Here is a 68,451-nt window from a genome sequence, read left to right as displayed (position 1 = left end):
CTCTCTCTCTCTCTCTCTCTCTCTCTCTCTCTCTCTCTCTCTCTCTCTCTCTCTCTCTCTCTCTCTCTCTCTCCCCTCTTGTTCTTAGTAATATTTAATGTTTCCGATCTCTAGTTACCCTTCTTTTATACCTTTATTCCTTCGTTTCTCTTGTACTTGGCTTTTTTTTTGTTTATTGTCGTTTTTCATTAATTAATTATTTTGTTAATTACCTTTTATTTTTGCCGTCTTCCCTTTTGCTATCGTTTATCATTCTCATTTTCTCCTTTGATTTTTTTAGTAAATTTTTTGGGGACTTTCTCTGGTGTTCTTTCTTTTTTAGGAACCCCAGTGTTCCCTACTTATTAATTATCGGATATGTATTAAATCTGGTCAAAAGTCAAATTAAATTGAAAAAATAATTCAAATTTAACGGTTGATAAGCAGAGAATACCGATGTTCCTAAAAAAAAGAACACTAGAGAAATTCCCAATTTCTTGTTGGTTCTCGGTTTTTGATCTCGTTTATTCTTTATTCTGAAACATGAAGGGGGGTGAGAAGAAAAAGATTGGTTTGTAAATTTCAATATCATCACCTTTTTTTTTTTTATGTTCTCTCAATAGTAGGCAAAAAAAAAAAAAAAAAAAAAGAGGAACTGCATAATGCAAAGTTGAAACCAACTTATAACCAACACCTATATATAATAGCTAGATATGTAGTTCTGTACTATAAATAGCTAGAGAGAACCTTTCCGACTTTTTAACAAAACCCTTCTGTCCGAAAGAGTAATGAAACGAATTAATCATTCACTTTGATCAAGGAAATGACCAAATTTGTGTACTTGGTAGCAGACTTTGCTAAATAATCGCTCACCAAATCCTGGTATCTCCGAAACAAATCGTCCATTATTTCTTTTCGGAAATGGGATTCCAACATAGACTCAACCACCGCTCTTACAGTCTTCGCCACTCGCTGCCCTCTCGCACTATATAGCGCTTCAAGTGTGTCGTACATGCAATATTCTTCAGTAGAACCACCGTCCCAATCTACTGGGAGAGCTTCCAATCTTTCAACAATGAAAGACCCTTCCTTCTCTACCTCCAACTTCAGTTCTTCCGGGCACGGAGCGTAATACGGCGCATTAAAGTTGTCAACCTTTTCTTCATTCACTAAACCCTGCAATAATATTGATTGATAGGAGTTACCGTGTGATATTCCGAAATTTCTCTTATAAGCTTAAGTTAATTGTAAAGATATGAGCTAATTCCAGGTCGATTTGTTTAAGTTATCGATGTTATTGGTTTTAGTTAGAGATTTTCTACCTAATTGTAAAGGAATATAATTGGAAAAGTAATAAGATTGAAAAGAAAAGTGAATAATAATTGGAATTAGAATATTCATTGATTCCATTTACTTGTTCTTATGTAATGAGAAACAATCCAAATGCATTTAGTATTTACTAAACTTAGGAATAGCAAGCTTATTAATATAATTTCTAAAATGCCTTTTTACATAATCAAATATTCAAGGCATCATTACCAAGAGGGACATGAGTACTGAAAGCCCATTTATATTATGTGGGGCTCACTAAACTTTAACTATTGATTTTATAAGTAAAACATGTATTCAGATAAGAAAAGAAAATCACTCCTTAACTTTTCTTTCTTTTCTCGCGAAAAATTAGGACGTGAAAAATTATGAATGTACCTCAGAAACCATGCTCATCAGTGCAAGGGCTAAGAGCTCCCACTGATAGCAACCATCATCTATGGTGGGGTCAGAAGAGGTCCTGCCCAAGAAGGACAAGACCATGCGTCCTCCGTCTACTATTTCTACGGAGCGAGACCTCAGAAACAGAGAAAAATCCTCTTGAAATTGCTTTGAGTATGCGTCCAACACACACTGTGGGCTGCTTTTCGATATGTAAATCTTTCCCTTGTTTAACACCGTTTTGGCGTTGCTCTCCAGCCCTGGGGGAACCTGTAGACATCATATGGAAGCTTCTTGTTAAATAGCATCCATGTATATATAGACCATCGTACATATTCTTTTCTTGTTATAGTAATTAACAGTACAAAATCTAACAAAAGAACGACTACGAATATGTAGCCCTAGCTAATATGTATTCCACAAATGAAGAAAAATTTCTTATATTAATACGAAAATTAGTACTAGAAACCTGAGAAAGCCAATGAAGACTGGAAGAAGAATGCGCAAAATGCAAGCTGTTCCTTGGGAACAATCTACCGTAAAAAGACCCCGGCACACCGGAGATAAAGCACGGTCCATTAAATTGGGTACCATCGACGTCGTCCTTTATTCTGTTGTAGAAAGCTGGCAACAACGCGAAAATGTTATTGAAGTCGTTGTTGAAAAGGTCGTTTAAGCAGAGTGTGAGCTCCGGTGATGAGCGGCCGAGGCTGCAGCATTTGGCTTGTATAGTATGGATTATGTCGGAAATAACTATCAATGTGTTTGTTCCGGACGAGCAACCCAAGTCTGCTATTCCCATGCTCTCCGGTGTGCTTCCCTCTAAACATTTCAGAATGGCTTCCTCTATCACTGGCTTTGCTATGGAGATTATATTGCTCTATAACAATTAATTTTAAGGATGTAAATGAGACGGGAGAACGAAAATTATATAGACATCATACTTATAAACATCACAAAATATAAATGGGCGTATATATTTTAATAGACAATTCAAGTTTGTGCATAGTACATTTTAAAAATTAATTATAAAGGATGAGTGACAACCTGAACAGTGGAGTTTTTAGCGTAACTGTTTTCGCCAGCACCTTTGTTCATGTGAAGTATTTGTGCCACTTCCATGGTCTCTTTTCGCTGATCTCGCTAATTTATACACCCCCTTAAAAACTTAGTACTACTGCGCGCGTGTGTGTGTAGAGAGAGAGGGAGAGAAAGAGAGAGAGAGAGTGTGTGTGTAATATAGAGAGAGAATTTATGAACTCAGAACTTCACCTATGAAGAGCACGACAATAGCAGTACTCTATGTATAGACACTAGGGGGTGTATTTGGTTGGAAATGAAATGTAATTCAAGTTTGATATTTAGATGGATTTGTAAGAAAGAATAGTCATCATTCCTTCCTCACATAGGAGAAACAATCATTTTAAGTTTTTTTATTTTTTTTATTTTTTTCCATAATTACCCTTCAATATTATAATATAATTAAAATATATTATATAGTAGTTATATCTTATAATATGTAATATAATATAATATACTATATATAATATATTATAACGTAATTATATCTTATAATATAATATATAATAATATAATAATATTATATAATATAATAATATAATAATATGATATAATATAACATAGTTGTAATATTTTAACAAATAATATCATAATTATATAAATAATTCTAATATAATTATTTTATTGCATAATATTATATTATAATTATATTATATAGCATTAATATAATTATGTCATTATATTAATAATAATATAATAATTAAATAATTAAATAATAATATAATCTTTTTATTTCAATATTATTATCTATTATAGTGTATTACACACGACTATATAATGTATTAATTATAATATATTTATTATATATAATATAATAATTATATATTATATTGTAATTATATAATATAATATAGTTGTAAGTTTGTATTATATTATAACTGAAATATTATTGTTTCTTATGTAATATTATAATATTTTTTATAATATCATAATTATATTGATCATTTTAATAATATTATTATATTCTATACCATAATTATATAATATATTATATAATAATAATTTTATTATATTATATTACATTTTATATATTATATTAATATATAAAATATTAATGTTATATAATATAAGGGTAATTTTATCAATATGAAAATATTCACATTCCATTCCATAGTATTCTTAAAATTACAATTAAATAAATGAATCAATTTTCTTTTTCATTCCATTATTATTACCATTCTCATTCTCATTACTATTATCATTCTCTCACTGCAACCAAACGCACCCCAGGGGAAAGAGAGAGAGAGCATTTATAAATAAAGAGGAGTCAGCTGTGTTAGGATTTTATTAGTTGGCATGTTTTAGAAATTGGATGTCAAAATTCAAAAACATGTGCAATTGGCAATTGGTGCTTTTGAGCATATCATAAAGAGATTTTGTCTGATTAATTGTTTCATATTTAGAATGTGTTGAACAAGGAAAGCAGACTTGGTCAAGGCAATGTCAAGAAGAATTGAGGAGATTTGATTGCTATATGAAATCATGGTGATATCTGCAGATTTGATGTGAAAATTATTTGAGAGAAGAATATTATATTGATTGATTTAATGAGTTGATTGTGTTTTGGGTATGTGAGGATTGATTATTGGAGACTTACCTCGCATGGTGTGGACGTGAAAGTGCAAGCAAAAGGCAAGCTTGGAAATGCAGGCTTGGATGTTTAATTAGGTTTGAAAGTATCCTTACTTTATGCGAATTATATCTAAAGCAATCTTGAAGATTAGTTTCCGAAAGAGCAGGTTTCGTGGAAATAATATGCAATCCGTTTTAGGAGATGATGTACGTGGCTGGATTTGATTTTGACTATATATCCTTGAGATTACTTGCCTTTATCTCTTAGTTTTTGATATATATCATTTAAAGTCCAAATCGTACTGGACTTTCTAAAAAGACCAAGAGACAGATGACTACCGCCTATATATTCATGGGATATATACGTGAATGGTGTGTGCCTTTGAAAAAAATAATATTGAGCTTTTATGTTTTAAGGTTTTAATGTAATTGAAGGTCATATTTGGGACAATGAGTTTTACAGAGATAATTTTATAAAAGAGTCTGTGAATTTAGTGAGCCTTCAGAGTTTATTCAAGATCGTTCTTCAGGAGAAGAATTGGAAGCTTTTAAAATGAAGTACACTGCCAGTCGAAAGGAGTTCGCCACGCAATTTAAAGACAAGTGGTGCTCACTGAACAATGCTACTAAGAAGATTCATCATAACGCCGACATCATCAAGGAGGGAGGCTTTGAATATATAAGACCGATAAGTGTTTGTAATCATTCTATCAACCGAACTGCGATATCATTTTCTGGTGTTCTTTATTTTTTCAGCATTATTTTCTGCACGTTTAGTTATTTGTTGTTGAATCCAGAAATAACTATTAATCACTAGTGTTATTGAAAGTGTTATAACGCTCTTTGTAATACATGCATAAAAAATAGACCTTACAAGCTGGACTGGGTATATCCCGGTCACGCGGACTCAAATTTTCTGTCTAATTTTAATGTCTCAATTGATGTTTAACCAATCATATTATGCTACATCATATAAAAATTTGAGCTGCTTTTTAAGCAATCTTTTTGTGTTTATCATGAAATGATGTTGTATGATTTAATTAGTTAGACACCAATTGAGATACTAAAAATTAGAGAGAGAATCTAAAGGGTGTTTGATATGAGGATTCGTGCTATGGTTCGAATCATAATTCGTGGCTCGATACAATATTTTCTCTCATAAAAAATACACGTAAATCGAGAATAATTTTAAATCATGTTTCTAAATCCGTGAACTAAACGTCTGTTAAATTCCTATCACACTGAGAAAATGGACCCAATTAAAATTCACAGGTGGAACCCACTATGATGAGGATATACGGAGATACATCGTCCTCGTCAGGAAATAAGGGGTTTTTCATAAAGAAAAGATCTTCCACATGCACTTGGGACCAGCCTACACCGCAATAAAAACCTTACAAATTATTCGTGGACTACTAGTACGACATTAATCCTTTTCGTGTTCCCAACTGTATGAATTAAGTAGTTGACAAATTGGCGATCGAACTACATAATTCCTCAAAGGCAGTAAGTACGTCTGTTCTAGCTATAGTTTTTCAATCTATCATTATAATCACATGTAATCTGTCTTTTCACATTTTACACATGTGTAATGTTTCATGAGCTTAGATTTTTTTTATTTTATTATTATTATTTTTGAAGACTGGAAATTGTTTTGGTTTGCAAGCAACCTCCTAGCTAGGCCTTGTGAAGGGTTTGTCGTTTATAGTAGCTTGTTATTTAGTTTAATTTTGGTGCTTGGATAAAATAATATCCACACCAATTTGCTCGATCAACTTGAGAATAGGTAGATATATTCTTATAAGGGTTTAATATGCTTAATTAAACTAAAGTTGGACAAAAGGATCGGTGAAACTCATGTACAAATCGTCCAAGAACAAAAGAATACTTGATACAGTTAAGTTATCCAATATCAATACTATGATCGCAGAAAAAATGGGTTCCTCAATTTAACCCCATATAATTTACTGGAATAGAAAATTAAAACCTCGTATCTAAAAAGAAGAGGCAACGAGACCCAGAGTCTTCCTACCTTGTGTTAGGCACAGAATTCATTCACGTTACGAATTATTAAAAGGCAAAGGAACAAAAGAGAACCATATAGAGCAAAACGCCAACGAAAGTAGTTTCAGCTTTTCTTTCTTTCTTTCTTTTTGGCATGGGACAGTACTATTTATTATTAAAGTCTTGTGTACTCTTGAACCCCTTGCTACAGAATATGGGGTTGCGTGGTCAGCTCTTCAAACAGAGTTGAATTGGCTGCTCGGCGAGCGTCTTCAGAAGGCCATAAGGAGTTCCTGATTGAAAGTGATTCCAAAATAGCAGTAGAGGTCCTTACTGGTGTCATTACTTGTCCAGAATGGTGGTGTATTATTAGTAATGTTTATCAGATTTTAGATTTTTGTTAATACTTTAGCTTTATTTCCTTCAAGTGCATTCCTAGGACCACAAATGCTAGTTCTAACTCTCTATGTAAGTGGGCCCTTTCGATTAAGAGCAGTGGTTGCCCCTGATGTAGCATCCATCATTGGTGTTAATTGATACCTCGTTCACTTCGCAGATTCGAGTTTTCAATTCGAACTGAGATGTTACATTTTCTGAGAACTTTTTACTGTAGCAGAAAAAGTAGATGTGACATTTTCTGAGAGTTTTTTACTGTAAAAATCTAAAACTGAAAACTCGAATCGGTGAAGTGAACGGGGCGTAAAGCACTTCTTGTTTCAATAATTAAAAAAAAAAAAAAAATCTTGTGTACTCTTCTAATTGGCGTAACTAAAATTCAACTTTACTGCCAATATTGGCCCTTTTTGTTCTTGAACTGCCCTTCCGTTCTTAAACTTATAATTTTGTTAAATTACTTTACAAATTTTTGTTTTTTGATGGTTTTATTCCAGACATCAATTTTGACAAGATTTCTGAAATTTAACATGAATATAATTATATTTTTATATCCTTATAACTCAAAACTTTACTTAAAATGTAGCGCAAAATGCACTAGTTTTTAGTGGAATTTAATAGCAATGAAAAGAATATTTTGCACATAATATGATATAACTAGTTGCTATAATAATCCTTATTTTTGTGGAAAGTAGATCTAGGTTCTACCTAGTACTCACTTATTATTGAAATATATGTGACAGGAAAAAAAAGGTAAAAGCTCAGGTGGAGATCGAACCACGTGTCTTTCAATTTTCTGTAGGTCAGCGGATGCCAGCTTTAGGAGATGTAATACTCTTTATAGCCATAAAGATAAACGTGTTTTATATATTTATATATATATATATTATATATAATATAGGTAAAGTCTCCGAGTACGGTAGAGCGACACATATATTGAAATTGTTTATATAGGGTCCGTTTAGTTCGTTAATTTAAATTTTTAATTTGAGTTGAGATGTGATTTTATATGAGAGTTTTTTACTATAGTAAAAAAGTTAGATATAATTATTTGTGAGAGCTTTTTACTGTAATAAAACTTGAATTTTAAATTTGAATCAGCGAAATGAACGAGGCCTAAATATGCCACTTTGTTTGACTTCTGTTTCATGCGGGCGACACCTATATTGACATTGTTTATACAGCCTAGATTTGCCACTTTGTTTGGCTTCTGTTTCATGCGGGCGACACCTATATTGACATTGTTTATACAGCCTAGGTATGCCACTTTGTTTGACTTCTGTTTCATGCATCAGGCTGATTATTAGTGACATGATGACACGTGAGGTTGAATTCCAATTAGTGTCAGGTTGGAAGCAGATATTATAAACGCTTGAAGGGCAAGATTGTCATATAACAGATATTTAATAATGGTGTAACGTACTTTAAGAAACAAAAATATGTCACATAAACGACAATGTATAAATATGCCTACAAGTTGTAGCATTTAGTTGAAAGCAATGAATAATTGACATACTAATATGTTCATGGATAGAATTGTAATGATTTTTTTATTGGATATTGTTAGATTTGATGGTACGTCTGATATTCTAGATGATGTTAGAATACTGTTTGAAATACAATTTAATTAATTAAGATCCGGGTTAATTACGTATAGTTGCTCAAGTATAATAAAGTATAAAAATTAAAAGAACACACAATATGATATCACAGTTCGGTGCACACACATACATCTATGGGGCCACGCCCAGACAGTAAACAGTTCACTATGTTTCAGAAATTACAGACACCGGACGGACTTATTCACTCAAGGATTCCCCTTAGACAATGACGCCGCTATGACGAATCTCCACAGTAATTGTTTAGCGTGCACCACACGTCTTCTATTCACCTGGCGAACTCCTTTCGACCGGCATAACTTCCTCCCGAAAGCAACAAATCCCTCTCCCAATGAACGATCTCTATTAAACCCCACATCTTTAGTGAGCTAAAACTAGACCTTACAAATAAAGCTTCTGAGGCATCTCGAGAATTATTTTTAAATTTACTCAGATAAGCTTATCCTTTTTTTTCTCTATGATTCTCTCTCATGAATCAACTCACAATATCTCCTTGAAGAATCTACACAATATATTCATGTTATCTCCTCGTTGAGCATGTTTAAATTCAAACTAGAACTAGATCTCCTTTTGAATTCGGATTATACACCACCTTGTCCAAATCCGATTCAAATAATATATAGACCAATATCTTTATCTTCACGTTAACTCCATCATCACCTTTTTGGCATTTATATACTCTTAGGTAACTCCACGTTAATGCCCATGAAACACATCATAATACATATTAGAATTGCTTATGAGTAAAAGGAGAAAAGTTGTATCAAAAAATGTAGAAATAAAATTTTATTAAAAATACAATTTTTTAAAAAATAAAATTTAGTGGGGGCATGTGTGAAAAAATAAAATTTTAGTGGGGCAACCAGTTTAAATGAAAGGTTCAATCAATCCAATTCAAGATTAGAGACTATAAAGGAAATACTATCTTATGGGAGTGTTTAGGATTAAATAAATTTGGGTCCCACATCATTTCAATATAAAAATAATATCAACTTATGAAGACATTAGGTCACTCGACTTAATAGGTTGACCTTTTAAAATGAAACTCTCAAGTTCTTAGAAAGTCTAAATTCCATCAAAAATACCTCTCAAGCAATTAATTTTTTTTAAAATATCAAGATTACCCTTTCTAAACTATATTAAAAGCGATTTATAACATTATTAAAGCAAAATATTAAATAAATTTAAACTTTAAAATAAAAAATTTATAAAAAAATTAAATATTTGTTTGATTGAAATATTTATTTGAACACTTTAAATAGTTTTTTAGGTATATTATATTGGAATAAAATTTGATGTAAACTGAGAAGGGTGATCTTGATTAGTTTTAAATATTTAGTTTGTTCAGGGATATTTTGTTACTGATTTTACAAGGACAAAAGATGTTGTCATGTCGATTAAAAATTCTACAATAAACATTAACAGAGAGAGTAGACTTCAAGATACGATAACTTATGCTATGTCATAACAAAAAAATGAATAGTGATGTATGACCCAACTCTCTTTTCTTTGTCACGATTTACAAGTAAAGTTTTAGGACGAAATTCTTTTCAATTATTTAGAAAGAAGTAAATCTCTTTTCTAGCTATTCTATCTATCCATTTGATCTTACCCGAGTCTTTCTTCAAGAGGGAGCAAGAGTGCCGAGCATCCACTGATGAATATGAAACGACGTTTTCATTTGGTGTCGTTTTCATATTTCATTTTTTTCATAGGTTTTCGTTTCTTTATTGCGTTTTATTCCTAGACCCTACACACATAGGCCTTCTTTTTAGTCAGAAAACTCAGAACCTGTGTGCCTATTTACAATTCAGACTTCATAGGCTACCCTTTCACAATCACTGGCCATCAAATTTTAATCGCACGGGTGATATTCATTGTCTGACTGATCCGGCAAAAAGTACAATACCGGATTAAAGACAATATATATATATATATATATATATGGAGTTGTCAATAGTCCATCAATTTGAAAATGGGGACAAGTTTCTCATGTACTATCGTAACAGGTTCATGTATCAATCGTAATCGGTTGAAAGTTGTAACAGTTATTATTTTAAAAATTAAAAGTTGTTTTTAAACGTATATGTAAGTATCGGGTTTAGTCTTTTAACACTTTTTAAGACAATATGAATAATACAGAAATATAAAATAAAAGAATAAGAGAGAAATAGTATCGCGGTTCGGTAACACCCTATTCCACGAGGCCACGCTCAGATGATGAACAATCCACTAAGAACTCTTTTTATAATTCAATTGGACTTAATCTACCCGAGACACCCTCTCTAAGAAGACGCCCATGAACTTGCAATTTTGCCAATGGACTTGAATAGCGAGATCCCATCGACTTTAAACATTAGAATCCCTCCAACTAAGTTTTTCTCCCGAAAAATACTCAAATCATCTCTCTCAATACAAGTGCTCACCCCTGTCTCACAACCCAGTAAAAACTCATCAAGAGGCGTACAGAGACTTAAGGGACACTTTCAATAAATAAGCAAGCTGTGAATAGATTGACACATCTTCAATTAATTCGTTGAACCACATCTGTTGCAGATCTTGTTGCAACAAAACTGCAACATAGCTGTTACGGCCAACTTTTCCAAAACCAGACAAATCAATCTTCTTTTAATTCTGAAATCTTCCCAAAACTGATATATGAACCTGGACATGTTCTTAGGAGGCAGAGGAAGATCATCCAACTATGAAATCTCAATCAAGAATCAATCAAATCAATTTTCCATCTTTGAATCAATAGTTGACTTAGAAAAATAGAAACTAAAACAAGTTTCTGGATTTTTTGAAACCTGCCAAAAGAAACTTGCCAACTGCATAGACATTTCCAAACGCAATCATCCCAGCAAAACATTTCCAAAATAATGCCAATCAAATACGATTAGAATCAATACACAAATTGAGAAACAAATCCCAACAGTATAGCAATAAACGACTGTCATGTACACCCATCATGAATAATTATATGAAAAATATTACAAAGCACATTAATAAACGACTATCATTTTTACTATTTATATCAGTCATTCTATCCTAACCGACTGTCGTTTTAAACATGAATAATATTATCGTGAAAAATTACATTTGTCGTGTTCTTTTTTAATAGGCACATCTAATCATATATGAATATTTATTTAGAATAGTACATGACAGTGTTTTATTTTTTATATACTTAAAAATAATTTTTAATTCTCAAAATAATAATTATTATGACTTAATACAAAAAAAATTATACTCATTATTTAACCGGTTATACTAATCCTTTCACCATGATCATAAATATAGTTTAGGACCACAGAAAAAGCCTAGGCTTTTTCTGTGTCCCCCACTCTATGTTTGATCAATTAGTAACTGTTACTTTGTCTGCCCGGCCCACACGTACAATTGACAAAACATTCATAACTCGCTTGGTCCAGTTAAACTGTAGAAGGAATCATCAAATTTGTTGCCACAACGTAGGTACGTGTGCTCATTTTCTCTTCATATAACATTTTCTTGAATAAAAGCAAGATGATTCACAAACGTTCTCTTTATGTTTTAATCTTATCCTTTCACGGTAATTATTTTTAAGATAACGATGGAAACTGAAAGCATATATTCCCACATGAATAGTTTCTTTGTGTATTACTAAAGGTTGAAAAACCGCTACCATAAATATGAAATCTAAATCGAACAAGTGATTTGAGAAACTCGTACAATCTCATTCGCATATGATCATACAATCTCTATGCTACATAGAGAGCTATTTTTTTCATAGAAATTAGTACCGTTCTTTTTTTAAATCATTTTTATTTATTGATCTTTAGTTCCATATTCGTATTCCTAACAAGTAATGGTTGCAAAAAGCATAAATCATTTTATTTCTATTGGAAAACTTTAATTTGGCTACGTACTCTGCTATTTGATTACTTATTGCACCTCTTGGGCGCGAACATTTTTAATTAGTTGGATTTCAGAAGACAAAAATGGGAGAACTTGGTCCACATCGAAGCAGGGATACTATTATCACGATGATGACGCCAACAAACAATGAAGCAGAAAAATGTAATGGGCTGTCTCTAAACTGAACTCAAAGGATGCTCTGTGTCTCATAAAATATCTAACCCATTACACTATAGTGCTTTATTTAAAAAGTTTGAAACGGTTTTTAATTAATTTTTACACGCTCTTCATCCTAATCTATTAAATAATTTGATATAATGTGGTTGGTTTAAATGCCATTTAGAACACCATTAGTTAAATAGAGGGTTTGAATCTCTCTAAGACATATTTAAGTCAAACCCTCTTGTTGTCTCGTAGGTTACAATATTGACTTGGAAGTCAAACACAAAAACAAAAAATTTAGTAAAATTTTGGAAATAAGGAAATTGGGTCCGTATTCGTTTTTTTTCTTTTTAATTGTGTTGCCGTCTGTCAGTCTCTGTATTATTTTGTTGTTTTCAAAGTTCTTTTTTTTTTTTTATCTCAAGAAAATATATATTCAAATTTTATTTTTAAAATTAGACTGTTTTGTCGTTTCTTCTGTTATTGTCTATATTTTAAAGTTTGTTTTCAATTAGAATGTTTTGTCGTTTGTTTCTGTTATTGTCATTTTCTTTTTTTATCTCAAAAAAATTATATTTTTACATTTTATTTTCAATTAGACTTTTTTGTCGTTTGTTTCTGTTATTGTAGTTTATTTATATATATATATATATATATTTTTTTTTTTTTCTCTCAGCACTTCGCGACTTCGCACCCGCATGAGAATTGTCGTTTATTTTTGTTGTCTCTTGCTTTTTTATTGTTGCTTGAGGAACTTATGCTGTTTTCAATATTTATGTTTTCCAGTGTTTCTTATCCTTTTCCCTTTAATTTGACGTTATTCAACATTCTTTTTTATTCGTTTTCTCTCCTACAAACTATTTGCATTTCCGTTATCAATTGTCCAAATTTATTGTCGTCATTTTCTATTGGTTTCAGGTATTAATGTTGTTGTTTAATTTCCTTTATCGTTTTCCATCTTTTGGTCGTTGACAAGTTTTATTGACGTTCTCCCTCTTTTCTTGCTTTCCGTTTCGTTGTCGTTTTTTTTTTTTTTTTTTAACATTTTGTTGTTTGAATCCTATATTCTTATCGTCCCGGTCTATTGCTACCTAGTTTCTTTTTCGTTTCAACATCTGTTGTGCCGAAAGTATTCTTTTTCTATTAATGCTTTCGTTTTTCCTTTTACATATAGATTTCAGCATCTTCTGTTCGACTATTCTCCTTTTTAGTTTTTTCGTACATTTTTTCTTTCTCTTGTCGTCTGCAGGTATTTTGTTGTTAGCTTTAATGGCGTTCTAAGTCTTTTGTCGCTTCTAACTTATAGTGGTCTTGATGACAATTTACATGTAATGTTTTGACGTATATTCTTGTCGTCATATATTTTTGTTGTCGTTTATTAATGTTGTTGTTCATATATAGTTTTGTTGTTGTTTACTAATCTTACTGTGGTTATATTCACTACCGTTCTTGTTATGATCTTTTTTTTACTCTCATATCGCTAATCTTTGTTTGTCGTTTGCATATATGGTATTGTTTTTCATTTTCGGATTCAGAAGGACATCCAATTTAACTGAGCAAACTCTTGAATATATTAGAATTTCTATGCTACCTTTTTAATATTCACTCAATAACACTATTTGAAACCAACTTAATTGCCGACTCTTCAGATCAAACTAATATAAATTTTGAATGGTTACATTTTCACGGTTATCCATAAAAATTTAATAATGCAGTGTAATAAGAATTCAATCTCTAATTGTTATATATTATTTTAATCAACTATATAATTTATTTATTTATTTTGCTCAAGAACTACCTAATTTGTTAGTGGGGCTATTTTATATCATTATTATATAGTACATATATATAATTTGGGGCTCATTTTTATATAATACCAATTTATATATAATTTTTAAATATAAAAAATTTGAACCGGGCCACTAGGCAGGTATTAGTTTTATACATGTCGGATCTATATCATACGGTTAAAATAATAATATTCACTGATGAATAAATATATTATCAGGAGCAACCATTAAAACGACTTATATATACGCATACTAAACTCAACTGAACAAATTACTCCCTTTTCATTAGGGAAATGACCAAATTTATATACTTGGTAGAAGATGTTGCGAAGTAATTGCTCACCAAGTCTTGGTATCTCCGAAACAAATCGTCCATTATTTCTTTACCGAAATGGGCTTCCAACATTGACTCAACCACGGCTCTTATTGACTTCGCCACTCGCTGTCCTCTTGCTTTATATAGTGCTTCAAGTGTGTCATATACGCAATATTCTTCAGTAGAACCACCATCCCAATCTATTGGGAGAGCTTCCAATCTTTCCACAATGAAAGACCCTTCCTTTTCTACCTCCAACTTCAATTCTTCCGGGCACGGAGCATAATACGGCGCGTTAAAGTTGTCAACATTTTCTTCTTTTATTAGACTCTGCAATCATATAGCTTGCCGTGATATCTAAAAATTGTCAAATTAAAAAGCTCAAGTTGCAAAGATAGGACTCAATTTGTACGCTCAGGAATCATGCTAATACTTCTATGTATTGTTCCAATTTTATTGGATATTAATGAAGAGACAAATTTTAATCATAAGGTGAGTTTAAAATGGGTTTAGGACGGACAAAATCAAGAATATATATTGTACCTCGGAAGCCAAGGTCATCAAGGCAAGGGCTAGGAGCTCCCATTGATAGCAGCTATCTTCTGTGGTGGGGTCGGAGGAGTTTCTGCCCATGAAGGACAAGACCATGCGTCCTCCGACTACTATTTCTTCGGAGCGAGACCTCAGAAACAGAAAAAAATCCTCTTGAAATTGCTTTGAGTATGCATCCAACACACACTGTGGACTGCTTTTTGATATGTAAATTTTTCCCTTGTTTAACACCGTTCTGGCGTTGCTTTCCAGGCCTGGGGGAACCTGTACTAGACAGTATCTTATGAGAGTTTCTTGTTAGACGACATCCAGGGATATGTGCGTGCGTGCGTGCGTGTGGTGGAGGCCACCATCAATATAGTTTTCTTGTTTCAGTCTCATGTTTAATATATAGCTCAAATCTATGTAGAAACTCGCCTAATTGATACATGTTCGTCAGTTGCGAATTAATAACGTATGGAATGCTTTGTATTCATAAAAACTATGTGCTACAATTTAGTAAATTTACAGCACGAAGAGAAATTCTCCAAAATGTTATACATAAATACAGACAATACATATATGTATATATGTATATGCATGCGCGCATACGTGCACGATCTAGCATGTTCCTTAATTAGCGGATGTGATCACGGTATGCATTGACTTTCATGCTTTGATTCATTTCATTTGGCCAACAATGTATGTCATTTTCAGTAACCACGTCAACTTTTTTTTCCATCAGTTATCTCCTTCCAACTTTATTTTTGATAATTTACCTCTCAAGTACTGACTATGAATGGTTTTGGCATCATTCACAAGTTGATTAAATTAAGCATATTTTGATAAGCTCTTTATTCTAAGTTCGAATAAGTTAAAAAAGTAGTGGTGAGACAAACCAAGAAAGATGTCCTTTCGAGAGTCTAGTGGGTGGTGGTCACAATTATAGTTTTTTTTTTATTTTTTTTTATTTTTATTTTTATTTTTTTTAACACAAGTTTGGAAAAGGGGTAACTGGTATTAGTATACTCTTTATGGATATTACGATAGGGGTTGTCCGAATGCTAACACGAATGTGTGCTGAGGAGCCTAGCGGCGGGTCTTACTATACCTATCGATGAGGATCGCATTACCTCCTCACCGAGTGATATAACAATTGGGTTATGTGGTGGCGTGGTCTCAACTAAATTAGGTACTGAGCTAGCAGGAAAAAGTTACGAGATTACTCTTCATTTAAACTCGAACTTTTGACCAAAGACCTAATTATCACAATAAATTACCACTAAGACGTCACTAAACCTTGGTATCAAAATTATAGGTTTGTTATAACATGATTGGTGACTAGTATTGACAACTGACAACTACAACGAAAAGATTATTGACCACATACAATCTCTGCACTATAATAAAAGGAAAAGGAGATAAATACTCCTTAAAATGTATGGATCTTAAATTTTCACCCCTTATCTTGATTAATACTTTTGGTCAAAAAATTATATTAATCAAAAGAGTATTGATCAGGAATAAATGATAAAAATCTTAGAATAATAGATTCAAAAAGTGAGTTCACTGATTTTTTCTATAATAAATTGATTGTATCGTACAAATATTCCCCCGACGTTATTCCTTGATAATATGAAAGTGGGGCTTGATTGCTACAGTTTCGAAAACAAGTGAAGCTATAATTTCACTGTACAAGAAATTTTTCATTAAGTTTTGTTCCATTCTAAAACTCAAGGGATGAACATGCTTGCGCTCTACGCACGAGAATTTTCATGTTTAGTCTATAACCCATTTCGAAAAGGTATCAATTAACGACTAATTACTTGGGAAAAATTAATGTATTCAACAAATAAAGAACCATGTCATATAATATATATTGCAAAAATAATTTGCATACCTTCCAAAAAAAAAAAAAAAAATGGTACCTGAGAAAGCCAGTGGAGACTGGAAGAAGAATGCACGAAATGCAAGCTGTTCCTTGCGAACAATCTACCGTAAAAAGACCCCGGCACACCGGAGATAAAGCACGATCTATTAAATCGGATACTGCTGTCTTCCCTTATTCTGTTGTAGAATGCTGGCAACGACGCGAAAATGTTATTGAAGTCGTTGTTGAAAAGGTCGTTTAAGAAGAGTGTGAGCTCCGGTGAAGAGCGGCCAAGGCTGCAGCATTTGGCATGTATGGCTTGGATTATGTCCGACATAACAATCAATGTGTTTGGTCCGGACGAACAACCCAAGTCTGCTATTCCCATGCTCTCCGGAAGGCTTTCCTCCAAACATTTCAGAATGGCTTCCTCGATCACTGGCTTTGCTATGGAGATTATTTTGCTCTAAAACTTAAGGATACACATTAGACATATATATTTCAGCGTTTTATAATTATGTTATAGTACTTGACAGATATAATAATTATCAGCAAAATAATTTTTCTGATCCCTTTCACTAGCTAGTCGCACAGATATATACTCGACGAACACGAAAAGAAGTACAGAAAGATGAAACATTTTAATAAAACAAATTAAATTGGATAATATTGTTGAATTAACAGGTGCACGGTTTATTACGGACTTATATGCAATTGATGATCATCACCGAACTCACATATACACATATATATACACATACACATAGACACACACACACACATATATATATAACGTTCTGACTACTTCTGAATAAAGTATGACACACACGCACACATATAAGTAGTACGTACACATGGAGAATTAAATGCAATATATTTATATTCTGCGCCAATCTGCATGAGGCGCATACTTATGCATGTATTCTAAATAGAAAATTCAATTTTCTATCCTCATGGAACACATATATGTATTTAATTATACATACATATATATACATATGTATATATTCTATAAACTGAATAGTACTGCAGACTTGATAATCTCAACTGAAATGTACATTTTACAACTTAAAAAGGGTATGATCAGTATTACTAACCTGAACCGTTGAGTTTTTGGCATAACTAGTATCGCCAGAGCCCTTGTTCATGTGAAGTACCTGCGCCACTTCCATGATCTCCAAGGTTTAGGTTCTGTTTGAACCTAACTCCTAACAAATGAATCAATATATTATACGTGTGTAAGTGTGTATATATACGCGGACTTCTACTGGATATAGATTAGTTTGATCTATGTCTAGAGATTACTACCAGCTGACCAAAACGCTGATAAAGAGCTCAATAATGGCTCCACTATTTATAAGTAGACACCTGAAGAAGAAGATCCAATTACCAAGAGCCCTAAAAGAAATTATGTCGTCTAAACCCCACATGCCCTTGGGTCCAGTCCAGTTCAACGGTCTAAATTTGTGTTAGAAAAAGGAAAAAGAACACGTTGTTGTAAATTCGTAACTTTTATATATAAAACTTGTGGTTCCAAATGTATTCACTTTTCATGGTTACTAATAATTACTTTTTGAAAAAAAAAAAAATATTCATCATTTAGAGGTCCACAATTAATTTCCACACAACAATTTCCTCAAAGCACTACTTGAGCCCCTAAAAAAAAAAGAGAGGGGGGACGACTATCTTTATGCTGTGTATATCGAGTATGGCCGTACACTAGTATACTTATAGACGCACCAAGAAAAAGAAAAAGGAAAAAAAAAAGAGAAGATATACTTTTAGATAGAAAGTAGAGCCGACAATTCATGTTATGTTCGCGTCATGTCATGTTCTTCAATTAACACTATAACCTCATAACCCATTTAATAATCGTGTCCAAAGATAAGATTTAAACACGACTCGTTAATTAATTGATTAATACGGACACGACCAACTCATTTATTAAGCAGATCATTAAGTGTCAACCTGCAAAACTCGTAGAGTAAATGGGTTATTAAAGGTTGTAATCGTTTACAACCCATCAATCACCTCTATCACATCTTGGGTAAATGGGTTATAACAAGTTTTTGATTAGTTGTAAGAAACTTTTTTTTGTTTTTTTCTCAACTAGTATTAATGTAATATTAAGAAGATTCATACATTTTTTATTCCTTAAGCAGCAGCTTTTCTCATCACTATTATCTTTTCAGCTTCTTCAAATGTTATGTCCAATGTGTGTTGACTGATATCAAACGAGTCTATAAGTGGAGTATAACCGAATTCTTCCTCATGTTCTCCTAGCTCTGCAGATACTTTTTTTTCTCTGTCCTCCTGTTCATTGAGGTACAAATTAGTATATCATTAAGGAAACATTGCAAAAATAAATTCAACATCAATTTGCGTTGTTTCATTACCTCAGAAGCTGGATTGTTTTGTATTTCCTTGAGAAACAGAAGCACATCTTGTTGAATGGTTCTCATAATGTCCATAGAATCTACAACCATTGCCTTTATTTCTTTCAGATCTTCTTTCATGGCTACATGGTTGGCTTCAAAATGTTTTACTTTGTTAAGCAAATTACTTAAATCAATTTTCATCTTGTTCAGTTTTGTTGATGCTGCTGGTGGCATTTCTCTTTGAACTTCATCATGATTTATTTCTCTCAAAATGACCATAACTTGACAGTGTTCCTGCACTTGTAATTTTCAGTTTCAATAATAACATAACTCGACAGGTTATGATCATAACTTGACCATAACTTGATTTTTAAAGTTGTGTCGAGTTATGGATAGAGCTTTACTATACGATAGGTTCCAATTACAGGAAAACAAAAAGTAACGAGCTCATGTTCTTAATTTTTGAATAATGACCTCTTTACAACCTTTTCATTCAAGTGTCAATCTCAAACATAAGCTAAAAGTCTGTCAATCAATATTAACATATTCAAATGAATTAGTGGTTTATCAGTTAGTGATTAACGGATTTACCTTATTCTTTTGTTAATTTTTGACGTCTTTGGTCCATCTTTGATTTCTCGTCTAACGACACCGGTGAGGTTTCTGAGAGTGGCGGACAGAAGAGAGAGAAACGGTGGCAGACGAGAATCTGAGATTGGTGGAGGGATGAGAGAAAGAGATGCAGAGGGAAGAGAGATATTGCGTTATAGGGCCGGAGGAAAGAGAGAGTGGTCGTGGGAGAGCGGCGGAGGGAAGAAACAGTTCGCCAGAGAGCGCTGAAGGGAAGAGACTGATTGTAGGAGAGCGGCAAAGGGAAGAAACAGTTCACCGGAGAGTGCCGAAGAGAAGAGAGAGAGAGAGAGAGAGAGGAGGTCGGTAAGGATAAAAAGCTGACCCAGAAACTCTCGTGGGCTTAAAATCAAACACATAAATGGGGTCTCAGCTTATGAAATACAAAATTCATTAATCATCATCTAAGTCCTGGACAAATGCTGGAAACAACCAACACCGTCAATTTCTCAACTACTAAAATGCAAGAAAACTGAAAATTCCATCAACAATAAATCAAGAAACAAGATTTAAGCTGTACCATCTACCAATTTTTTTTTTTTTTAAAGAAATTATTAAAAAATTCTTTAAGCATATTGTAAGTCATTTCTCGGCCGAAATTCACCGAGATCGCAAGGAAGAGATCTCGCGATGCCGATCTTCGAACTAGATCTCATAGCAACGTTTCCCTGAGTGAGGACGACGTCTGGAGCTAACGAGAACGATGAGATTGCAAGGAAGAGATCTCGCGATGCCGATCTACGAACCAGATCTCACGGCGACGTTTCCTCGAGCGACGACGACGTCCGAAGCGAATGAGAACGACAACGGTCTTTCCACGCGACGATGGCGATGACGACTCGTGCCATGACGACGGCGATGACGACGGCGGAAGGAATGGTCGGAGAGAGGAATGATCGGAAGGCGGCTACGGCACGGTGGATCGGAAGGCGGCGGCAGCGTGGTTGACGGAAGAGATTCAACCAGGCTGGACGAGAGATATGCGGATGGATTGGGAAGAGATGGGTAATAGAGAGATTATGGCAGATGTTGTATAATTTTTTCCTTATTTTTCTGAAAAAGTGAATAACATTTTATTAGGTGGATTTAAAATTACCTTAAAATATAGTAATATGAAATTCACAGATTTTATTTTTTTAGGTTTTAAAAAAGTTTAATAATTATATTAAACATGAGAATACGAATCATTCTCATTTATGAGATACTTCAAACAACTAATAGTATGAGCTTTTTTGGGCTACCATAATCTTATTTATATGATTAGTAAAATAAAAATTATATTTTATTTTTTGATAAAATGCTGAAATTTCTTTTGCAAATATTAAACAAAAAGTTTCAGAACTTGTCTAACTTCCCCCATTTTCTTTGATATCATTATTTTTAAAAAGAAAGTATTACCTGCTTGAAATGCTCAAGAGGTAGAGGGGTAAGTTTAAGTCACTTGACTCGGCACAGTCTTAAAAGTTTAAAGTTATTTTAACAAATATTATTTAAAAGTACATGAATTAGGAGTGTAGGATCAATCCGACTTTGACTAGAAATTTTATAAGATATTTAAAAAAAAACTTTAAAAATATGATGTCTCACCCCTAAAAGAAAAAGGATTGACCCAGCCCGGCCTTAAGTCTAAAATATTTAGGACCGGGTCCGACTGAGTCTGAACCAACAATAACAGACCTTATAGCGACCCGTTTAGCCCAGCTCAAACTTGCAACTCTATGAAGAGGTTTAACTTTTCAACTAAGTCGTGTATATAATATACTTGTTTCTCCCTTATGCATTATATGTTAAAATGATGAACCGTTGGTTGTAGTACAAAAACAATTTAGCATGTATTATAATTTTTTTTCATATTACCCTGTAAGAGTGTGAGGTGTGAGAAGATAAAAAAGCTAAATGGACTAAACTTAAACCATTAGATTTAAGTGAAAAATGAGTTTGAATCATTAGATTAGTGAGGTTTAAGTACAATTTTTTTGTACACTTATTCTTCTTAAGAGGGAAAAATAATAATCTAATGTCGTCTGCATGATGTACACATGCAATTGACATTCATAATATTGCTGAGTCCATTTGACCGTGAAAGGAATCAAATTCGTTACAGCATCATATCACTATCTTCCCTTGATGCATACATATTTATATATATATATATATATATATGTGTGTGTGTGTGTGTGTGTGTATGTGATCATAGAATAAGAATGATATGCACAACTTTTCTTCGTTTCAACTTTCATTATTACGGATCCATTTTATATTATTTAATATTTACAGTTTTAGCATCACATTACAATAATCATCAAATGGTATAATATCTTATTCTCCTATCTCCATTCTTTTATTACAGTGTTGGAATAAAAAATGTTGAAGCATGGAAATCACAAATATGGAATTCAACTCAAATAATTGAAGATGGAGAATTCTATCGATCTCTTTATATGATATTCTTATGTATAGTACTATAAATGAAAGATAAATGTGGAGAGAGACCACATGGCCTAAGAATATTTCTACTTCTACTATATCTATTCTCTCCTGAAATTGAGAATAAGTTTCTAGGGGGCGTTTCATTACCCCCTCCTTTTTTTTTAAAAAAAAAAATTTTAGTTTTTTTTTTTAAATTTTTTTAAGTTTTTTTTTTCTTTTTTTTCCTCCCTCATCTTTTTATTACATTTTTTAACCTTTGATTTTTATATATTTTCAAATTATCTCCTTTAAATACTCTTTTTACGGTTATTTAAAATATTTTTTTTCTAATTACTCTGTTAAATTAATTTATTCTTAAATGTATCCATACATAAACATTTTTTATTTGTGATCCTTATAAATTTCAGTTTCAGTTGCAAAACATTTCGCTCAAATTTTTTTTCTTAATTTTTTCCGTATATTTTACTTCGGGTCTTTTTTTCTTACTTTTGTTTTTATTTCTTTTATCCTTTCTTTTTTCTTCCTCTTTTTTTTTTTTCCAAGCAATTTGTTTAACTGTTGCGTTAAATAAGTTACATGCACGAAGTGTGTGTTTTTGATTAGTATATATATAAGAGTGGAAAAGGAAATTACTGTCAAAACGCACAGTTAGTTTTTTTCCCTTTTTTCCTTTTCTTCATTTTGCTAATTTTTAACCCCTTTCGTTACTTTCTTTCTCTTGCATTACTTTTTTTTTTTTCCTTTTTTGTTTGACTCTATTTGTTTATTATAGTTTGTTATCCTTAAAACTACATAAATCTTTATTTCTTTTTAACTTTATTTTTTTGTGTTTTACTTTTTTGTCCTCTTTCCCCTCTTTTTATTTTTTTTAAGTCTTTTTGTCTGTCATTATATTTAACAAATGACTTTTTTACCTTTTTTCTCTTTATTTCTTTTTTACTGCATTATCTATTTTGCTACAGTCTCTTATTCTCAACACTCGCCTACTTTTTTTTTCCTTTCATTTTCTCTAAATTTGAACTTTATCGTTCTCTTGAAATAATCTCTTTAATTATGATCAACTATGACTGCAATTATGATTATTTGTGTATTAAGTTTTCGCTATCTATTCCTTCCATGGTTGTCCAGTTATTTGTGTGTGTGGATATGTTTCACCTTAATTTGAGTTGCGTATGTAAGAGAAAAGTATTGTAATAAAAAAGTTAAATTTAAAGTTTTGTGAGAGAAAACACTGTAACAATAAAACTTGAGTTGTGAAATGAATAAGGCTTAAATCAAATGTTTACTTGGTTAATTAAATATACAATTTTGACTCTTTAATTAATAAACTATATAGTTTCAGAATGAATCTAACATAATAATGATATGGAAAGGTTTCAAAATAATAACATAATAAAAAAAAGTTATGAGAAAAGAAGTATGAAAATAGAAAAATCAAAGTATGTCACTAATACGTTTCTTTTACTATTTATAATCTCTCATAAAACCCCAGCTCGTTATACTTTACTTGTGCTATATTTAGTCTAAAAATAAAAATTATTAAAGATTATTTGTGCAAATAATCTTTTTTCTTGTTTAATTTCCAAGTAAAATATAGCATATTTTCAAGCCCAGTTTAAAAATATAGCAGATTTTGATTTGAAAGAAGGCACAGTACATAGCATATTGTTTAAGCTCAAGTAGTAAGTAGTATAAAAGCAAAGTAGTATAATTATTTTAGTTAGTTAATAAATAGCATTATTCTTAAAAATTAAAATTTGTTTTTTCTAATTTAATGCTTGTTTTTAGTTCCAACTGAAGTTCTAAAAACCAATTTCAAAAGAAGAAATCTCACACGCGCTCTCTCTCTCTCTCCTCCCTCGCACTCTCTCTCGCAGTCGCGCTCTCTCTCGCTCGTCTCGCAGACGACCAGACTGGATCGAGGTCCTTACTAAGCTAATTTCCACAAAAGATTTTAAACTTTTTTTGAGAATCAGATTCTATAGTAATTTAAGAACTGATTATGCTTTATGCATATATATATATATATATTTGTGTGTGTGTATTTATTTATTTTTAAGGTAACAATTACCAACTAGATAATTAGAAATCAGGTTTTGATTGGGTTTAAAAGCTGGCGTAAGATATAAACAGACAAGCCAATTTAGCGCCACTTCTAGTTCTTACTGTGTGAAAAGCTTTCTCGCTTTCAAGCTCCTACAGAAAGATTCTCTCTCCTTTTCTCATTCTGAAAATTGACTCCCCTAATTATATTTTTGGTTTTCTCGAAAATTCTCTCATGTGGCGGAAATTACGAAGTGAATCTGAGAGCAGGAAGAAGATTGGGAGAATGGAGGTGATTTTAGATAAAAAAGATGCTGCCGATTGGGCATACAGAGGCGAAGGCGCTGCTAATCTTGTTCTCGCTTACACCGGATCCTCTCCCGCTTTTGTACGTATTTTCATTTTGCTTTTTTTTTTTTTTGGTATTTTGAATTATGGCAAAACTGAATATTCATCGAAATTAATTTTGTTTCATTTTGACGCCGTATTGCTAATTTTATTGTGGTACACCATGCAGAATAACTAACCTAGAATAATAATAATAATAATAATAAAGTCTGAGAGAATTTTTTTAAACCATATTTTGATGTTATATTATGTTGGTATTGTAGATTGGGAAAGTACTGCGGATACAGAAGGCTGATAGGAAAGAATTGGAGAGTACAAAGAGCCGTACAGCTTTAACATTGCATGAACGTCTTGTGTGGAAAGACACAGAGGACCTTGTCTCCTCCACCAACAAAGAAGTTGCCTGCCAACTGTTTGTTCAGCACGTTATAAGCCCTTTACTGGGTTCCAAATACGTAGATGCTGGGGTATGTTTGATTCTAATCATTTTTGCTGCTTCTCTTTCAGTAATATCATTATTTGAACACATTACCGGTTTTTCTAGAATTTAAACAAGGCTCCTGTGTGAAAAATTGATAGTTAAAACAAATTTTTTTTGCCGTCCCCATCCCCTTCGTCTATAGAAGAAATCTTGATGTCGACAGACGTAACAGAAAGGACGAGACCCAATTCTAGGTAGTTAAAAAACATTATTGTTGTGGGAGCTGGTATCCCCATTGTTGTTGTACCCAGTCATGTCAGAAATATTTGAAACGATCATATTTGAAACTGAAACGATCATATGAAACCATTTGAAGCGATCATATATGTCCAAATTGGTGAAATGACAATCCATAAAAATTATTCAACAAGCTCTTAGAAGGAATTCCGGGGGGTCAACGTCCCTGAGTGTTTTTCTTTTTTTTTTGGGTGTATGCTAAATTTGAAATTTGGCAGGTGCGCATCCCTGCTTCGAGGGAATTCTTGGAAACGATTGAGACTAATGTAATTTGTCAGCGTCCTGCTTTGCGAGTTGATGCTGCCAAAGTTGACACACATTGGGATTCCGTGCTACTATTATCTGATCATTCTTTATTTCCCAGTGGTAATCACAAAATCAGTCTACTAATACGCATAATGCTTCTGATATCTGATCATTCTCTTATCCTGCGCTTGAAGATTTATTAGTCTCCTTCATACTTTGCACCATCTAGTGATAATTAGATAGTATAGTGGCTTGGACTATGTTTTCTTTTCAATTGCTCCAGCATAAAAGTTCATCGTCTCTTTTTATTCTCTGGGTATGAGGTGAAACTTGTGAAACTTCTGCCCATTAAAATGAAGGAAAAAGTTTAGGAAGTGGGGAAAGAAACTTTGCAAGAATTACTTTATCCTGGGTATAATATTCTAGACGTTGATAGTTTATTCCTCCTTTTCCATTTCAGGTACCCCAGAAGGTGAACCCTGCATATGCGTGGAGATAAAGGTGGTTTTTTTTTTAATTAATTTTTAGGCAGTGGTTTCCCTCTCTCTTTTCCGTTAGGAGTAAACTTTTTTTATTTTTAAAAAAATAATAAAATAAAATCTTTGCTGATGTTTATTCTTATTTTTCAACAATTCCATTGTAGCTTAATTTGCGTGACTTTCTCTTCTATTCCATTTTCGTCATATTTGTTCCGAAACATAGCCCAAATGTGGATTCCTCCCCATCTCAGAGTTTATAGGTGAAGGAAATGCCATTAAACGAAGCGTACCTCGTTACAGGATGCACCAATCCCTCAAGTTGCATGAAGGAGAGGTACTGTTTAACTGCATTTGTTACCTTCAAGTTGTGAAGTATGATTAAGATTTCACTGTGAAGCTGTTGTTTATTACTATGAGTCTTGTACCTCGATTCTTGATGAGATTTCTGTTCAATGATGACAAACCTATTTGCATGTTGTAACTTTAGTACATTTTCTAACTTCTATTGCAGATTTCAGCATTTAGTGACTATGATCCTCTTGACCTGTTCTCTGGATCCAAGGACAAAATACATAAAGCTATCAAAGATCTCTTCTCCAGCCCTCAGAATAATTTTCGTGTATTTTTGGATGGTTCTCTAATATTTGGAGCCTTGGGTGCTACTGCAGACAGTACGAACTTTGTGATTCAAGAAGCATTTGAAGTTGCACTCAAGGGTGTCATATGGGGGGATCAGGGTCTGCGCACAAAGGCTTTTCTGCAGCTTCTTTCTGAGACAATTTATACATCCGGAGTGATGGATAGGCTTCTAAAGGTCCAAGAGCTTGATGATATTGACATAGAGGGGGCTATTCATGCATATTATAACATTATATCCGAGCCTTGCATGGTATGCAGAGACTTGGAGGAAGAAAAAGTGGCCCACAGATATAGTTCTTTGCATTCCATTTCTTTGGATGAAAGCTTGAAGATTGTAAAGAACTTTTTGATAGCTGCAACAGCAAAGGACTGTAGTTTGATGATGAGTTTTAGACTGAGGAAAGAAGGAATTTCAGAATCTTCTTATAATAGTGTGTCCCTGAAATCAACCAACCAAACTTTTGATTACAAGGTAGACTCTCCTTTTATAATGTGCAAGTTTATCATAATTTCAAAGTCATCTAGATGATTTATTATGACCATAAGTACTTAGATAATATCACAATAATGCAGTTTGGTGACTTTGGTCAATTTCTTTCTTTTTTTTTTCCCCTTTCTTTTACAGACAGATTATCACTTAGGAAGTTTTAAATCATAACTTGATTATGGGATTATGTAACTTTGTAAAATGTTAAGAGAACTCTTACTTTAAATGAACACATCTGCTTTTGGCCACCGAATACTTTTTAATTTCAGCTATGACTCATATTTTGCCTCTGTATTCAACATTTTCAATAAAGCGAATGTGCAAAACGTTGGCTGAAATGGTGCCCTGGTAATAAGCTTAAATTTTACTACTTGGATCCTGGGAATTATGGTGCTGAACTTAGTGAATTTACTAAGGTGGTAGTTGAAATTCTTGTAGAAGCCTCTTTTCTTGGCACAATATCTTATTTGAGCAACGTACTTTTGTAGGTATGTTTCATTGACCTGGATTTGAAACCTTTGGGGAAGATGAAAGAATACTATGAAAAAGACAAGAAAATTGTAAGCTGCTACACTCGAATGGTTGAAGCAAAGCAGGAAGCAGCTAAAGCTACGAGTTTAGAGGTTTATGGAAATTCATTGTGAGGTTTAATTCAATGCCATGGAGCACGCATACTGAAAATCTAAATGGTAAATGCAAGTCCCTTGATAAGTCAATCTTTTCCCTATATTGTTGTAATTGGGGTGCAGATGGGGACTGCAATTTTTTAGAGACCTATTTTATTCTTTGTTTCTTTTTAGGGGCGGATGGATAATTGGATATCCTTTGTTTATGTGCATGTTTTACCTTGTCTTTCCTGGTTACTTAGCAGAGTTATTGTTGCCACTTGGACCGTTAGTTTTTTTTGTTTTTTCCCCATTGACAGAGTTATGTTTTTTTTTTCTTTTTTTTAATATGTTGACTTTTGTGGAATATGAATTTATTGCAGTACAGTGCCTTGCATTACAAACATTCATTAATAAAAGGAATTTGTTTTATACAATTGATCATTGCAAGTTTTAGTCTCAGAGTCAAGTCAAATATTATTTGGAGGCGCATGTTTTCAAAATAATATCGAACTCTTTTGGTGCATTTAGCATCATATTAGTTGCACAATTGTAGTGATTCACAACAGCACGTTGCTATATGCATTATCTGCCATATGGTTTCATATGTAGGCTTAAGTTGGTACCTTGCTATCTAAGTTTATGGGAATTCAATGAGAGAGGACGAGAAAATGACGGAACACAACTTTTGGGCCTCTACAGGATAGTGATGTATGAACTACTTCACTGTGATTCCATCCCAAGCCCACATGCACATATTTATTTCTACAGCTGGACTTTCAAGTTAACCATGATACTTACTGAATGCGAAGAAAAAAGAATGACTAAGGTGTTTGACAACTGAGTACGTGTGTGAAAAAATAACTCAATACTAAAAGTTTGTCTCTGGCAGAATAGTTTTTTAACAGAATTTTGGTAGCTTTTAGCTTAATGACGCTCTATAATATTAAAACTATTTAGTGGCAAGGAAATGTGATTATCCTATAATCATCCTTTACTGTACCAGGCGTATGAATTGCTAATTATCTTTATTGGAAAGGAAAATCTCTGATATCAATTTGGTTATAGTTAAGACCTTTATGTTTTCTTCAGTGATAGTGGATAGCTTTGATTATACAACTTCTTTGTGTAAAAACTCCACTTTGTTTCTGGGGCCTGGTTTTGGTGCCTAATGAGCTTAATCTGCATTGATGGCCATGTCTGAAATTCTGAACCACAGGTGGATCACAAGGACAGTATAGGTTTCTCTATCAGCGCACAAAAAGGTTCCTCGGAATAATTCCTTATTGTTTAAGGGGATAATTTTGCTATTAGTGACAAAAACTCATTCAATGATCTTGAAAGTCTTACTCTACTTTGTTTTCATTTAATATATGTTTGTTGCTTTTTCCATTAATAGTTTATGGTTAGTTGATTTTTTAAGTTTTCTTATTACCCTTTAAGAGATTTGAAAGGTAGTTTCGAAGATAACTGAACTGATTAAATTTTGGGCAGTACAACGCAGAATTTCCCACTTGGGTCTGGCGTCTGGAGTCCATATTTGGGACTACACTGATAAAATTCATATTTGGGGAGCATATAACTGAGGATTCGTTGAGCCTCCAGCAGCCCCCTTTCTATCTAGTTGGGAAGGCTGTGCAGTATTATTGGAGCCAACAGCCACGCAGTTTTTGATTAGCCATTACTAGAACAAGTGTTATGGACTCAGATGACACCTTTTTTTTTTTTTGGTCGAATCATAGTAAGACACTTGAGGCACATTTAGTTTGCCGATTCGAGTTTTTAATTCGAGTTAAGATCTGATTTTATGTGAGAGCTTTTTACTGTAAAAAAGTTAGATGTGACTGTTTCTTAAAGCTTTTTACTGTAGCAAAACTCGAATCGGTAAAATAAATGGGGCCTTGGTATAACAATTTCAAAATTAGGACCTGCAGCTCTTACAAGGTGTCTCTCTCTCCCCCTCTATCCTCTCTTGATCTGGACTCTGTAAGACTTCTCAAAGTTGAGTAGGACAAACAGGGATTAAATAGATTGCAGAGGTGGGTCAAGCGTGCCCATTCACCGACCCCACTGAAGGGCATTTACTATCTTATGTCCAATTGACCAAGACATTTGTAAAATTGGTTCATTATCAAATTTTACAAACAGCCGGACCAAAGCCACATTACCATGTCTTAACAAAACCATAATTTGTCAACTGGAAGGATTTTCACTGGGGAGTGGGAGTAACTTGCTGATGTTCTTGTTATTGAATGTGTCAATTTATATATCACTATTGGGAACTTTTTTTACAGATAATTTTTTACAGATAGATAAATAGGTGGGTTACTCAGTGGAGCTATATTTTGGCCTGGAATCTGGAGATAGCATTGAATGTGTTTTTCAGAGCATAGGTGATTCAATCAAGAACCCTTCTGACTGGCATTTAATTCTAGCCACCCACTAACGTGTCACTCCTTTTGGCCTTCAACGAACTTCAGATTGGAACATAGGAAAGAGCATACAAAAATATGCTTTATTAAAACCAAATCAAAACTAGACCAACTTTTCATCTCATAGCTTCTTGTAGTTTGATCTGGTTTTGCCTTGTGGAGTCATATTTTTGTGTCATATTTGTATCAAGAATCATGTCTAAGGTCCAATCTCCCGTACTCCTTTGGATGTGTTTTGGTTTTTACATTTTCTCTGTGGTGCCTTTAATTGCTACTGAATTAAATTTCTGACCTTTTCTCAGCCCATTTCATCATTTTACTGACACACCCCAGTACTTTTTTCAGAGAGAATGTGGTTATAAGAGTACTGAAAGATTTCTGATTCATTTTTGTGTTGCAGAAAACTGTGGTGTCAGTGGAACTGCTCTGCTCAAGGTGCCGACAGAAGGTGATGGCGTTAATTTCGAGGTTAGAAGGGATAACTTCCATTGTGCTTGACCCCTCAAAAAACAAAGTGACGGTGATAGGTGAAGCAGATCCAGTGAGAATCATTAGGAAAGTGAGGAAGTTCAGAAAAACTGCCACAATTGTGAGTATAGGACCTCCAAGGGTGGAAGAGAATAAGGATGAGAGGAAGGATGTCGTTTCTTACCCTTGTAAGAGATGCGATGTCTGGTATGTTGTCGCTGAAGATGCTTACGCCCATTACTGTTCCATTATGTAAGTAATTATAATAAGTTCTTGTATCATGAAATGCTTGGTTTTATTATATCGACTTGTAGTTCATGTATCTTCAACAGACAAAATTATTTCTCTGAAACAGATAAATATGTTTCTATTTGTTGCTTGCTTTATTATACAATAAGTTCTGTACGTTCTTGCTTTATAAAAGGTGAATTGTTTTGAGTGGATTTTGTAATTTGTAATCATTGATTTATTTTTCTGAACAAGAAACATGGCTGAGTAACCATGCAGATCTTTCGATCTTAATTAGGATTTTTTTTAATTCTTGTTTTTGCTAAAAAGTCGTATATGATCCAAGTATTCGTTCTCTGACTTTGCATAAAATAGATATATTATTATTATTCTTATTATTATTATTATTTGATTGCGAAAGTATCAAATATAAAATATAATTGCATCCACGCCGTAGCGTCATAGTCCGTATAATTATGAAACAGTGGGGCATATGAAATATGGAAGTTGGTTTCTCTAATTGAAACTAAACATAACAAAAAGTTGTGTGTGGTTAGTTCAACAAAACACATGATGCGTGTGGATTTCCGACAATTGAATTTTTGGTCAAAATAGATTGGAATCTGATGTGTCAATAAAATCATAAAAATAAGCAAAGGTGGTAAGCATCCTCGTGTTTGCATTTTCAATTCACATCCACATAAAACCTCATCCAACTTTTATGTTTAATTTAAGGAAAAAGACTTGATCAGATGGTTTCGTATTCAATACTTTGTTCACTTTCAGACAGCTATGCATACATTACTTTGTAGACCTTGTGGGTAAACAAACCTTTTCGATAAATCTAATTCTTTTTGTAAAGCTCTTCGAGTAATTTTATATTATATGTTTACCCTTTTTCCAAAACTTTGTATATTTAGCTATTTTGTCCAAACTATATTCTACACTTCTAAATAAATATATGACATTTTGATGATGGGCAAGATAGAATAAATGTGATTGTTTTTTGGTAGAATAATTCTAAACTTCTAAATAAATAATTGTGATTGTTACTATAATATATGGTAACAATATAATCATATCCTAAGCATGACCTAAACTGACTTGCAATAAATAATACAACCATGACCTAATTATATTATTCTTTTAATATTAATAAATTAGGGACACATTCTAAATACGGAGTTTTTTTTTTTTTTTTTTTTTTTTTTTTTTTGAGCAATCCTAAATATGGAGTTACTTCGGTAATCTTAACAAATACCATTAAAAGTGCATAGTAAAAATTTACTCTTGATTCATAACTCTTTAATCAAATAATTATACTAATAAAAAAATATTTATAAAGAACAATAGATAAAAGTCCAAACTAGTAAATTCTCCATTTTTTAAAGAAAAAATTTTTAAATAAAAAAAATGGGAACCATTTTAAAAACGGGGTTTTTTTTTTTTTTTTTTTTTTTTTTTTTTTGAGCAATCCTAAATATGGAGTTACTTCGGTAATCTTAACAAATACCATTAAAAGTGCATAGTAAAAATTTACTCTTGATTCATAACTCTTTAATCAAATAATTATACTAATAAAAAAATATTTATAAAGAACAATAGATAAAAGTCCAAACTAGTAAATTCTCCATTTTTTAAAGAAAAAAATTGCTATTCTTTTTCACTCGTTGTCTTGTAATTTTTTGGCCCAAAAACTGACTTGGGAAGAAGTGAAACCCAATATATGGGGCCCAGCTTCACTAAATTGGGCAAAGTCAGCCGTGTTCTTGAATCACTAACGTAAATGAACCCGAGCTTTACTCTGGTGAGGGAAAATTTCACTTATTTTAGCCTAATTATCTTTTAATATTTTATATTTTTAATAATTTTAAATTAATTATAAAATTGTTTTTTAATACCTTAAAATCTTTTTTAAAATATAAAATGTTAAATTTACCATTCTCATTATTATACTAAAAACTAATAAATTTTAAAAAAAATTTAAAAAAATTTAATTAACCAAAAAATTAATAATAAATTTAACAAAATTCTGAAACTTGATTTTTTTAAATATTTTAAAAAATAAAAATAATGCTTTAAATTAAAAATATTTTTTTTCAAAATTTTGTCTATATTTATTAGTTTTTAATAAAATAATAAGAATAGTAAATTTAAGATTTTACATTTTAAAAAAGACCTCAAAATATTAAAATATCTTTTAAAAGATGCTAATTTAAAATTATTAAAAACACAAAATATTAATAGACATTATACTAAAACACATCCTACTACGGATATGAAATTTTCCCGTAATATAACAACATATTCACGTTGATGATTACACGTAGAAATTTCGAATTCTTGAGATTGTTCTTCTCCAAGAAATCTCAATCTCCACAACCCGACTAAGAACAAGAAAAATCAAGAAAATGTGGTCTTCATCGGAAACGACGACGGTACCTTCCATTAGAACAATCCTTTCGGTCGCCGCCTCGCTCACCGCCTCGGTGGTTCTTCTCCGAAGCGTCGCGGACGATCTAATCCCAGACGCAGCCCGGGAGTTCTTCTTCACGCGCCTTCGCAAGATCTCCTCCCGGTTCTCCTCCGAACTCACCATCGTCCTTGACGAGTTCGACGGCTACGCCGGGAACGAAATGTTCGTGGCGGCGAGCGTTTACTTGGGAAACAAGCTATCCTCCTCAACGCAGAGAATCAAGGTCTTGAAATTGAAGAAAGTTAAGCAATTAGCGGTGAAGGTTGACAAGAACCAAGAACTTGTCGATTTTTTGGACGGCACCGAATTCAAGTGGATTTTGGACTGCTCGCGGAGCGATAAGCCGGTTTTCATTAGCAATGGCGACCATCGCAGTGCGTTCGCGGAGGAGCGACGCTACGAGCTGCGATTCCACAAGAAACACAAAGAAATGGCGCTGAATCGTTATTTGCCGTATGTTTTGGAAAAAGCGAAGCAAATTAAGGAAGAAACTAAGTCGGTGAAGCTTCATACCGTGGATTACAACGGAAAGGACTATTGGGAAGGGATAAACCTCGATCATCCGGCAACGTTCGAGACGATTGCGATGGATTTGGAGACCAAGAAAGCGTTGATCGATGACCTCAACAGGTTCATGGCAAGGAAGGAGTATTAAAGGAGAGTAGGGAAGGTTTGGAAGCGCGGCTATTTGCTGTACGGTCCGCCTGGAACTGGAAAGTCAAGCTTGGTCGCCGCCATGGCCAATTACCTCAAGTTCGACGTTTACGATTTGGATTTGAAAGAGGTCCAATGCAATTCCGATCTGAGAAGGCTGTTGATCGGGACAGGTAATTGCTCCTTATTAGTGATCGAGGACATCGATTGTTCAATCGGTTTGCAAAACAGAAACTCGGAGGACGAGTACAATTCCATCCAGGATGAAAAGGTAATGATCTCTTGCTCAATTTGTGCAAAAGTAGAAATTGAGAATGTCATTTTAAGTCCAATCATCGTGAAACCTTCCATTACAGATTACTCTTTCTGGTCTGTTGAACTTCATTGATGGCTTGTGGTCGAGCTGTGGAGATGAGCGGATTGTAGTGTTCACGACGAATCACAAGGACAAACTTGATCCGGCATTGCTGAGGTTGGGACGAATGGATCTGCATCTCCACATGTCTTACTGCGATTTCAACTGATTCAAGATTTTGGCCAAGAATTACTTGCAGATTAAGGAACATGCCCTGTTTGGAGAGGTTGCAGAGTTACTGAAGAAGGTTAGGGCAACGCCTGCAGAAGTTGGCGGAGAGCTGATGAAGAGCGATGATGCTGATCTTGCACTTCAAGGCCTCATCAACTTCCTCAAAAGCAAGGAAGTTCAATCCTGAGTTTCGATACTCATTGTTTTTTTTTAACTTTTAACTTTAGTACAAAATTCACAAAAGCTCATATGATCAAAAGCAGTTTGGAGAGAACAACGATTTGCCCAGTTCCTACCTATGAGTGAGGATCATAACCAACGAGTTCATAGTCAGCTGACACATATGTATCTATGTTGGTTTTGTTTGGATTGATCTTCAAAATCTGCGTAGCAGAGAATTAGAAATGAAACTCACATCTATATTTGTGTTATTATGTTTTGACTGTTTTTCTACTCACCGGGAAAGGTGTAGGAAGTCTATGAATTTGGTCTTGAAGAGGCCTGATATGAGTTCCTCTCACGTGAGCTTCGCCAATTTTAAGGTTCAGATCACTGGGAATTAGTCCTATACAAGATCATTTGTGTATAAGAAACATTACGGACATGAAGAAATGATAACAAGAGCAGTTATTCCTTGTTTGTGGAATTGCGTACCACAAACATGAGCAATCGTGCATTTCAGTAAAGCATAAGACGCAATGTTTTTTGGAACAGAGAGAAACATGTCAACAAAGGGTTGATGCGTGTGAAGGGATAATTCCCCATTGGCTACACTGAACTGTAACAATTACATTAGTAATAATTTACAAGATGGAACAATAATTTACAAAGGATAGAATAAAAATTAACCAAAACAAGCATCTCCTCACCTCAAGCGTAAGATCTGATAGATTTTGTAATGATAGGATGATCCGCTTATCATCAGAGTTGTTTTTTATCGCATCAATAACATCTGCTAACTGATGAAATCTTTGATTTTGAGATCAGCATCAGCATGCATATTGAGATGAAAGAATAGATCATCACTAATATCAGTGAAAATGTGATTACCTTTTCGTTTGTGGTGCCACTAATGAGCCTAAAGAATTCTGGAAGAACTCCTTCCCAAGAAACTCCCTGTATGTTTGAAGAGATGGAAAGAAATTAGCAACCTCAAAGACATATGGGCCAAAAAAAGAACCATACAAGACTAAGAGACTTGCAAACTTTAGAAAAGGCGTACTAATTGATGATAAGGAAAATTTTCCAATCCAAAAGAATTAAACAAGAAAGGAGATCATTATGAGAACCGACTATCGTGACAAAACAACACTGCAATTACAAAAAGAGCCATTACCTTGGGAAATGATTTGCAAAGATTGAACCGCATCTGGAGAATATCGTATCAAAACTGAACATTACCAATATATATATATATATATATATAATAATAATAATAAATAAATAAATAATAAAAAACATGTAAGGGGAAAATACAATAAACAAAGAGCAAGTTTAAAGCTTTAGTGGTCTATGAGTTGTGATTCAATTTCAATTAATATTAAAAAGTTGCATTTAGCCACGAAAAAGTAAAGAGGCAGAAGTAATTTTAAAGAGTTACATTACCTCACAATCAAATTTTGAGAGAGTACAATTCCCTGGTTCGTCGTGTTTCTTATAGCCACTTGAAATGATTTCTTGAACCAACCCGAAATAGAAATGCTCGTCATGTCTCTCAAATATCATCTTTGGCAGGAAGGTAAAACTCCCTACTTCAAACTTATCAGAACTAGACTCTTCCCCATTGCCACAAGCATGAGGGTTAACCGTAGAAGTTCTCACACGAACATAAGTAGCAAAACTAAATCTAACATTGTTCTCCACAAACGGTTGGGATGAGTACCATGGTTGAAACGATGAGAAATCAATAGAGGGAATGAAGGTATCACAATCAATACTTGTCTCAATTTCAGTAATGTGAATGGCATCACACCGTGGTGCATTGAGAGCTTCCCTGTGCCAAAAAGCCCATAAATAAATAGGCTTAATTTCATAAATATCCCTATGAACTATGTACCTAGTATATCATGCACCGAACTTTAGAAAAGACAATAAATTGGGGTACATCTTTCACTCCTAAATTATACAAGATCATTCAAAAACATCCCTTCCACGAAGATACTTTATAATACTAATGGTATATAGACGTGTCATTAATTAAAACTTTATAAATGCCTCTCAAACTATTAGTTTTTTGTCAACTTGCACAGCGTGTTTATTCATATTAAAAATTCAGAAGCATGCTGAACTAGAGTGCATAGTTGAGGAAAAAAATTATAAAATAAATCCAAATCAGTCTTAACAAAAAAAAGTTCTACGCATACAAATGGAATGGAAAAGCAAAAGCAAAGTTACCTTAAAACCTGGCCACCTCCAATGACAAACACTTTCTCTATGGACTGAGAATAAGGAGGCTGTGCCAAAGATTCCAAAGCTGATGAAATGCTTTCACATATGACAACATTCTCTTCAATGGAATCACCAACTTTTCCGGAGCGACTCAGAACGACATTTAGTCGAGCAGGTAGAGGGCGAAACTGAAGTGGGATACTTTCCCATGTCTTTCTACCCATTACCACGGCGTTCTTCTTCGTGGGGTCTAATGTAGTCGCTGTAAGCTCCTTGAAAAATTTGAGATCAGAAGGCAACTTCCATGGCAGATTTCCTTCCTTCGGCCACCACAACTTGGTACGTTCTCTTCGGGCCAGAATTCATGTCCCCAGCCATGAAGGAAAATCTTGAATTTGCTCTACATTTTAGAGTCGCAGAATCGATATTTGGGTAGTGGGCCTTGAAATACTTTCGAAGAATTTGATTGCGAAGAGTCGGCATCTTTTTTGACCAAAATAGTTTGATAGGAAACATTAGCAAATAGCAATCAACAATCTGATAGGAAACTAGTAATGTCCGAGAAAACGCAACCCGATGAATCGCTGTGGAGGAAACTTGAACAAAATGCTTCCAAAACAGATAGACGACATGTCGTTTTACCATTACAAAGTTTTGCCGGCATGTGATACAATGGGCTTGTCGTTTGCTGATCACGATTTTCTGTAGTTTATGTGAAAACGACAAGCTTGTGCATCAAAATTTACTTCCACTTGTAAAGACGTCTCATTGTCCTTTTACTAGTTTCCCGTCTAAAAATAGGATTAATTATAAATTTCTCCTTGACTTTGTAATACTTTACCCCTTAAACTCTAAAAAGTAAATGTAAATTTGTTTCTTCTAAACTTTATTCTGTTAACAACTTTACTTTGTGTTGTGTGAGAAAATGTGGATGACGCGTGAAAAAATAACAGTGTGACACGTGGCCTTACTTTCTCTCAAAAGGCAACAACCCTCGACGGTGGGGATTCCCTTTCTTTCTGCTGCAAGGGAAGCCCAACCTTCGACGCCGACTCCTCATGACGACGACATGTCGTACCGTCGACCTTACGGCAGGAATCCTTTAGGAAGAAATTAATTGCCAAGAAAGACAACTAAGCTGAGCAAATAGAGACGGCGAGAGGAATGCCCGAAGAGGGAAAAGCCTGACATCGCAAGTTGCGTGTGGAAATGAGAGATGTCTGCAATACAGGCATTAAATGCAAACCCTTAAACCGCCCTACGGGGGACAGAAAAGGGTTACAGGTACGCACAGAGCTGTAATGGGAGACTAATTGGCTGAGTGTACAGTTCGTAAAAGTGATTAGTGGGCTACGGTCTGGGCCTAGAAAGGCAGACCACTTGAGTGCTTTTCTGCCTACAAAGAAAACTCACCCGACGAAGGAAGCTTGACTATAAAAGGGGAGAAGCCACATACAGGGAAGGGGTTGGTTTTTCCTGAGAGAAAAGAACGAGAGAGTAATTGTTAGTGTAAATTGTAACAATCTCAAAAGGAATAGAAAACTACAATGGATGTAGCTCTTCATTTTATAAGAGTGAACCACTATAAAACTTGTGTGTTTTTCTACTTCAAGTATATTTTTCTCATATTGCTCACTACACAACAAATACCACAAACACTTCACTGCCAATATTGAGTATACAGTCAATATTAAGCCGGTAATCCAACGGAATACCTAGTGGTGACCCGGCTATTTCTGTTGACGAGTTTTTACCGTCAACACTTTGTTTATTACATTGAGCGACAAACTTTATCACTTGAATTGTGTGTAACCCATTTAAAGAGGGTATTATCATATAATGACCTGCAAGATGCTTAGGCCGCGTTCTTTTCGCTGATTCGAGTTTAGAATTCGAGTTTTGCTACAGTAAAAAAAAAACTCTCAAAAACAGTCACATCTAACTTTTTTGCTACAGTAAAAAGCTCTCACACAACATCACATCTCAACTCGAATTAGCGAACCGAACGGGCCCTTAAGTTATGAACAAAAGTAGGGAAAAAAAACTGAAAATAAAGGTAAACTCTTGAGAGATTTGGGTTTTTACCCAAAAACTCTCAAAATTTACACAAATTCAAGTTTCATTATAAGCTACCTGTTATATCAAAATGCAGAAGGAAAGAATAAAAATAGAAGCATATCTAATTAGGAGGATAAAAATGTAATTTGCACTCAATTCTCACCCAGAACGGCTATATAATGTAACAGAAAGGGCAACATTATTAACGGAAAACTCAAAAAGAACATATGTTATTTTTTAAAGCTCAAGAACCAACGTATTACATGAGTTATAATTCAAGAGTTATAATTCAAGAACTTTTGTAATTTATCCCTATGATTGTTTTACACGACAGGAACGACATATACTCTCTTCTTTTTCTCTCTCTTTTTTTTTTTTCTTTTAAAGTTGAAAAATACCATGTTCCTTAGTTGTGCAACCAACACAATAAAAATGCTGGGAAAAAAAAAAGTGTGCGTTGTTAAAAACGCACTGATGCCAGAAGTGCCGATAAGAAACGTGAACGAATAACCAGAGCACAAAAGATATCGATTATAGGTAGACCAATCTATAATTGTATGGGAAGGCGTACAGAAGCATGATGCAAATCGGGACAGGAAACACATATGGTACCATTCGTCATATAACCCAATATTATAGCGAGAACACATGAAGTACTTAATAAGGCCTTATATTTCCAGCAAAAGCAAGTGGGGACGTGTTAAAGAAAACAAGAGCACCTCTGAATTACACTTATTACGCATCTCAAATATACAAGCATATATGTGCATAATTCTATATATGGAAACCATCAATATACCCACCAAACAACTCGTACAAAGTAATAGTTTTACCAGCACCACCTCTTTTTCTGCAGGAGAACAGATACAATCATGAGTCCCACATAAACAAATAGGAAAAGTGTCGTATTTTTGTGTGTGCGTGGTAGGTGTGGGTGGGAGAGTGTGTTTTCCCCTCATACTCTCATAGTATATAGTGGTGCCCAAAAAAAAAAAAAAAAAAAGGGCACAAATTTAACTAACCCGAAGTTTAGCCTCCCGTTGTCTGTCTATGTATTCTAGTAGTTCTTCCTGCCTCAACAAAGCTTCATGAAGAGCCTAATCATCATAAAGAAAATTATGAGTAGCCGATGAATGCTAATATTTATAGAAATACCACGTAGGGCATTTTAATTCCATCAATATTGTAGGCAAATAGGGAAAAGAATATGGCATTGACAATAAAAAGAAAAAGGAAAGGAAAACAAACAAACAAAGCAGTTACTATATCGCCACCATCGGATAAGAGTATCAAATGAGAGAGAATAACCTTTTTTGTAGCAATTAGGTCTGCTTCTAATGCATCGACACGATAAACAGCAGCATTTAGCAACTCCTCTTTCTCGTAAGGCATCTCAAATGGCTTTGCTTGTAGTTTATCCACCTTCTCTTCAAGCTCACTAAGCTTTTTCAGAGCGGATGAAAGAAGATCCTTCTTTCTAAGGGCTGGAGATGGGGGACGGAACTCCTCTTTTGGAAGTGATTCATCGGTCAGGTTCGGAATATTGTCGGCAGAATCAGAAAGAGAGTTGTGAAATTTGTGCGTCAACCGAAATACTACTGATCGAATAAGAGTAAAGAGGGTAATAAAGATAGCCAAAAGCGCAGCCCAAGGTTGAGAAAAGATTCCTTCTGGTATTTTTTCTACACTCGACACAGAAGGTGGCCCTGTTATGGATTTCGAAAGATTAGATTGGTATTCAGGTTAACAATAAACAAATAATAAATGAAGAAAGAAACTGTTCTCATGATGAGGATCCATATGTCGTAGCTCCCAAGAGAGAGCATAAAGCCCAATTATTTGCTCAATAACAACATAAACCTTTTTAAATAGAGTGATCTAAAGGACCCCGTCATAGACCCTTGATAATACAAAAACTTTTTATTCCAATTCCTGCTCCTAGCTACGGATTATGATTAACGTCTTTGAATCTTGGAAGGGGAGATGAAACGTTTCAAATTCGAAAGATTCAAACTCAAAGAAAAAACTGCAACTTCACTGTATCACAGCATATAAGCATGTGGTATAGCGCCCAATCTAACCTCCAGAGACAGTCGGATTCTGATGCGACCTTTTTTCCCAACCCACATCAACAGCCTTATCAACCATGGGAACATATTCATCATAATCAGATAAGGCACCAACGATGCTTGACTTGCCAACCCCCCTAGCCTGAAAAACATCGAACCACATTGACTTTGAGTTAAACATCTTTTATTAGAAGATCTCAACATTTACAGAAGAAACTATTCCTTCTTCTTCATGCATGGACCTTAGTTGTTTTTTTTCCCTCTCACGCAGATAAATGAAAACATAAATCCAAATTATATACTCACATCATATCAGACTAAAACACACACAAAAGGAAAAACCAAAAGTGGTTCAACTCTGGCCTTCCATATTAAACAATGATTTGAGTCAGCACAAAAATGTATCCAGAAAACAAACCCGTCGGTTTGTATGTGTTTATCTCGCTGTTATTACATGATGATACATCATAGAAACTTCGCTCGTTTCCGCACAAACACACACACACACAGACGGAGAGAGATTATGAACACTTGCCTCTTCACAGACGGGAGTCAACCTTGGTTGTACAGAGCTTTTATTTACTTTAGGAGAGGCCATTTCTTCCACTTCGGATCCTGACTCTGCAGTAGATGTATCACTACTTCTTACCTGAATCCCCAAAATAGAAGTCAACACCAATGTAAAGTGCGATTGCATTAATTTAGAGTAACATACACAAAGCACAAGTCTCAGGGTACAAATAGTCTGCAGACAATACCATTGGTAAACGAGGCTTATCACAAGCAATCACTCTCCCATCACTGTTTGAAACAGTTACTATTTGTCTAAAGCATTGAGCTTCACCACTAAGTACCACCTGTACAAAATCAAGCATTTCATTGGAACCAATAAGCAGTGTCCACAGACGAGCTTTTGGGTGGGGGGTTGGGGCGTGGGGAAACAAACAAAAAAAGAAAGAACGAAAGAGTGCCTAAAAGAAACAAACCTTTAATATGTTTGGATCGTTCCATGGCCCCTTGTCAGACTTCATACAACCCCCCTTATCATCACAGGTACAGGTTCCACCGAGGAAATCTGGCAACTCACTGAAAAGAGTTCCAACATATTTCTTAAAATCAAACTAATAGTTAGCTCAACTGAACCAGAATTAACCACCATTTATACAACGAGAAGGCCAATTACCTTGCATCAATTATTTCAAGCAATTTGCTCTGGTACTTATTACCAAGAACCTGAGGGAAATACCAATGCCAGAGAACCCTGAGTTAACTATGAGCCCACAATAGTTAAAAGTGACTGCAAGAGCTATTGAAACGTACATGAATCTTAGTGGTTGTTCTCGGATCAAGAAATGTTTTAACTGTGTTCCATAGCAGCTTAAAACCGGGACCAGCATTTATTATAAACATTCTGCAAAGTGTCTGCATAAATGCCATTGACACATTAGAAAGAACAACGTTTAACTTTAGACCCCAAGAATTGGTAGCAATATTCAAAAATTTTCTTTCAGAAGAGAGAGAGAGAGAGAGAGAGTCAAACATAAGTACCTCAGGGTAGTTGTCGTTATCAATTTTCTGCAGTCGGGTGATGAGCTCTCTTGCAGTCTTGGTTAGGTTCTTAAAACCCTAAAAGATAATTGGAATGAGAAACATGGCATGTTATCTAAGCTAAATACGACAGAAATCCTGGAACCATAACACTAAAAATAAATATCAAAATCAACAAAAAACATACCACGCCTTGGACATCTAAAATTGTTGTGCTTGAATCTATGTGCCTCTTTGCTGCAATGGAGCATGCTGGAAACTTAACGGCAAAACTCCTCTCGAACTCCTGCACATGGTATCTCACATATCGTTCCATGGTAGTCACATACATAAGCTTGTTCGCATCAACTCTTCCCAATTGTTCAATGTAAACAGGTCGCCCTTCCTTGTCCACGCCATGATAACCCTGAGGGTAGTACTTCAGAACCTCGTTTCGCTCACTGAACTCAAAATCCTGGAAAATAAAAAACAATAAACAACATTTCTCCTTTTTATTTTGATAAATAAACAAATTTCAACATGAATGTACACACTGTTATTAGAATATTTGGATAATTGGATTACATATGAAATGGTTTAAAGATATTCCCAACTAGAATTTAACCAGCACTGAAAACAAATAAGTTAAAAGTAAAAGGTCTAAAAGTATCCCTCATAATAGATGTGAACAGCCAGAGTGAAATTACCTCCAAAATTGTGTCAGTCCCAAAATCCCTCCTCCATTGGATCATGTTGGCCCACATGTGTTTTGCTTTGTCAATATCAAACTTCCTTGCTTTCAAGAATCTGCAACGAAAGAACTCTAAAGAATTAAACCATAGTTAACAGCAGAAGTAGAAGTTGAAACTAACATTCATCCTTAGTGAGGAGAAAACATTACCTCAACAACGTATGATAGTCATCATGTCTGGGAGGTAGCAACTCCTCCAAGATGAGTGCCTGACAAAATGCATCTACAGCCTGCAACTCTTCAAAATCCCGAACATCCTCAATTGAAACCGAATTACTTCGGAGGCCACTTTTTCTCCTCTTTCTCTTTAAAGAATGCCTAAATTTACTCGATGCATTTATAGCTTTCTTTTTCAGGCTCCCAATTCTTGTTCGCTTGTCATCCTCTGAGTTTTCAATATCTGATTTCCTTTCCTTTCTTTCGTCGTGGCCAGAGAACCCCTCAAAGCCTAACGAAATACACATTTGCTCTCATAAGAAAATATATACTTAAACGGGTTAAAAAAAAAAAAAACAACGAAACTGATCATCAGGTCCATTTGTCGACACTGAATATTCAAAACTAATCAGGCTCCGCATCGAATTTCGCAAGGAAGATCATAATACATTTCCTCATAAAATATACTGATAAACGTAAGATGTATCAAACTAGATGTTCATATTTTCCTTTCCGCAGAAAGTTAAAACAAGAGTCACACCAGACATTGCACGAATACTTGTATACATAAATGTTGCATACAAAAATCTGTTGGAACATCTACTTCACGACAACAAGAGTATTTCCGAAAGAAAGTTTTCATTTTTTCCAAAAAAAATTTCAGTGTCCGAAACGAGAATCCAAAGTCCAAACGATTTCCTGTCCATCCTTTTACAGCAACCTCCGTCTAGTATGGCGGTTTGAATTTTAATAAATTCAGAATTAACTTAGTCGCAACTCTCGGCGAGTAAAAAAAAATAAAAAATCTCACGAGTTCAGAGTGAACCAACACAAAATTCACAAACTTCAGAAACCAAAAGATCAATTCAAGCACGCATCAAGGAAGATCTACGAATTGTCAAACCAGAAAAATTCAAAACAAAATTCCGAACAAATATATGAAATTAAAAAAAAAAATCAGGAACTCACAAGGCCTGGCGAATCTGTCAAGCGGCCCCGACATGGTAACGTTTCCGGGAGATCAAAATCGAACTGGAAGCCAAAATAAAGCATCAGAATTGACAAGAAGAAAACTTTTTCTTTAATCAGAAACCGCTAGGTCAAAATTGAACCAGGGTTTGGGAGAGAAGAAGTGGAGAAAATAAAGAGAGAGAAACTGATTTTAACCTTTATAATTATGCCGTTTAAATCAGCATCTCGTCCTTCCTGGATTGTTGCTCTGTTCCAGACCAGGGGGACTTGGCGAAGACTGAATATTTTCGAGGCTTTGTTGTGTATATGAGGTCAGACTGGCATACAGAGTTAAACTGGATTAAAAGTTAATTAATTAGTTAATTAAAGTCATTAACTGTGGCAAAAGCAGAGAGAGATTGAAACCGAAAGCGAAAATGAAAGGTTGAAGAAACAAGAAAGAAACCGGTGAGATGGGATTGTTATATAAATAGTTTATTATTATTATGAGGTGTGATATATATGTGCGGGAATATTGTCTGCGCTTTTGTAAGTGGATGAGAGTTGCCACGTGGAGATAAGCCGCAGCTCGGCGGGAATTTGCCGACGGTGGTTAGATTCCTTGACTTCCATTTTTACCATTTTTCTTGTCTTAAACTATTTTTCATGCGACCGTGTCTTTTTTTCTTTTGTATAAAATATTATTGGCATATAAATTATTCTTACATCTTTATTCTGAAGATTAGTTTATTTTAATACTTTATGCCTTCCATTCTAAGATTGTAGAGTTTAATTTACTATAGATTTTAAAACTATATTTATATTTGGAGAGAAATCCTGATTATTCTAACTACAGTTGATGGACATTATTCTGAGCCTGACCTTTTCAATTTGTTATGGGTCGATTCCATTTTGATAACTGCAATTATTGCGTCCAAAATAAAGAATTCCTCTCTCATTCTATGAATGCCGACACGCAATTGCATCCTACGTACTAAAAAATAGGAGCAGAGCATGAGGAAAACAAAGAGCAAAATGTTTTTTTTTTTTTTTTTTTTAGCGCTTTTAGTTAATAGGTTTAAATATAAAATGTTAAATAAAAATTTAAATTTTGTATGTGAGAAACCAATATAGCAAATACATGTACCGTATGTTTCAAACCCGAAAAAAGTAAGATATATCTTTAGGAAAAGTTACCGATCGAGTAACTTTCATTTAGCTTTCAATTTCATTTAGCATCATAATTTAATAATGAAAATTTTTTAAAAATACCCCTTAAAATAAAACTTTATTTTATTTTTACCTCTTAAATATCGATTCATATATTTCTACATTATTTATAATTTTCTCTTTAAGAAAGAGCGTGTCTACGGCCCCCACGAACGTGTTATAGTGGTTGGTTTGCTGCATAGAAATCATCGGGTGGCCTACTAATTTGTCTAGCAGCGAGCCGCCATCAACTGGAATGTTGTCCAGCAAAGCAAAAGACCATAGCGTCCTTAATGAATAAATTTAATAATAGCTTATAAGTTAGCTCGCAGAAGCCAGAAGGTGCAATGAAATCAACTCAAAATTCAATGCAAAAAAGAGAGGGAAAGAGCAACAGAAAATACAAGTCCCTTGCTTCCCTTTCTTTGCAAATTTGTGCCCCGAAAAACGAATTCTTCACCCAGGACCCTGGGATTTGGCCATATTACATCGTATAACGTATAAATAGAGCACCTAGCAACTTTCGCAGGTAACCACAATTCAAATAAAATTGGATCACATACTTCTCTTTTGTTTGCATCTTTACGCATACACATAAGGTAACCCTCATTTGTTTCACTATTTTAATTCAATTTGAATAGTAAACACAGTTTAAACTCGTGTTTAATAAGCACGCAATCCGAATTATATACACAGTTTGAACTAAGTTAAACTGCCAAACTAAGAGTTTAACTTCCCTCTTAAATTCAACTATTCAAATCATTTTTTAACAATAAAAATGTACATACTCTCTCTTTTTCACATCTACCACAAATTTAAATTTTATTCTTCCAGATTAAAATTTTATTTGTAGATCCAAACGCCAATTCAAATTACAATTTAAACAAGACAATTCAAATTAATTTATTCAAATCAACAAAATTTAAACCAACGAACCAAACAGGTTCTGAGTAGCAATCATCAAGGAAAATATAGTGAAAAAAACCGACTGGAATAAAACATCAAGTCAAATTGTAATTTAAGGCAGCTTTCTCCCGCAAGTTTGGTGAAGTTAATAATCATTAGCTTGTTATCACAAAGTAAAAAGATAGAACAATAAAGTTGGATGGTGGCAAGAAACCACAATTTATACATAGATTGCACAACAAGCATTCAAATAACCAACGGGAACAGTCAGCAAAGAGAGTTGCTTGCTTCAACCTTACAGTGGCAGTAAAAGTTCCTCTATACATATATAAATATTCACAAGTTCCTAAATACATAGAGCAGAGGATAAGGCACGATTGATCCCTAACATGGCCAACCTCACCAACTCTGAACAATTGTGTATGTACAATATAATCTTAGAGCACGGCTGAAACAAAAATAGAAGAACAAAAAAACGCCCAGTAAGTTTTGTTTATAAAATGAAAAACAAAATGAGAGAGAGAATTAACCGTGGAATAATAGAGCCTTATACCTGTTATGTCAAGTTCCTTCTAGCACGAAGTTGACTGAGTTTGTCCCTCCACTGAGCTGCAGGATTCATAGGAGAATAAAGCATACGAAAATTCATTGTAATTCGGGAAGGTAAATATTGAGAAGAAAAGAATAAGGGAATGAAAAGAATAAAAGACCTCCTATACCATCCATGCCAATATCAACAACAAACTATGGCTTTTAAAAATTATATAAACAATTTTGTTATATTGCGTCAATATCAGGATTATCTTATTGGTAAATCGCCCAAGTAATAAAAATAAATAAATTTTATATTGTCTCGGTATATCACCAAGTAGTAAAAATAAAACGCCAGAAATCAATGTACTAAAGCTCCACCCAAATCCCATTGATTGCAAGACAAAGCGTGTCAAAATAATGCCATCAACCGAATAACACAATCCATAATGAATTGCCAGCAACACATCATTCACAACAATACCAAGTACTTTCTCTTGCCATTAAAAAATATAACATCTTTTAATATACAAACAAAAGAATGAATACGATCTTACCAGCATCTCTGTAGCGTTCCTCAACAGCTGCTATCAGCATATTGCGTACAAGATTAAATTCCTTTGTCTCAACACATGGCTGTCCACTTGGCCTGAAACATACATCTTTTTATTAAAACACATCCGTTTTATAAACAGTGTCCATCTTGCTCAAATAGTCACAATCCTTGTTACCACTAGCAATTATAAAAAGCAAAAAATAAGTTCACGTTTCCATATAACTTCCTCAGTCATTGAATCAAGAGTTGAGATATACGCTCATGGGAAACACCAATAATATCTTTTCTATGCAAGTCGTATATTTACGGCGGACCTGAAGGTCAGACTACCTTTCAAGTCATCTTGTCCAAATCCAAACTCAAAAAGGTACTTTTAAAGTATGGATATTTAGTATCCAAACCATAATGTAGAACAAAATAAATTTGTACATGTATAAATTCATAAATCCAAGGAAACAGAATGTATAGAGCTAATTTATCCCAAACTTACCGATCCAATTCAGTAAATAATAAACCATCTGAAGCAGGGGTCTGCATCAACAGCTTCCCAGATTCGATGACCCTCATTCCATCACTGTATGCTAGGTACTTGTTCACTTGTATTGGAACCTGCATATAAAATCAATGAAATGATACGGTCAGGTCAACCACGAGTCAATAAGCATCTTAAGATCCTTTTTATATCATCACAATGCATTTCTATTAAAGGCCAATAACAAAAACAATTAATGCAATTAACTTGTTGGAATAAACAAGTTGTCTGGAAGCATTTTTAAGTCTGAGAAAACAACATCGAAAATAAATCATAATTCATAGGTAATGTGATCTCAGCACCTTGCATCTCACTGCAATGTTGATGGCATCTGAAGGTCGAAGGTCAAAGCTAATGCAATCTGAGTCATCACCCACCTGTGTCCACATACATCAATGTTAGGTTAGCAGATAACTCTATGGACAAAAAAGGATCTTTTCTCATCCCGTTCCAAAAGAAAGAAGAAAGAAGAAGAAGAAGAAGAAGAAGCATATAGGCGTAAAGAATATACCTTAGTGAGATATAACTGAGCAAAATATGCTTCATGCACCCTCTTAGTGACTCGAACAAGTTTAACCTGCAGAGGCAGAATACAAAAACATCAGTCAGTACTACCAAAAGATTTTGTTCAATGCAATGTAGCATTGTCACATTGTAATGAAAGAAATATAAACAAAAACATACTTCATAGCCCATTTTATCAATCATTTCCTTCACCACTTGATAAAGCGTAGGCCTAGCCTGCAAACCAGAAAATGAAACTTATACTTCAACATCATTTTTTGGTAAGATTTGGCATACCCACGCACTATTTCTTAAAGGTGCATGTGAATCTTTAAAAAGACAAATCATCAAATCAGTTTAATTGAAGGGAAGCGTGTTAGAAATAAAATATACAATTTGAACATTGCGGACTGCTGCCATGAGCAACACGCTAGGCATCTCCACTGTAATCACAGGCAAAACAGATTTTAGTATCCAAAAATTAATCGGCAAAGCATCTCTTATGAAGTTGAAATGTTCTACTCTTTTGATACTAGAAAGTATTAGACAGACAAAAAAACATACAAACAATTATTGGCAGCAGAAGACCGGTTCCATCTTCCATCTTCAACACAATTGCGGGATGCGGAGCATAATCCGGCAGATGACCACCCTGTGGGTTGTTATGGACGCATCTCAAGTGCCTTCCATCCCTCATTTTGATCATGAAACCTTCTACCCCACTCTTCACTTCAACTACAGACACCAGAAAATCTATCTTATTATCCACAGGTGGACCAAATCGTTAACGTTTTATCAACATAGAAAATTAATTATAGCTTTACGAACAATTTGCCGAGATAAATAAACAGGACTTAGCATACCAGCTTCGAGTACACTGGAGTTGACATACTCCTCATCATTTTCATTGAAATTCTCAGCCGTGCTTCCGTTGTCGTTAGACGATGAACTGAAAGTACAATTGATTCCCTTGCACTTGCGTACACTCAATTGACGAGAAAGAAAACCCGCCTTCGTGATGGTATTGATCCCTTTGAATCCCCACAGTTCACTTCTAAGAAGCCTTGCCTTTATCGGAAAGCCCACCATCGGCAATCCCGCTTGCTTTGCACGAATAGTGGGACAAATAACTGGTCCACGCAGAGAACCCATCTTTTCCCCTACAAAAATCTACCAAAATCAAAGAAAAATACAAAATACTGTACAAAATCCAAAGTGTCAATATTGCTAAATAAAAAAATATACAACTAACAATTCAGTACAAAATCGAAAGTGTAATCCTATTACTATACATATTGTAAGGGAAATTTAATTACGGTTGATTATACATCCTATACTTTAATTATCCAGGACAATGAAAATATCGCTTAGATCAAAGCAATTCTGAATGCAGCTCTCTCTTTAAACCTATTAAATCACAATTTCTATCAGATAATCAATTAACCCAAAACCGAATATCACAAAATTAAGGCCCAAAATATATACAGAGGTTTAAAAAACAAAAATAAAAATTCTACCTTAAAAACAGAGATTAAGAATTAAAACCTTTTAATCACCGATCAAAGCCAAAAGAAGCAGGAAATTCTCCGATTTCTGGAGCTTTTCCCACAGATTCGTCGGGAGAATCAAGAATTCAGGAATCCAAATGCGAGAAAGTAAAATCGGAGGAACAGATGGGCAATAAAGATAAAAAATTATATATAAAGGGTAGAGATCGGAGTCGAAGAAACTCTACGAGTAGAGAACTAAAGTGGAAAGTGGTTATGGGAGAGAGCTTGCAGTGGAAGAAACCCAAAACTGGCTTTCGGATTCTGACGGATTGACGGACAAGGAGGATCGGATAAAATGAATGAGAGATGGGAAGAGAAGATAAGAGATTCTTCTTTCCGAGTAAACGAGACATTCAATACTTCTGTACTGAGAAACGCCTTTTATTTCAATGATCGTTGATGCCAAATTACCATCGTGGCCTTAACACCTTCCTTTCTTTCTCAAAAATTGTGTTACTAATTTTGAACTTCAAAGATAAATATTTCTCCCTCTTTTTCATTGCGTTGACGTACACATTGGTTATTTAACTATTATTTTCTTTCTTTTTTTTTTTTAGCTAACAAAAAAGAAAAATTGAAACGCCTTTTATTTCAATGATCTTTGATGTTAAATTACCATCGTGGTCCTAATGCCTTCCTTTTTTTCTCAAAAATTATGTTACTAATTTTGAAGTTTAAAGATAAATATTTCTCTTCCCTTTTCACGTTTGTTGTGTTAGCATACACATTAATTATTCAACTACTATTTTTTTTTTTCTTTTTTACCTAGCAAAACAAAAAATTGAAACACCTTTTATTTCAATGATCTTTGATGCCAAATTACCATCGTGGCCCCAACGCCTCCCTTTCTTTCTCAAAAATTGTGTTACTAATTTTGAACTTTAAAGATAAATATTTCTCCCTCTTTGTCACGCTTGTTGTGTTGATATACACATTGATTATTTAACAATTATTTTCTTTTTTTTACCTAGCAAAAAAATAATTATATTTTATTTTTTCCTTCTTGAAGGTAAATTTTTAGATTCCGTTCTTTTTACAATTCGAATCATAATTTAAATTTTTTATTATAATATTTTTTATAAAAATTTAAATTTAATTTTTTATTATTGTATTTTTTTTTTTAAATTCTTTTTAATTCAAATTCTCAATATAAATATGCAAAAAGCACGACCTCTAATGATTTTTTACTAATTGTTTTTTCAAGAAAAAGAAAAGTAAATATAGATATTCGTAATTATTCAGAGCCCGTTTATTTCTTATATTCATCTCTAATTATAAATCATAATTTATAATTCTCTACGATATTTTTTTTTCTTAAAAAATACACATAAAATAAAAATAATTTTAAATCATAATTCTAAACATACAAACTAAATGAATACTCAACTATTCTTTGCTTTTGAAAGATCTCACTATTTTAAAGTCGTTTAAAATCTATTTTAAATACATGGAAAAAGGTTCAAGATATTTTTGTCAGACTACAATTATAGTTAGAGCATAGATGGGTATATAAGACATTTCAGTGAAAGTGGATAAAACGGCGCCTGACGAGTGACCCCACTAAATGATAGACGACGTCATCCCGAGTGTATTGCCAGAAAACATGTCCGGCGGCCGACGAAACCAAGATTCCTAAATGACCTCCACGTGTACCGTGTGGCCAGGTTGATCTGGATAAGGCTTTCCTCTGAGAAAAAATATCCCATTTTTTGTATTTTGTTTTCTTCCCAAAAATATCAAAGCCCTGACCGAACCATAAACTCACATTACCCACACGGATAACGGACTGCAACAAATTTCAGTAGCAGCTCTTCAGATAACAAATAATAACAAGTTGCATTTAACATAAAAATTCGAGTTATAATTTAAATTATAATTTATTATTTATTATAATATTTTTTTATAAAAATTACACATAAATTAAAAATAATTCTAACTTTAATCTAAATTTTCTGCCCTTGAAATATGAGAAAGGGAATCTGCGTGAATGTGGTCGTACAACGTTGCACGGATTCAAATTACTTGTCGTCACAAAATATCTACTTGATCCATCTGCCTTCTAAAAACGATTTTCCGTTTGGGTAAATCCATATTTTGTTATTTGAAATTTATTTATTAAATAACTCTAGTATTAATTTCAAACTTGTATTGAATGGATTTATAGTACTCCTATATTCTTTCAGCCAAAAAAAAAAAAAAGTGTACTCCTATTTCTATAATTGATAGGATTGACATTCTTTCTCTTAATTTAAAAAAAAAAATTAAAACCTTATAAGTTTTAAGGAAAACAAATCTTTTCTCCAAAAAAAGAAAACAAATCTCAAACTTGTAGGATAATCACATTAATCTCCATACACAATTCAAATTTTCCCATGTTGTTGAAGAAAAAAAAGTGCGAGGAACTTTTCTTTTAGAAGTTTTTTTAATAGTCCATTTTATCAACAGTTTTAATTTTTAACCATTAGATATAATCAAAATAACATCAGATTAAAAAAAATATGTAAAATAGATAGATTAATATAGATCTGATAGTTGAAAATAAAAAATTACTGATAATTTATTTTTACAAGAACTATCAAAGAAAATCTCTTTTTTTTTTTATAGAAATGAAAGACATTAATGTGCAAATAAGAACTTTAACAATGCGTTTACTTAGTGTATTCGTGTCATGATTTGAATCATGATTCGTAATTCGTTACAGTATTTTTTTCTCACAAAAAAATACGTTGACAATAGTTCTGAATCCATGAACCAAACGTCCACTAAACCCCCCACACTATGACCTCGTTCATCAAGTCATAGTAATACAATTTTTTCTCTCATATACATAATTTAAGTCATGACTTAAGTGAATTAAATTGTATAAATGAACCTATCCTATAATTTATTGACAGTACATCACAGGAAAATTATTTTCTCCTGCAGAGTACGATTATTGGTGCTAAAGTAAAAAATAATAAATAATAATAAAAGTATTATTAATGCCCTTGGTATTTCTTCTTATCTTATTATGGGTTGCCTGCCTTAATTTGTACGATTGCAATTGACTCTTAGAGACAACTAGAGATGTTTGATTAAGAAATAAATGAATAAATAAATATTCATTTATTTTACTAATTTAAATTTAAATTTTAAATTTTATTATAGTAAAAAATTTTAAAAAATAGTCACATTTAATTTTTTTATTATAATAAATTTTTTTTACATAAAATTACATATCAACTCAAATTAAAAATTTAAATTAACAAATTAAACGGGCCAAAATCAACAAGGTGTCCTTTTCCTTGTTTTAAGTTTGTCTTTAAGAAAAGCCTAACAGAACAGTCCACTTCTAGAATGATATGACAATATATTTCAATATATAATTAAATATAAGTTTTCAATGAAATAGTCCTAGAAAGAACATAAAATTCATCTAACAAAATACAAAAACAAAATCCTTCAAACAAATAAATGTCACTGTTCAATAATAAAAAAAAAAAGAACGATATGCCACCATCTAAATGGGGTAAAATTATCCTATACGAAATGCTTATAAGAACTAAATTGAAATATAGCATTTTTGAAAATATTTTAATAATATTAAAACTTTGTAAAGATAACTATAATGATTTTCACGTTTTTGCTACAAAATTGTTATGTAGTAACTGTTCTAAATGTTTTGTTATATTTCAGCATAAATAGTAAGATGATACTATATCTCTAAAAATCTAGAGTTAAAGAAAAGAGAAGTTACACTTAAAATAATAATATTAGACTAGCCATCACAGGACACCCCAGTTGTCAAATATATAATAATTTCACGTGTTTTTCTAATCTGGTTTACGGAGAAAACTGGTTTTGCATTTAAATTAATCCAGCTTATCATCCTTCACATGGTTTTTTCAATCGGGTTTACGTAGAAAATTAGTTAAATCATGAATATAAATCTAAGGAAAACGATGCCCTGACAACTTGCCGGCCCCAACGTGTGAAAAAATTATGAAACGAGCAACATTTGCAAGTTACTTGAAAAAAAGCAAAAAAAAAAAAAAGGTGTGACAACAATAAGGTTAACTATATAACACATTTATTAATTATATCTTGTGAGTAATAAAGTCCAAGCCATCATTCTCTACCTACTACTTCTGATTCCCCTAACTCTCTTTAAAACAAATAGAAGAAGATGAACAATATGGAATAAAGTACACATAACTAAAACACACTGCAAAAACAAACGAATTACTACATGTCGTATTGTGGTTTTATGATTGTATTGCAGAATACATATATGGATTGTTGAAATGGGGATTGAACATGATGAAGGAATATTGAGAGTAAATTTAAAATGTTCCAAAGGGCGGGGAGGTAGCTGAAAATGGAATTCTGAAGGTTGCTTTCAAAGCTGACTCATTTTCTGGCAGTGTTATTGGACTGTAAGGACTTTAAAATTTTGGCACTTAGAAGATGTTTGTTTACTGTATTCATCCATGATTCTGAATCATGATTCATAATTCTCTACAGTATTTTTCTCTCACAAAAAATACACGTAAAACGAAAATAATTCTGAATCATGATTCTGAATATACGAACCAAACATCCACTTATTGTCAATCTATCATCCTAGCTAACTGGCTACCCCTACAACAATTTCTAATTTTATTTTTATTTCTTTGCCGAAATGTCGTTTATTGCATTTTAATCTTTAATCCTTTTTTTTTCTTTCTTTTTAGTTACATGCTCTGTAAATTAGTGTGCTCAGATGATATTATTATTGATATCATATAATATTATGTCAAGTCATATATATTTATTTAAGAATGAAACGGAGATATTAATTCGTCAAATAAGGCTAACTTGATGAAGATATTATTTCCTAAATTTGCCTCGTAATCAACTTAACCGAGTTGGTGGGAAAATGCCCCAATTTTATGTTCATATTTTGAGTTTTCATCCCAATCTTATGTCCAAATTTTGAGATTGACTCATCGTAATCATTATTAAGAACAAATTTGAAATTTTATTCACGCCTCATTCGTTTAATCACGTTCATTAATTTTAGTTTCAAATTTTTGTCGTTGGATCAATTCAATTAGTGACGTTAAATCCATCTGATTCATTTATTTGTAGTAAACAAATAAAAATAAATTAGAAAAAGCAGTGGTTAACGGGAAACTGTAAAACCTCATTTCATTGAAAAGCAGAACAAATTTCCTTGTTAGTTTACTCTCACATTTTTAATAATGAAATAAATTAGGTACATTTCATTACAAACATGGGTATTGATTTCTACGTACCATCAACTAAAAAGGTTGCAAAGATATTGTCTTAAAAAAAAAAAAAAAGAATGCAGAAATACTGTTGTTTTGAATTTAAACTAAAAGGGAATTTGTGAGCGCCTTTATGTAAATAAAAAAGGTTTTGATTGAGATGTCTTCAGAAGGTGGGGTTTTATATACTTGGACGAAGGCCTCATTTTCTTTTAATTTGATCACGTGGGACTCTACTAAATTAACATATGAACTAGAGAATTTACTTTCTGCAGGTATAAATAAACATAGAACGAAACATCATATGAACTAAGCGTTGTGTTGAAAAAAAAAAAAAATAGAAAAAAGTTGTACTTGTATTTTCAAAGTAAGGTTCGTCACTGAGTATTTAATTATAGGGTATCCACGAGTTATAAAGGGTAAATTCTTTAAATATCTGCACGATACATATATTTAATAATTCTTTTATTTAGTAGAATTTTCAATAGCTATTAGTCTAAGCGGAGATGTTGGTGGCCTTAGAGCTATAGTCACATCCTCTCGATGGATCGACAGTTTCCATCGATTTTAGTGGTTTCAATAAGAGCTTTACGCATGCTAAAATTGATGTGTCGAGGAATTTTACTAATATTAGGTCTCGTCTTTCCTATGCTTCATCAGAATTTATTAATGCAACCAATTTTTATGGAGTGTTTTGTATTGAGTACCACAGTACCCACAATATTGTTAGGTTTGTAAGATTTTTTAGTTGAATGACATTGTACCTTAAAAAAATCAATACTTACATAGCATTTATTATATATTTTTTTCATTTAGTAGATATATTTTTTACTATAAATTAAAAAACCCTTGTCAATATTTCTCACTATGGTGAAAAACCTAACCCTAACTCACTTTGCTTAGTCACTGTCACCACCATAGAACACCCAATGACGACCACAAAAGGCACAAGTGGTAGCATCGCTATGCAATTCGCTATAACGCCTCAAGTGTCAGTGCAACGAGCTAGTGCAACAACGTTCCCCATCCATGATTCTTCATAAAAATAAAAATAAATGCATAACAAGGGTAAAAATGAAAAATTATATATCTTTTAGAATGAAAGAGGCACTTGTTATATTAAGAATTAAGAAAATTAGAAAATGTGTCAGCGATATTTTACATCTTAGTTTGCATCATTTTCTCAGAATTATGTCTTTTAAGTTAATCTGTACTAGAGGAGATCTATCTATTTTTTTTTTTTCAACTTTAATTTTTTAACCATCATTCCTCAAATACTTGTTGTACTTCCTCAGAAAATAAGTTGCCTTGGAATGTGTGCATTAATATTAGGGATTTGATAGTGCATATCTATTTATAATGTCTTAATATTTCGAGACATCACATAATTGCATATCTTCTTCTTAAAATGTAAAGAAAAGAGGGATGAAAAATGGAATAAACGTTACGCATGGAACTGCCGTTTGCACTTTACCCACCCGGGTATCTATATCTATATATGAGAAGTGGCAATCGCCACTTCACTTTTTCGACCAAAACGGCGCCGTTTTAGTCGGAAAAAGTTACCCCCCTCTTTTTAAGCCTTTCTTTCAAATTTTTTTTTTGTTTTTACCTCAAAATTTATTTATTTTTTTTAATTTAGTCCTTTTTTACTATTCTTTTAATCTTTGTTCTGAAATTTTATTTTATTTTTTGTTTTCATTATTTTTACTTAAAACTTATTTATTTCTTCATTTTATTTTTATCGTTTTTTATTGTTACCTTGAGACTTTATTTTTTTTTTCATTTTAAGTTCTTTTTGTCCTAGAACTCATTTTTTTTTCTTTTGGTCCTTTTTGACCTTTTTTTATTTTATCCTGAAATTTCATCTTTTTTCCTTTTAACTTTTCTCTGTTTTTACCCTAAAACTTAGGAGACGTTTGGTTCATGGATTAAAATCATGATATTAAAATCATTTTTAATTTACGTGTATTTTTTGTGAGAGAAAACACTGTAGTGAACCATGAACCATGATTCGAATCAGGGTACGAATCCCCTTACCAAACACACCCTTATTTATTTTTTCATTTTAGTTCTTTTTTTATCCGTTTCTTTATTTTTTCCTAAAATTTTATTTTATTTTTCTTTTTAGTTCTTTTTGCCCTAAAACTTATTTATTTCTTTATTTTGGTCCTTTTTGACATTTTTTTTATTTTTACCCTGAAACTTTATTTTTTTCGTTTCGGTTCTTTTTGCGCTAAAACTCATTTATTTCTTAATTTTAGTCCTTTTTTTAACCTTTTTTTTGTCCTGAATTTTCATTTTTTTAAATTTATTTTTTGTTTGAATTTTTTTTGCCCTAAAACCTATTTATTTCTTCATTTTGGTCCTTTTTACTCCTCCTTTTATTTTTCCATGAAACTTTAGTTTCGTTTCTTTTTCCATTTTATCTTAAAGTTTATTTATTTCTTCATTTGTCTTTTTTGACCTTTTTTTTTTTTGCTTTTTGTCTAAAACTCTATTTTTTGTTTTCATTTTCTTCCTTATTGAGATTGTATATGCTTTTAATAATGACATGGTGATTAAAACTTAACACACAGATTACCCTCCACGTGCATCGCATGAGTGAAGATAAACTAGTATGAAGAGAAAAGTAGATTCAAAAATCTTTTTAGTGCTTAAGAAATAATATAAATCTTTATAGTTTATACTGCCTCATTAGATCGGGAGCATTCTTCCTTGAAAATTTTGAGATGTACTTCCTACAAAATTTGGGTTCTGTACGGGTTGGGAATGCTAGGTTACTGTGGCCCAATAAGAAGAATGCAAAGTTTTTGGGTGAATCAGAGGAAGTGAAAATTGCTCAACTTATTCATAAATCGTGCAAATGCTGCATGAGATTAATACTCTTTTAACTAATATAGTTATTTGACTAAAAGTTAATAGGCCAATGTTTGTGGATCAAACACAAAGGGATACTATTTAAAAGGGTATTTATCTCCTTTTAAGTAATATTTCAAATATGTAGAAAATCTAATTCAAATTTGCACATATATTAGTGAAAATAGTGAATAACTAGAATTTAATTAATTTAAGAAAGGTACCCAGCCTAATTTACAGGTAGTTCTGTGAGCAAGGATGGCCCGGCCCAATTGTTCGGTTGGTTCCAAGGGAAGCTGGGGAAATGGTGCAAGAACTGCAGTGTCCTTGTCATGAAGCCAGGTTAATTACTCTCTAGTCTTTATTTTATTATGTGTGCGTCAGTCAAATTGTGATCCTTAAGCAGCGGAAAGATAACTAAAAAATAAAAATAAAAGAAAGATAACTAATAACAAGAAGATCCTTTAGAATACATTTATAATGATAATGAATTTGTTAATGGATCAAACTTGGTCCATCCTGGAGTACTCTCGTTTGCAGGGTGACCAAATTTGCTCCATTAAGCCATATAGAGAGTGAAAGTTCTGGTGAACAACATCATGGGCTTAAAAAGATTAAGTGGCAGGAAGTATAAATATGACTTAGTTGCCCTATATAAAGAGAGATCTAACGTTGAAAATCTACTGTTAGATAAAATGGTAAATTAAGTAATTCTTCCACCGAAGTTAGGTACTGGTGGCCAAATACTTTCACCGCCGCCGTCGCCGGTAACGTAAGACATGCATGACAATGGCACCAGACAAAGTCCTCGACTTTTGAGATCTCGTTTTGTCTCTTCATTGTCATCTTGATGATCTTTTAGACCCTGAAATCGTTAATATATATTATTTTGAATGTAGCAATAAAAATGAGGTGATAATAGTACGAAGAAACAGAAGTAGTGTGCCCGCAGTCTCAGCTCTCACCCCTTGCACGGTTTTACAGGACTTGTTGCGTGAGGACTTCATGTATGGAACGCTTAGCGTCTGCATAAAACATACAGATTAGTGCAAATTAAAATCAAAATTCAAGATGAAATAGAATCTTGGCTTTGATGATTATTATGGATACTAAACGCTCATGTTTGATATGATACAAAATTCCACCAAATAAATTATATATATAAATATATGAGAAATAAAAAATTAATTATCAGCTTTCTCCCTTGGGTCTTCGAATCGTAGCTTTTTTTTGTTGAGTTATGATAAAACGTAGGCAGCTTTGAACCCTTTTTTTTCTTTTTAACATACTTCACTTTCAACGAGGTGTGTGACAAAATAAATAAAACTGTGCATGTCCAAATAATCCAATTATGTGGTCGGAATAATGACAATATTAATGTATTATTTTGCATGAATATTTCCTTCGAGACAAAATTCTTTTTCTTTTTTTTTTTTTTTTTTCTTGCTGGGCTCTTCATGCTCAGCAAAGATCACTATTCACTATTATATAAGGGGAGAAAAAGAAGAAATTAGAAGTTAAAGCAAAAAAAAAAAAAAAAAGCCTCATATAATATAAATAAATATAATACTTCTATTCTTCTAATCCCCACAGTGACCTTAAGTAATCATTAACTTGGGTATATAAGGTTAAGGTTCTAGAAGCATGCATATTGTTCGACTCCGATAAGTACCGTAAGCCCTACCCTAATTTAACTGGGGGATCTATATATATAAATACATATATATATATATATGTGTGTGTACGTAATAAATTAAAATGGAAATATTTGAATTGAAAATAATAATTACCTCAACCTGGTTCTGAAGGAATTTGATGTATCCGATAGCCTCCATTAGTACGGAAGCTGTGTCTGTCTGCAATATTCTCCACCATGCAAAAAATTATACAGCCATATAGCAAAGACAATAGGATATTAATTAACGAAACAGACAGTACAAGCTGTCCAACTAACGGAAAAATAGTTTCTTAAACTTCTATTCATTTTCTACCAATCTTCTCCTTGCTTGTTTTTTCCTCTTGATCCTCTTGATAGAGAATTACGCCGAAGAAGAAATCTTAATCTTGAAGCAAATATTAAACGATACTCATGGTGATCATGAAACGCAAACTTTTTTTTTTTTTTTTTTAAGGAAAAAAAAAAGCTCGATCGAGGGATATTTATATACTAATAGAAAATCTATATGTGATAATAATTACCTTGCCAAAGGGGGAGACCAGCTGCTGAAGAGCTGCAATTCTATCTCCTAATTTTTCTTTTCTAACCTGTATAATGTACATAAAACTCCACAATTAACATATAAAATACACACAGAAAAACGTATAAACTGAATTCGAGAATAAGAAAAATGGCACCTTAAAAGGTTGGCATGAAGAAGTTCGTGACTCCAACCGCGGTTTCTTATTTTGGGTACTCGTTTTTGGTTCCATCAAACAGTTGGATCTCTTTGCTTCTGTTATTATTTCACTGTTGAAGGATGATATCTTGGAGATTCATGCAAAGAATAAATACAAATATTTAGCTTCAAATTAAAACCATAAAAAGAAATAGAGATAGAGGAAAAAACGAGTAAGGCGATTCTAAGAGTAAATACAATTGAGAATTTTTACTTGAAGGGAATTGTACAAGTGAGAATTAATAAAAAGAGAGTGAATAAAAAAATTCTGATAAAAAATATGCATATAATATATGTACCGCCAGGCCTAATCTTGTAACAAAAGATAGTTATTTGTAAGAGTTCATGAAAAAATATAAAAAGTTAATAGAAGGTAACAGGAATAAAGATCAACCAATAAGATTAGTCTAAATTTTTTTTTTGTTTTTTCCTTTTCTGGTGTATTGTATTTATCAATCCCTTTCAATTGCATATCAGTAAGTTTAATCAACATATAAATCATTTATAGAAGTCGATGTCTTACCAAACAGATAGGCCAATTAATCAAGTATTGATCACAACAGTAGTATACTAAAAAGAAGAAGAGGATAAATTTATTATTTTTAGTTAATTACCGCTTTACTAAGGCCATATGATGTCCTCTGCTGTTGCTGAATCGAGTCAACTCCAAAATTGCTTAAAGGCTGACCAAAAGTAGTAGTACTAGTCATGTCCGTATTATTACAAAATCTTGCAGAGGCAGCTAAATGATCCAAATTTATACCGGGCTTCAAGTTGATCATGTTCATCCCCATTAAAGAATGTTGGGTACTCAAGTTTGAAATATTTACACTTGGATAAATCTGGCTGAACTGCCCTCTGCAACCCACGGCCAATCCTTCTTTTCCGAAAGTACTAGAACTACTCTGACGATGACCAATATTAGTACTATTAGTTGTATGATCATTGGAGTGGTCAAATTCTGGAGCGTTGATTTGACAGCTAGAGGACAAAGTCTTGACCAAGGGATTTTGACGATTAGTAGGAGTACTAGTACTATTACTACTACAACTGAGATCTCTGAAAATATTATCTTTGTTGTGCTGGTTCTTTATCATGTGGGTTGTCAAGAGAGAGTTTCCATAATCTGCATCGGTACTATTGAAGGGGCTGTTAAGCATTTCTGTGAATTTTGGAAATGACATTTCCGAGAATTCTTCCTTGATTTTCGCAAGCTGGTCATTGTAAGCAGCAAACTGATGACTAGTACTAGACCAGGGAAAGCCCAGGTCCTGAATCAGATTTGAAGTAGTAGTACTAGTGTTGCGAGGAATATGATGATCAGAGACTAGGATATTGTGATGGTGATGGTGATGATCGGTCGTACTTATCTGCCTTGTTGGTGAGTTTGAGACGATTCCATCGGAGTTTGAGTTGGAGTAGTCACCAACATTAGTAACATTACTACTGCATAAACACATTTACCAAAATGACAAAAGTATATAAGCACAAATGTTACTATAATGCAAAGCTTTCTTTTTTTTTTTTACCATGAGGACTGAAAAGAAATATCCTAGCAAAATTGTATGCTGTGTTATTTGTCATCATACATGAAGTGTTGTTTCATTTTATTCCAACAGCAAAGAAAGATATACAGAAGAATTAAATTAACTAACTAGAAGCTAGCTCAACAACCCGGCAAAACTAAAACACGGGATATGATATTTGACAAGAACAGAATACTTGCGCAGAATTCTAGTAGTGAGCACAGTAGCAGGAGTACTTTCTGATTGATTTAACATCAAATCAGAGAACACAAAAGAAAAGATTCCAAAAATGTTCAAAAAGTCAAATTATAAGAAAAACCAAAATATATTCATTTCATTATTGAGGTTAGAAGAGAGAGAGAGAGAGAGAGAGAGAGAGAGAGAGATGGGTGTTAAATGAACTTACAAAGTAGTGGTGGGAGTTGATGAGGACCAATTAGCAAGATTGCTTCCAAATCCATAGCAAGATGGGGCAGCCAAAGGAGCTGGAGACCCAACAAGCTGGTCTGGGAGCTGGAGATTTGCAGACTCCATGATGATTATAATTATAATCTATAATCTTTAAAGCTTGAGAATCCCAAGATGATGAGTACTAGCAAGTTATAAAAATTAAGAGCGTAAGCTATAACTACTATATAGCTTTGGGCTTTGTTTCAGGAATCTCTCTCTCTCTCTCTCTCTCTCTCTCTCTCTCTCTCTCTCCTTCACTGTATTCAAAGAAACAACGGTTGATCAGGTGACTCCCACACTTACTAACATACATACCTTCTCTAACTTTGCTTTTGGCTAATCTAACTTTTTTTTTTTTTTCTGATGATGATCAGTTTCCTCTTTACTCTTTCAAGTTTACATCTTACAATTAAAGTAGCCTTGAAAAGAAAGAAAAGAAAGATATAGAGGAGAGCGTGGGTACTTATTCATCTCTCCATGCCCTCCCTCTCTCTCTTTCTCTCACTTTAATTGTTTATTCTCTCTCTTCTCTCTCTTGCTTCTTGGGTTTTTTTTTTTTTTTTTTTTTTTTTTTTTTTTGGGGCACTCTCTGTGCAATTACAGGAAGATGATTATAGTTCCTCTATGACATGATTAATATCCAAGCCTTCGATCCCAAGGCTGTCAACTAAGGTCCCAGAACTGAAATGATAGCTCCCACACGCTCTCTTTTCTCTCTCAAACCCCACTTGTTACCCCTGTATATGTATTGTATTTGGTCGGTACTGCCAGATGTGCATCAGCCAACCTTGGTTATTTTTTTTTTATTTTTATTTTTTCACTTTTGAATTCACCTACGTAAAAAGTTGACATCATATTTACGTCGTAACATTGCAAGAAAATATATGCATAGGTCTTGCCACGTATGAATTTATATAAAAGATGGGAGATCATCTGCTAATGCCACTAAGAAAGCGAAACATTAGGCGCGTTTAAAATTTATTTTAAAATAATGTTATTTTTTATATAAAAATAAAAATGAAAATATTTTTAATCTCAGACAGAAATTATTTTTAAAAATACATTTTATAATTTTATTAAGAGATTGTTTTTAGTATAAAAAAATTTATTAATGTCTTTCTTTCTCTCTCTCTGCTCTAGAGAGGAGAAAATGAAAATGAAAAATGATTAAAAGTCATTTTTCATTTTTCTCTCATTTTACACTAAATCAAAAAATCGTTTTCATTTCTGTTTTTTATCTTTATTGTGCCAAATGATTTTATTTTTTGTATGAAAATGAAAATGAAAATGTTTTTAATCTCAAACATAAATCATTTTTAAAAATGCGTTTGGTAGTTTTATCAAGAGATTGTTTTCAGTGTAAAAAAACTCATTAATGTCTCTTTCTCTCTCTTTGCTCGAGAGAGGAGAAAATGAAAACAAAAAATGAAAAATGATTAATAGTCGTTTTTCATTTCTCTCTCATTTTACACTAAACTAAAAAATCATTTTCATTTATGTTTTTTGTCTTTATTGCGCCAAATGTCGTTTTGAGAACGTTTTCATTTTGTCTTTCTCGAAAAACATGAAAAATAAAAACGGGATCAATTCCAAACATGACCATTAAGTTCGGCAGTTTTTTTTCTCCTTGGTAAAAGAAAAGTTTGGAACGAGGTGACTGGTGTTTGTATATTCTTTGAGCTTTACAATGTATTTGGTATGATGGATTATTGAGAGGAAAGAAAATGATGAAGAGAAAAGGAAAGAGAAAACTTATAGTAGTTGTTTGGTAGAGTGGAAAGGAAAGTAGAAAGGAAAATATGAGAGATTTTTAGGCTATGGGACCCACATCTTTTTAATCCTTCCAACTATAGCCGGATTTTAGAGGGAAAAATATACTGTTCATGTGGCTTTATATGAAGTACAATTTTACCCCTTCACATTCTTTTCACAAATATTATTCATGGGTATAAAAGTAATTTACGAATAAGATTTTCTCTTTCCTCTCAATTTACCTTCTAATACCAAATAAGTTAATGTAAACTCATTTTCTTTCCATCGTACCAAACAACATAAAAAAAATTAATTTCCTTTCCATCATTGCTATTTTCCATTACTTTCATATTTTCTTTCCATCCTATTTTCTTTCCATCCTATTTTCTTTCCTTCCTACCAAACATAGCATTAATAAAGTGCTTTCCTAGTGAAAATATTCGTCGAATTAGGCCTTATGGTTGGCCCTTACACCTCGATCCACCAAATGTGCAAGCGACATATAGTTATTATATTATGACATATGATATGATGTCACAATAATAATACTATATATTAACTACACTTCTATAAGCCGTGACAAATAAAATCACAAGTTCTCATTGATCTGCTGATAATTATAATAAGATTCCTTTTTTTTTTAAATGGATTTATTAAATTGTAATAACAGCAAAATTCACTCAAATAAGTTGAGTCGTAAAACATTGATTAATAGGTTTTATGATATATATATATATATAGTTTGTTTCTAATCAATGAATCATTAGAGAGAAAAAAAAAAAAAGAAAAAGAGAAAAGCAGGTAGATGATTGCCCTTATTTTCTGACTCTCCCCACAAGCCCCCCCTTTTATCTTTTAGGAGTGATAGCTAGCTAGCCAGGAACCCTTTTGAAATTGGAATAATGTCTTATAACTTTGTGGGCAGGCTAGGCGTCCAATTACAAGCGGTCCTTGGAATAGTCGAGCCTTATACAATTAAAATGAGAACACCCTTTTCAGCAATATTAGTACTCAGTACTTCACAACACCAAATTACTAATTTTTAATCGTCAGTATTCTTCCCAACAGTATTTACAAGACAGCTCTTTCCCTCCCTCAGTTCGTCTAGACACAAACAAAATATTTACCCTGTACTTATTCTTATCTCTTCCCGTGGAGAAAGGGAAAAAAAAAAAAATTGTACTTTTCTTCTCATTATTGGTGAAGTTTCACTTCCGCGTTCTTTGCTAGCGTAGAACGAAATACGGTAGTTCATAAATTGTCAGATCATAAAATGTACTCCAAGCTTTGTCATTGGATGAAGCACGTCATATATATGTACTCTTGCCTTAGGGTCTCAATTATCAGCCTCATGGAAGTCCCTTCATGAAGATGACGGTTTGAACTTTAGTCTAATTTTCATGATGCGCCAAATGATAGAGTTTTCAATGAAATAAAGATGTTAAATATGTGTCTAACTTAAGAAGTATATTAATTTGTGGTTTGTATAATATATATCTTTCTGTCTTTTTCTTTTATATTTAGTGTAAAGATCGTGTGTATGTGATGTCATCTTGATCATGAACCTTATCAAGTTATTTCCTAACAGCCACGATAATTATCTTTATGATTTCGCTACAAGATATAGTATTATTAAAAAATTAATGGGCATATATTCATTAATACTCAGATGATCATTCCACGACACTACAGTTACATATAGGTTGTGGTCAAATATAGGACGTCTACTTTGGCTTTTCCTTTTAATTTTGAGAAAGCTACTTTTCCTCTTAACTACAAAAGAAAGTGTTTTTTACACGTACTCAGCAAAAACTGCCTCAGCATTTTTGCTGTGGGAAGAAAGGAGAAGAATAAAGGGAAACATTGTGAATATTCGATGGAGACCAACAATAAAGGCCACATATTTCACTTGTGGACGTTGTCTATGAAAATAATCAGCAGTAGTACTTGAACATATATTAAAAAAATAAATTATGTCAGTTTGTTATTTTCCTTCCATGATTATATATGCTATATTTTTACCATTCCTTATTCGCATGGTATTAAGGGGCCTCCACACACGCGCAAACACACAAGACACACGTATACACACACACACCTACATACATACGATACATACATACATACATATAATATATATATATATATATATATTAGCAGTATTATTAATACCTTATAAGCGTGTAATAACACGTACACACACACCTACATACATACGATACATACATACATACATATAATATATATATATATATATTAGTAGTATTATTAATACCTTATAAGCGTGTAATATTAGATAGTATAAAAAAAGTTCCATCTTCTTTATTTTTCAGTTTCAGTGAATTTGCTTTCAATAGAAATCTGACAGTAAAGTTCAGCAAAGAAATAATGAAAGAATCAGTCACTATCCGCTATTATTGGCCACACGAAATACACAAGGCGGTGCATCCATTTACTTTTAACGCATAAAAAAGGAAATCCTGACAATCTTAATATACCTATGTATCGAAATAGATACATTAAGATTATGTGTGTATTAATATTTGTCATAAAAAAAACACATATATGCAGCTGATTATACTTGCACAATGATCACAATACCTTTTTCAGAAAAATGAAACATGTTGTTTCAAAATAATAATGACGATTAGATACAGAGCGTGATTTGAGACTGAGATTAATAGAAATCTCATCTAATATTTATATGCAAAATGTACTAATTATCAATGATAAAATGGCCTAGTGGAAGCAAGATATAAACTCTAACCCTAGAATCTTTGGCCATTTCCTAGACCAAAAATTGTGATATACACCCTGTAACTACATCTTGTTCCCCACTATTCCCTTTTCAAATTTTTTGTTTCAATTGGTCTGCGGTCGGTGTTTTTAGTTTGGCGTTTTCTTGTGTGTATCTTACTTATTATTATTAATATTATCATTATTATTTGCTAATTAAAGAGTATTATAGTACTACTACTCTTGAGTTATAAGAAACCATGGCCAAGCTAGCATGCAAAACTTATGTTGCGATGCCAAACATTATTCTCAAGGATAGCGACTCAATTAGTATATATATATATATATATACACTATTCTGGTTTTTAAGAGCCTCTCAATGACCATGACAAATCTCAGGAACAAGTTATCTCACTTTTATCTCTTATCTTTTATCTATTTATGCGAAAAAGAGACAGAGAGCTCAAAATAAATAAAATTAATTAAGAATGATTAAGTTGTCATTCATCAATAAAGAAGGACTTTAATAATTTGATCAGCCCCACAAAAGTTCACATCAGACGAAAAGTTGATGGGAGAATGTGAGATCAGACTTGAGAGTATGGGCAAGCTTAGCTTTGCTTTTGAGCTCTTTCTCCTCTTACCCTTATATATTATACAAGCACGCCCACCCATTTCACAATATATATATATATTTCTGCAACTATTTTTTTCTTCTTCCTTTAAAGCTTTTCTTCTTTATCGAGTGCTTTCTTTCTTTCCTTTGCTTGTTTAACTTTTTCATATTTCCTAGTCTCACTATCTTCCAAGATTCATTTCATCACTAAAGCTGCTCTCATCAGGTTTACAATAGAAAAATACCAATTATTATTCTTACTTCCTCGATTCTTCAAAGATTCGTCTTAACATAACTACATAATTGCATTTACATATTTATATGCTCCATCATACAAATACACAAAATATACTATAAAGGCTTATAAGGGGCACAAAACCCTAAGAAGGCTTTACTTTTGTTGAAGACTTGAAGCAAACCACAAAAAAAAAAAAAGGGGTATCCGGTATTGCCAATAGGTATACCGTAT

The 68,451-nt window shown here is 33.1% G+C and overlaps 6 protein-coding genes and 2 pseudogenes across 11 annotated transcripts; 2 read left to right on the top strand and 6 right to left on the bottom strand.

The window, feature by feature from the left end:
- Positions 1–598: 598 nt before the first annotated feature.
- LOC21404770 (jasmonate O-methyltransferase) lies at positions 599–2,940 on the bottom strand. Its single transcript, XM_010111741.2, has 4 exons — positions 2,737–2,940; positions 2,159–2,569; positions 1,687–1,959; positions 599–1,155 (listed from the first exon to the last, which is right to left on the bottom strand). The coding sequence occupies exons 1-4, from the start codon at positions 2,809–2,811 to the stop codon at positions 778–780; spliced, it is 1,137 nt and encodes a 378-aa protein (XP_010110043.1). The 5' UTR covers positions 2,812–2,940; the 3' UTR covers positions 599–777.
- An 11,396-nt stretch (positions 2,941–14,336) lies between these two features.
- Positions 14,337–19,105, bottom strand: LOC21404769 (jasmonate O-methyltransferase). 2 transcript variants are annotated; one of them, XM_024174534.1, is made up of 5 exons: positions 19,066–19,105; positions 18,021–18,131; positions 16,982–17,389; positions 15,066–15,338; positions 14,337–14,852 (listed from the first exon to the last, which is right to left on the bottom strand). In XM_024174534.1, the coding sequence occupies exons 2-5, from the start codon at positions 18,093–18,095 to the stop codon at positions 14,478–14,480; spliced, it is 1,131 nt and encodes a 376-aa protein (XP_024030302.1). In that variant the 5' UTR covers positions 18,096–18,131; positions 19,066–19,105; the 3' UTR covers positions 14,337–14,477. The 2 variants fall into 2 exon arrangements, with proteins under 2 accessions (XP_024030302.1, XP_010110042.1); XM_010111740.2 differs by lacking the exon at positions 19,066–19,105 and having other exon boundaries at positions 18,021–18,231.
- Positions 19,106–24,210: 5,105 nt separating this feature from the next.
- Positions 24,211–31,206, top strand: LOC21404768 (inositol-pentakisphosphate 2-kinase). Of its 4 annotated transcripts, XM_024174507.1 has the most exons (9): positions 24,211–24,284; positions 24,660–24,792; positions 25,016–25,219; positions 25,689–25,836; positions 26,177–26,217; positions 26,419–26,529; positions 26,707–27,306; positions 27,810–28,010; positions 30,759–31,206. In XM_024174507.1, exons 2-8 carry the CDS (start codon positions 24,691–24,693, stop codon positions 27,963–27,965), a joined length of 1,362 nt encoding a protein of 453 aa, XP_024030275.1. In that variant the 5' UTR covers positions 24,211–24,284; positions 24,660–24,690; the 3' UTR covers positions 27,966–28,010; positions 30,759–31,206. The 4 variants fall into 4 exon arrangements, with proteins under 4 accessions (XP_024030275.1, XP_024030272.1, XP_024030273.1 ...); XM_024174504.1 differs by lacking the exon at positions 24,211–24,284 and having other exon boundaries at positions 24,305–24,792; XM_024174505.1 differs by lacking the exons at positions 24,211–24,284; positions 30,759–31,206 and adding an exon at positions 29,421–29,490 and having other exon boundaries at positions 24,305–24,792.
- Positions 31,207–33,444: 2,238 nt separating this feature from the next.
- LOC21404766 lies at positions 33,445–34,948 on the top strand (annotated as a pseudogene).
- LOC21404765 lies at positions 34,811–38,252 on the bottom strand (annotated as a pseudogene).
- A 1,499-nt stretch (positions 38,253–39,751) lies between these two features.
- Positions 39,752–45,066, bottom strand: LOC21404764 (phosphatidylinositol/phosphatidylcholine transfer protein SFH6). Its single transcript, XM_024174511.1, has 15 exons — positions 44,827–45,066; positions 44,629–44,691; positions 43,654–43,951; positions 43,460–43,559; positions 42,961–43,227; positions 42,774–42,851; positions 42,546–42,647; positions 42,409–42,458; positions 42,212–42,311; positions 41,984–42,082; positions 41,761–41,874; positions 41,238–41,367; positions 40,465–40,862; positions 40,179–40,253; positions 39,752–40,006 (listed from the first exon to the last, which is right to left on the bottom strand). Exons 2-15 carry the CDS (start codon positions 44,660–44,662, stop codon positions 39,986–39,988), a joined length of 1,866 nt encoding a protein of 621 aa, XP_024030279.1. The 5' UTR covers positions 44,663–44,691; positions 44,827–45,066; the 3' UTR covers positions 39,752–39,985.
- A 1,794-nt stretch (positions 45,067–46,860) lies between these two features.
- Positions 46,861–50,810, bottom strand: LOC112094192 (bifunctional nuclease 2). 2 transcript variants are annotated; one of them, XM_024174510.1, is made up of 11 exons: positions 50,394–50,810; positions 49,712–50,018; positions 49,413–49,583; positions 49,242–49,291; positions 49,029–49,085; positions 48,856–48,921; positions 48,647–48,721; positions 48,303–48,421; positions 47,814–47,905; positions 47,279–47,334; positions 46,861–47,173 (listed from the first exon to the last, which is right to left on the bottom strand). In XM_024174510.1, exons 2-10 carry the CDS (start codon positions 49,998–50,000, stop codon positions 47,282–47,284), a joined length of 972 nt encoding a protein of 323 aa, XP_024030278.1. In that variant the 5' UTR covers positions 50,001–50,018; positions 50,394–50,810; the 3' UTR covers positions 46,861–47,173; positions 47,279–47,281. The 2 variants fall into 2 exon arrangements, with proteins under 2 accessions (XP_024030278.1, XP_024030277.1); XM_024174509.1 differs by having other exon boundaries at positions 49,712–50,008; positions 50,394–50,807.
- Positions 50,811–58,973: 8,163 nt separating this feature from the next.
- Positions 58,974–63,403, bottom strand: LOC21404763 (transcription factor bHLH110). The gene is made up of 7 exons (XM_024174535.1): positions 62,835–63,403; positions 61,517–62,348; positions 60,862–60,990; positions 60,706–60,771; positions 60,297–60,362; positions 59,472–59,531; positions 58,974–59,371 (listed from the first exon to the last, which is right to left on the bottom strand). Exons 1-7 carry the CDS (start codon positions 62,960–62,962, stop codon positions 59,210–59,212), a joined length of 1,443 nt encoding a protein of 480 aa, XP_024030303.1. The 5' UTR covers positions 62,963–63,403; the 3' UTR covers positions 58,974–59,209.
- Between the last annotated feature and the right edge of the window lie 5,048 nt (positions 63,404–68,451).

The sequence above is a fragment of the Morus notabilis genome, unplaced genomic scaffold (assembly GCF_000414095.1).
Source record: "Morus notabilis unplaced genomic scaffold, ASM41409v2 Scaffold535, whole genome shotgun sequence".
Taxonomy (NCBI): Eukaryota; Viridiplantae; Streptophyta; class Magnoliopsida; order Rosales; family Moraceae; genus Morus; species Morus notabilis.
The sequence above is the reverse complement of the archived record's forward strand: the minus strand, read 5'-3'. Positions and strand labels throughout refer to the sequence as shown.

Coding starts and splice junctions, on each gene's coding strand:
- LOC112094192 (XM_024174510.1), bottom strand. CDS start 50,000: ATGGGTTCTCTGCGTGGACCAGTTATTTGTCCCACTATTCGTGCAAAG. Junction 49,086..49,241: donor CAGTCCGCAATGTTCAAATT/GTATATTTTATT, acceptor TCTGGTTTGCAG/GCTAGGCCTACGCTTTATCA. Junction 48,422..48,646: donor ACATTGCAGTGAGATGCAAG/GTGCTGAGATCA, acceptor TTTTATATGCAG/GTTCCAATACAAGTGAACAA.
- LOC21404770 (XM_010111741.2), bottom strand. CDS start 2,811: ATGGAAGTGGCACAAATACTTCACATGAACAAAGGTGCTGGCGAAAAC. Junction 2,570..2,736: donor CTAAAAACTCCACTGTTCAG/GTTGTCACTCAT, acceptor TAATTGTTATAG/AGCAATATAATCTCCATAGC. Junction 1,960..2,158: donor GTCTTCATTGGCTTTCTCAG/GTTTCTAGTACT, acceptor TGATGTCTACAG/GTTCCCCCAGGGCTGGAGAG.
- LOC21404763 (XM_024174535.1), bottom strand. CDS start 62,962: ATGGAGTCTGCAAATCTCCAGCTCCCAGACCAGCTTGTTGGGTCTCCA. Junction 60,772..60,861: donor CTTCATGCCAACCTTTTAAG/GTGCCATTTTTC, acceptor TACATTATACAG/GTTAGAAAAGAAAAATTAGG. Junction 59,532..60,296: donor TCCTTCAGAACCAGGTTGAG/GTAATTATTATT, acceptor TGTTTTATGCAG/ACGCTAAGCGTTCCATACAT.
- LOC21404769 (XM_024174534.1), bottom strand. CDS start 18,095: ATGGAAGTGGCGCAGGTACTTCACATGAACAAGGGCTCTGGCGATACT. Junction 17,390..18,020: donor CCAAAAACTCAACGGTTCAG/GTTAGTAATACT, acceptor CTTAAGTTTTAG/AGCAAAATAATCTCCATAGC. Junction 14,853..15,065: donor TGATGACCTTGGCTTCCGAG/GTACAATATATA, acceptor ATATGATTGCAG/AGTCTAATAAAAGAAGAAAA.
- LOC21404768 (XM_024174504.1), top strand. CDS start 24,640: ATGTGGCGGAAATTACGAAGTGAATCTGAGAGCAGGAAGAAGATTGGG. Junction 25,220..25,688: donor CCAAATACGTAGATGCTGGG/GTATGTTTGATT, acceptor GAAATTTGGCAG/GTGCGCATCCCTGCTTCGAG. Junction 27,307..27,809: donor ACCAAACTTTTGATTACAAG/GTAGACTCTCCT, acceptor GTACTTTTGTAG/GTATGTTTCATTGACCTGGA.
- LOC21404764 (XM_024174511.1), bottom strand. CDS start 44,662: ATGTCGGGGCCGCTTGACAGATTCGCCAGGCCTT. Junction 42,459..42,545: donor GAACAACCACTAAGATTCAT/GTACGTTTCAAT, acceptor TATTTCCCTCAG/GTTCTTGGTAATAAGTACCA. Junction 41,368..41,760: donor TGACTCCCGTCTGTGAAGAG/GCAAGTGTTCAT, acceptor GATGTTTTTCAG/GCTAGGGGGGTTGGCAAGTC.